The 72,089-nt window shown below is 41.2% G+C and overlaps 7 protein-coding genes and 1 pseudogene across 7 annotated transcripts; 1 reads left to right on the top strand and 7 right to left on the bottom strand.

Moving 5' to 3' along the window:
* Nucleotides 1–2,999: 2,999 nt before the first annotated feature.
* Nucleotides 3,000–3,947, bottom strand: LOC138785560 (olfactory receptor 11L1-like). The gene has a single exon (XM_069961633.1). The coding sequence runs from the start codon at nt 3,945–3,947 to the stop codon at nt 3,000–3,002; it is 948 nt and encodes a 315-aa protein (XP_069817734.1).
* A 12,166-nt stretch (nt 3,948–16,113) lies between these two features.
* Nucleotides 16,114–22,082, bottom strand: LOC138785554 (olfactory receptor 5P55-like). Its single transcript, XM_069961622.1, has 4 exons — nt 22,074–22,082; nt 17,800–18,738; nt 16,892–16,898; nt 16,114–16,256 (listed from the first exon to the last, which is right to left on the bottom strand). Exons 1-4 carry the CDS (start codon nt 22,080–22,082, stop codon nt 16,114–16,116), a joined length of 1,098 nt encoding a protein of 365 aa, XP_069817723.1.
* Nucleotides 22,083–24,019: 1,937 nt separating this feature from the next.
* Nucleotides 24,020–25,770, top strand: LOC138785549 (piggyBac transposable element-derived protein 4-like; annotated as a pseudogene).
* Nucleotides 25,771–34,078: 8,308 nt separating this feature from the next.
* LOC138785542 (olfactory receptor 11L1-like) lies at nt 34,079–35,026 on the bottom strand. The gene has a single exon (XM_069961596.1). It carries the CDS (start codon nt 35,024–35,026, stop codon nt 34,079–34,081), a length of 948 nt encoding a protein of 315 aa, XP_069817697.1.
* A 5,226-nt stretch (nt 35,027–40,252) lies between these two features.
* Nucleotides 40,253–41,188, bottom strand: LOC138785535 (olfactory receptor 11L1-like). Its single transcript, XM_069961589.1, has one exon. The coding sequence runs from the start codon at nt 41,186–41,188 to the stop codon at nt 40,253–40,255; it is 936 nt and encodes a 311-aa protein (XP_069817690.1).
* An 8,611-nt stretch (nt 41,189–49,799) lies between these two features.
* On the bottom strand, nt 49,800–50,729 carry LOC138785530 (olfactory receptor 5P64-like). Its single transcript, XM_069961575.1, has one exon. It carries the CDS (start codon nt 50,727–50,729, stop codon nt 49,800–49,802), a length of 930 nt encoding a protein of 309 aa, XP_069817676.1.
* Nucleotides 50,730–59,035: 8,306 nt separating this feature from the next.
* Nucleotides 59,036–59,983, bottom strand: LOC138785522 (olfactory receptor 5P81-like). The gene has a single exon (XM_069961563.1). It carries the CDS (start codon nt 59,981–59,983, stop codon nt 59,036–59,038), a length of 948 nt encoding a protein of 315 aa, XP_069817664.1.
* Nucleotides 59,984–67,576: 7,593 nt separating this feature from the next.
* LOC138785514 (olfactory receptor 11L1-like) lies at nt 67,577–68,542 on the bottom strand. Its single transcript, XM_069961550.1, has one exon. It carries the CDS (start codon nt 68,540–68,542, stop codon nt 67,577–67,579), a length of 966 nt encoding a protein of 321 aa, XP_069817651.1.
* Between the last annotated feature and the right edge of the window lie 3,547 nt (nt 68,543–72,089).

Raw genomic sequence — 72,089 nt, 5'->3', positions numbered from 1 at the left:
ATCAATATTGAAATACAATGTTGAATTTAATTCTAAATTAATTTTGAAAGTAAAATTGAAATTCAATTTGAAGACTAGTGGGACAAAGAGCAACTGGACATTCACATGCCTATGTCCATCTTCTGACTTGCTGCCCTAAGAACAATTTCACTGTCTGACAACTGTGCGTCTCTGCTAACTGGGAGAGCAGGCCCAGGATTCTGGATAATAAGGGCCTAATTCCTATGAATTATTGATGAGGGTCTGGTGGGGAACCTCCTTAACCAGACTATATCTGTTAAATTTGAAACTGTAGTACTTAGCAATGTTCCGTTAAAGCATTGGGCCTCTAAGTTCAAATCTCACCAAGGTCAACATCTACAAGGAGTTTCAACTGTATGTTTACCCTGTGTTTTGTATGGGTTTCCTTCCACACCCCACAAATATACTGATAGATAAAATTATATTGTAAGGCCTAATGGGGAAAGGGTAAAAATTATATACACTACCGTTCAAAAGTTTGGAGTCACCCAAACAATTTTGTGTTTTCCATGAAAAGTCACACTTCTTCACCACCATACGTTGTGAAATGAATAGAAAATAGAGACATGACATTGACAAGGTTAGAAATAATGATTTGTATTTGAAATAACATTGTTTTTACATCACACTTTGCTTTCGTCAAAGAATCCACCTTTTGCAGCAATTACAGCATTGCACACCTTTGGCATTCTAGCTGTTAATCTGTTGAGATAAGCTGGAGAAATTGCCCCCCACGCTTCTAGAAGCATCCACAACACTTTTTTCCAGTCTTCCTCTGTCCAATGTCTCTGGTCTTTTGCCCATCTTAATCTTTTTCTTTTATTGGCCAGTCTCAGATATGGCTTTTTCTTTGCCACTCTGCCCTGAAGCCCAAAATCCTGCAGCCGCCTCTTCACTGTAGATGTTGACACTGGTGTTTTGCGGGTTAATGAAGATGCCAGTTGGAGACCTGTGAGGCGTCTGTTTCTCAAACTAGAGACTCTAATGTGCGTATCTTCTTGCTTAGTTATGCAACGTGGCCTCCCACTTCTTTTTCTACTCTGGTTAGAGCCTATTTGTGCTGTCCTCTGAAGGGAGTAGTACACACCTTTGTAGGAAATCTTCAATATCTTAGCAATTTCTCACATGGAATAGCCTTCATTTCTAAGAACAAGAATAGACTGTCGAGTTTCAGATGAAAGTTCTCTTTTTCTGGCCATTTTAAGCGTTTAATTGACCCCACAAATGTGATGCTCCAGAAACACAAGCTGCTCAAAGGAAGGTCAGTTTTGTAGCTTCTGTAGCGAGCTAGACTGTTTTCAGATGTGTGAACATGATTGCACAAGGGTTTTCTAATCATCAATTAGCCTTCTGAGCCAATGAGCAAACACATTGTACCATTAGAACACCATTAGGAGTAATAGTTGCTGTAAATGGGCCTCTATTCACCTATGTAGATATTGCACCAAAAACCAGACATTTGCAGCTAGAATAGTCATTTACCACATTAGCAATGTATAGAGTGGATTTCTTTAAAGTTAGGACTAGTTTAAAGTTATCTTTATTGAAAGTACAGTGCTTTTCCTTCAAAAATAAGGACATTTCAATGTGACCCCAAACTTTTGAACGCTAGTGTATCTATGTGCTGTGAAATAAGTTTCCATTATATAAATAAAGGAATTATTATTATTATTATTATTATTATTATTATTATTATTATTATTATTATTTTTATTTTAAAGATTAAAAAAAAAAAAAACACCCCGTAGTGTCCCCTTTACTTACCTGGTTGATCCTGCCTGAGAAACAGCTACTACTTCCCTGGAAGGTAACAGGCGCAAAAATGATCACTCCCGACTCCCAAGTGGAGCAGTGACAATGAAACAAACTAAAACAACAACAACAGTATTCTTAAGAGGATCTGGAATTGGAATAAACACTTTAAATCATTTACCAAGTATCTATGAGACAAAGACAATCTCCATACCAAGCATTGATGAATAGAGATGAGCGAACCTTGAGCATGCTCGAGTCGATCCGAACCCGATCGTTCGGCATTTGATTAGCGGTGGCTGCTGAAGTTGGATAAAGCCCTAAGGATATGTGGAAAACATGGATATAGTCATTGGCTGTATCCATGTTTTCTAGACAACCTTGGAGCTTTATCCAAGTTCAGCAGCCCCAGCTAATCAAATACCGAAGGTTCGGGTTTGGATGGAATCGAACCCGAACCCGGTTCGCTCATCTCTATTGATGAATGATTGTAAGACACGTAAAACATCAGCGTGGCACAGTATATAACTCAAGTTCAACTCAAAGATCTGGTAAGGCATATAAATACTGCGCTCAGATATAGCTACCTTATCAAATAGTGCCCAAACAACAAGAGGCATCTAAGGGAGGGTGGAAGGGTTTAGAAGAGGGGGAGGTCAACAGAGGGAAGGAACGGCAAAGGGGAGAAAACTAGGATAGGAGAAACAAGCTCAACCTGGTAGGACAGAGAGCAATCGGGATGTCTAACTTACACCTTAGTTTGATTATTCACGGACTCTGCCAGGTTACAAATACAAAAGTGTCACCAAAAGAACGTCACCTCTTGGGGCAACTATGCAAACACTCGTCCTTGCTAGAGGAAATAGAGTACAAAGGATCCCCTCCTGCTTCAGGCTGAGTAGCATCAAATGCCGACGGTAGGCTGACTAACGTTATTAAGTTCACTCCACAATTTTTGGGGGGTTTTGTAAAACATTTTATTATAAAATGACATTAAAAAATACAACTTTAAGTACAAATTTTGGTACTTTAATTGACATACTGTGTAAGCTATAAAGGTTCAGAATGATAACATAAACTCCTCCTGTATATTTATTGAATGCACTCTACTAAATTTAGAAAAGAAGTAAAAATAAGATCTTAAACTTTAATTTATAAACATTAATTAAATATATATATATATATATATATATATATATATATATATAGTTATTTATTTATTTTTATTAGTATTCTACCATTACTACCTGGATTTTTTTCAATATTTTTTTAATAGCATCTTCGATTTCATGGTTCCTTAGGCTGTAGATAAAAGGATTCATAAGTGGACTCAGCACAATGTATAGAAGAGAGAGGTACATATTCACATTACTAGGACTCTTATTGGATGGAATTATGCAAACTGTGATGAGGGTCCCATAATAGGTGCACACTGTGGTCAGATGGGAGCTACATGTGGAGAAGGTTTTTTTCCTTCCGGAGGTGGAAGTAATCTTCATTATTGTGATCAAAATGCAGATATAGGTTATAATAATGAAAGTGAATGGGCAGACTAATATGAAGATGGAGAACACAAAGTCCTCCATTAGAACTGTAGAGGTATCGGAAGATGATAATTCTACAACGGAGAGTAAATCACAGACAAAATGGTCAATAGTGTTCAGTCCACAAAACTCAAACTGACTTATTGAACCAAGTTCACTTAACACTGAAGCGGCCACCAAAGACCAAGATCCGGAGACGAGCTGGAGACATCTATTAGGGTTCATAACAGAAGCATAGTGAAGAGGGCTGCAAATAGCTAAGTATCGATCATAAGACATCACAGCTAAGAGGAAACATTGAACGGACACAAAAATACCATATAAAGACAACTGAATGAGACACCCAATGACAGAAATGACTCTTCCGTGCCTGAGTATCATGTCCAACATGACGGGTATTACGGTGCTTGTGAGAAGAACATCGGCCACCGCTAGATGTTTGAGAAAGAAGAACATGGGAACCTGCAGATGGTCAATAAATGTCACCAAGAGGATGATCAAAAGGTTCCCGACCACTATCACAATGTAAATTATAAGCAGGACAATGAAAAAGAGAGTTCTATAGCCATAAACATTGTGGAATCCCGAAAGGTGGAACTCTGTGACTTTTGTCTCATTCTGTCCACACATTTTCTAAACCTTTAACCTGGGGATTGAATAAAATGGTCAGTACTGTTTCATGAAAAAGTACTGTATAACGTAGAAGAGAAGTATAGAAAAATAAATCTATTGTGAAACCTCTTTGAGTCGACCACCCAATTTTGTACAAAAAAAATGTTATTTTATGGGGATGGTGTTGTCAAAGAACAATGTATAGAAAAAGCAGAATTTTGTGTCTAATTGGAGCAGGAACATGTCCTGCATACATTTATACTGTACATAAATAACGATGAAAGAGCTCACATTCATGTTTTTTATCATGTTTTTAATAAGACAGCATTCATTCAGCAAACATCACTATATTATGAACTTTTTTTGTACATATGGGAAGTATAGCCCAGCCCTACAACTATTCTTGGAACTGAGTACAGTATGTCATGAAGAAGGACAGTACATCACTGGTATTAGCTGGAATAGGTGGAGGGGGCAGGGATCTGTTAGCAGCCAGGACCCCTCTCTCCCCTCTCTCACTGTGGCCTCTGTAAACAGCCAGGCACCCCTCCCCTCTCTCCCCATCCTCCCCACTATGGCTACTATTGGGACTCGACAATGACATTGCAAAGCCCCAATGGTGAACAGAAGAAGAATTCTGTTTCTGTTTGAGGAGAATTCTCTCTTTGCAGCCCTATATATGCTGCATTCATGCCGACTGCAGCATTTATAAACGGTCAACAGCATGGCTCCAGTTCCGGCAGTTGTGGCGGGCCCCTGTTGCCACAGACAGCCTGGTACACACCACAGATGACACTTTTCATACAGAGGATGCTAATTATCAGGAGTGGGGGCAGTCTGGGGTGTCCAGGTGTCTGCTCGAACTACTCCCTGGACGGCTCCACTGTGGGTGCTGTTCCTGGACGCCATGGCGCTCCTTTTTCCTCCTCCCAGCTCAGCCATGCCTACTCCTTCTGCCCTCCACTCTCTCTTTTTCTTGCCTGCTCTCTGTCTCCCTCCTCCTTCACCATGGCCCTGTAAGTGCTGTCAGGTAGCAATTTTGACATGTAAGTCCTGCTTCTCATCTTTTTATGGGAATCTTCAGCTACAAAATCTGTACAAAAAATGGTCTTTAGCATTGTCCATAGAAAATAAAAGTAAAAAAAGTTGGTCACAAGAAAATAAAAATCAGCCTGGAAGTGGGGTGGTCTGCTCGGCAGGTTTCACTATATATATATATATATATATATATATATATATATATATATATATATATACTACCGTTCAAAAGTTTGGGGTCACCCAAACAATTTTGTGTTTTCCATGAAAAGTCACACTTATTCACCACCATACGTTGTCAAATGAATAGAAAATAGAGTGAAGACATTGACAAGGTTAGAAATAATGATTTGTATTTGAAATAACATTGTTCTTACATCACACTTTGCTTTCGTCAAAGAATCCTCCTTTTGCAGCAATTCCAGCATTGCACACCTTTGGCATTCTAGCTATTAATCTGTTGGGGTAAGCTGGAGAAATTGCCCCCCACGCTTCTAGAAGCAGCTCCCACAAGTTGTATTGGTTGGATGGGCACTTCTGGCGTACCATACGGTCCAGCTGCTCCCACAACAGCTCAATGGGGTGGTGATCTGGTGACTGCGCTGGCCACTCCATTACCTATGATAGAATACCAGCTGCTGCTTCTGCTGGAAATAGTTCTTGCACAATTTGGAGGTGTTTAGGGTCATTGTCCTGTTGTAGGATGAAATTGGCTCCAACCAAGCGCTGTCCATTGGGTATGGCATGGCGGTGCAGAGTGATAGCCTTCCTTATTCAGAATCCCTTTTACCCTGTACAAATCTCCCACCTTACCAGCACCAACCCCAGACCATCACATGACCTCCACCATGCTAACAGATGGCGTCAGGCATTCTACCAGCATCTTTTTATTTGTTCTGCGTCTCACAAACGTTCTTCTTTGTGATCCAAACACCTCAAACTTGGATTCATCCGTCTACAACACTTTTTTCCAGTCTTCCCCTGTCCAATGTCTGTGTTCTTTTGCCCATCTTAATCTTTTTCTTTTATTGGCCAGTCTCAGATATGGCTTTTTCTTTGCCACTTTGCCCTGAAGCCCAAAATCCGGCAGCCGCCTCTTCACTGTAGATGGTGACACTGGTGTTTGCGGGTACTATTTAATGAAGATGCCAGTTGGGGACCTGTGAGGCGTCTGTTTCTTAAACTACAGACTTTAATTTGCTTATCTTCTTGCTTAGTTGTGCAACGCGGCCTCCCACTTCTTTTTCTACTCTGGTTAGAGCCTGTTTGTGCTGTCCTCTGAAGGGAGTAGTACACACCTTTGTAAGAAATCTTCAATTTCTTAGCAATTTCTCGCATGGAATAGCCTTCATTTCTAAGAACAAGAATAGACTGTCGAGTTTCAGATGAAAGTTCTCTTTTTCTGGCCATTTTGAGCATTTAATTGACCCCACAAATGTGATGCTCCAGAAACTCAATCTGCTCAAAGGAAGGTCAGTTTTGTAGCTTCTGTAACGAGCTAGAGTGTTTTCAGATGTGTGAACATGATTGCACAAGGGTTTTCTAATCATCAATTATCCTTCTGAGCCAATGAGCAAACACATTGTACCATTAGAACACTGGAGTGATAGTTGCTGGAAATGGGCCTCTATACACCTATGTAGATATTGCACCAAAAACCAGACATTTGCAGCTAGAATAGTCATTTACCACATTAGCAATGTATAGAGTGGATTTGTTTAAAGTTAGGACTAGTTTAAAGTTATCTTCATTGAAAAGTACAGTGCCGTCATCTACTAGCTTGTTCATCTGAATGACACAGCCTCCGGCTTATATTTTCTTCCCTAACTGTATTTGTTTAAGGCAATATTCTTACCTTAACACTTGGAGCAAGACAAAAACTACTCAATAACTTCAAATTCACTCAACTACTTAGATATGAACAAAATTTCAAAAACTTTTAAAATGAGGGGAGAGATACAGGACAAGGTGAGGTTGTGTTTGCTTGGATTTGCCATACAATGTGTACAGTACACAAAAATCCTATTGCTGCATGTGCATATAATAAGACTGAGAACTCTAGTATGATGTAGTGTGTGAACATGTATGCAATACTGTTTGGAAAACATAAACTAATAATAATAATAATAATAATAATAATAATAATAATAATAATAATAATAATAATAATAATAATAATAAATATTTTTGTTCATATTTCTAAATATTAAAATAGATACATGTACATCTATTGGGACATTAAGGACAGGGTTAGGTGTAATTACAGCATGCTGTGTTTTGATGAATGACGGTAAAGAAAGAGCAGACAGGGAATGATTCGTTCAATACTTACAGAATACTTTATATCAGTCAGTTTGTAAATAACAGCGCCTTCTTTCTATCCAGCAGAAATCTGATCCTAATAAGACATAATTGCTGCCTCATTTTATAATATAAGCTCCTCACTTACAAATCCTGATGGAATACACTAGCATCCTGTGTATACCATAATTACTGATGACTGTAACTAGTAATGAGGAGAGCCCCCTGGGGTATACAGGGACTGAGGGGAAGAGATCAGTGTATAAAGACAAATATTATTATTATTATTATTATTATTATTATTATTATTACATACTTGACCTATATTCTCCATGTGCCACTGTATCTCATCTTGTATCTCATCTTGTTTCCAGGCTAGGGGAAGCCAACCGTATCTCATATCCAGGCTAGAGATGACAACCGAGTATCATCATCATGGATAACAAGAGGCTGCAAGGTATATTACTTACTGTCTGTAGGTGTGCTAGGCTGACCTGTCACCTGGCCGAGGGATATGGGGGCCCAGAGGCCGACAAGTGATGCTCAAACAGCTGCCAATCACAAGAGGCCCGGGGCTCCAGAATGGCAGCTGGATGGAGATTTAAACAGGCAGCTAATCCCAGGCAACTGTCCGAGATTGTTTGGTCACCACCAATGTTTATTCTTATGTTTATTCTTAATTCATGACCTTACACCCTCAGGCTGGATTAACCTTACGTATATTTCAGTATTGTGGTCCTCATAATGCAACCAAAACCAGGAGTGGATTAAAAACACAGAAAGGATCTGTTCACACAATGGTGAAATTGAGTGGATGGGCGACATATAACAGTAAATAACTGCCATTATTTCAATATAACAGCCGTTGTTCTAAAATAACAGCAAATATTTGCCATTAAATGAGTGAATAACCCATATAAAAAACACCTAATATAGGAAAAATGTATATACAAATCCAACACATTTCTCCTGTCTCTTTGTACAGGTTCATCAGGGGTAACAGGTGTTGTACCAGATATTTACGTAGAACTCTATGGATACTGGTTACAAAAATGTTAATAGATACACAAAGATAAATGCCTGTAATCTTAGTGCCTCCAAATTTTAAAAACATACTCATTCGAGATCACTATTTACTCAAATACACGATACTCACATGAATACTGCACGGTGCTCCATAGCGGGTGAGGACCGCCTGCTATCGGCAGCTGGGCCTCACCCTTAACGGCAGGCAGTGATCGCATGGCCGCCTGCCATTAATTCCTTAATTTCACCACAACTGCAGCTTTTAAGTGTCAGGAGCAGCTCCTGTCACTTACCGATCGGGACCCCCGCAGCATGCCTGATCACATGGTCTGACTGCCGGGGGTCTCTTACCTTCCTCCGTGCAGTCTGATATCCAATCCTTTGATAAGAGTCTGCCACAGGCCACGGGCAGGTTCTATGAGAAGGTCACAGCTAACACTGATCCCTGCTATGCTATGTCCTGGGGGGACAAAAAAAAAAAGTAAATAAATAAATAAATGTTTTTAAAATGCCCCAAAGCCCCTCCCCAAATAAAAGTCTAAATCACCCCCTTTCCATTTTGTAAATAAAACACACAAAAAAATAATAAAATGAGTTAACATATTATGTCGTAATGTAAATAATCATCCTATATATTAAAATAAAAGAATATTATTATTGCATGGTGAATGGTGTGAACAAAAAGCGGTAAAAAAAGAAAACTCTCTATTTATATTTAAATTTATATATAAACAAAAATTATAAAAAGGGATCAATACAACAAATCTACACAAATATGATATTAAAGAAAACTAGAGATCATGGCACAAAAAATTACACGCCATACAGCCCCGTAGGTGAAAAAAAAGCGCTACAAGAGTCGCAATGCAGCTATTTTAAATAAACCTATTTACAAAAAAAAAAAAGTTTTACTGTTAATTAAAATAGTAAAACATTAGAAAAGAAAAAGAAAACATTAGAAAAGAAATATGCAGAATTGTATTTGTTATATTATCATTAATTTTATGGTAGATTAAAAAAAAACATTGCAAAGCACACCTGTTCCTGGAAAAAAAACAAGACCTCACATGGCCCTGTAGATGTAAAAATAAAAGAGCTATAGTTCTTAGAAGGTGAGGAGGCAAAAACAAAAATGCAAAACTGAAAATTGTTGTGGTCTGTAAGGCCATTTTAGGCTCCGTACTTAAGGGGTTAATCAGCCAATAAACATGTAGGGAAGGGACTGGGAGGTCCTGCTATATATGTTGGCCAGATATGTTGGCTTCTGTCATTGCAGGGATTGACCATCTGCATCAGGTGACCTGATGAAGAGCCAGCACGTGACACAGGGGAAGGAGCAGTGGTGTGGCCCGCAGAAGGTAAACGGCCTTGGTTCCACTGAGCGGGGTGTTTAGCACTCATATACCTGCCCATGCTGGTAGTGGTTAGGCTGGTAGTGGTGGCTCCCCTGCTGATCCTGGCGTGGCACAGGTTGCACATCACAGTCTGTCGGTCATCCGCAGTTTCTTTAAAGAACCTCCAGACTTGAGAACATGATGGGAGCCTCACTCCATGAAACAGTTGCTGATGTACTTGCTCTGGCCCTGCTTCTCCCTCTGGCCACCCCACTGCCTCATCCAACCTTTTCTGGTGTTGCACCTGCCTCCCCCACAGAAGCACTGTCTTGAGTAGTGCTGATCGAACAGTAAAATGTTTACATTCGATTCGAACCTCCAACAGTAGTGAAGTTCGGTTCAAAGTTCGGCTCAAACTCGAACCCCATTAAAGTCAATAGGAGATGTTCAGGTTAACTTTGACACCTCTATGTAGTAGGAGAAATTGTTATTATCATCCAGAAGAGTAAACTGGAAACATGGAACAATTTATAGCCTGAAATTTGGCTGTAAGAATGAAAGGTTGAAAAGAAAAGGGGGGGGGGGGGGGATTAAATTACTGCTAGACATGAGCGAATAGTGAAACGAATATCAAATCCCATTATAGTCTATGGGAGAAAAATACTTGGGAACTCCTCTATACGAAACATCGATATATCTAACAGATGAAGAGATTATTAGAAAAAAAATTATTCTGCAATGCAGACTGTCAAAATTGGGCTCTGTAACCACAGATTACAGATTACAGGACTGATATTCCAGACTATCGAACTGATATTCCAGAATACAGGACTGATATTCCAGACTATTGGACTGATATTACAGACTAAAGACTCATATTCCAGACTATCGGACTGATATTACAAACTAAATGACTCATATTCCAGACTATCGGACTGATATTCCAGACTTCAGGACTCATATTTAGCACTATCGGACTGATATTAGAGACTACAGGACTAATATTCCAGACTATCTGACAGATGACATTTCAGCCTATAGGACTGATATTCCAGACTATAGGACCGATATTCCAGACTATCGGATTGATATTACAGACTACTGGACTGATATTACAGACTACGGTACTGATATTTTAGACTATTGGACTGGGAACATATGTAAGTTGATAGAAATACAGCTGTAATTACTGAAAAAATCCACATACACAAATCAGATGTACGATTAATTACTGGGTATAACAGTTTTGAGCAGACCAACATAAACTTTTGGGCACTATGTAAAAATTGGAAAATCCAATATGCAGCCTGCAATCCCATAGCTAAGTATTGCTGTGACTGCAATGTTGTCTATGGACAGGAAAATACTTGTTGCAAGGATGCTAGTCTAACCTTTCTAAACACCCCACTCATCTCACTAATCTCACTACCTATGTCACTAATCTCACTTATCTCAGTAATCTCACTATCTGTCTTATCGAAATGGCAGCATGCAGGGAAACAATGAGACACTGAGAGAGCACACTATCCAGCATAGTGAGTGAGCTGAAGATGGCGCCCAGAATGCATCACAGTAAGTTTTATATGGGATGGTCATGTGATTTTAGCAGCCGATCAGACCCCTACACCTCAGTAATGATGTTTTTGAGACTTCTATGTGCTCTGCACGGATTGGCTGGCAAACGTTAACTGGAACGAACAGTAAAATGTTCAGTTCAGTTCAAATATGAAAAAATTGAGATGTTCGACTCAAACCTAACTTTTCTCAAACACTAGTCTTGACTAGGCTTACTAACCCAGCTCAGGTCGGTCACCTCATCATCCACCAGCTCTTCCTCCGATTCCTCCCTCTGTCCCCCTTATGAATTACTGCCCTGACAACAACGTCACTGTCTGACAACCGAGTCTCATCATCATCATCTGACACCTCTTGATGCACTACTTGCAAGTCTCCACTCTCATCACCCAAAATGCAGAAGTTTGATATTTATGGCATCGGAACAGAGCAGCTGCTCAGGTTGATGCTGAGGAGTGGTTTGTGACTCTGAGAAGGGGCCTGAAAAGAGTTCCTGGGAGTATGCCGGATCTGAATCCCTAATTTTTATGGAGGGGCCAGGCTGGGGAGAAGGAGGAAGAAATGGAGGTCCACTCCCTTGGCTACCGTCAGTGGACTGCGTGGAAGACTGGGTGTTGGATACATTACTGGACACATTATCCGCTATCCACGTGATCACCTGTTCACACTGCTGCGGTTTTAATAGCGGTGTACCCTGAGACCCCATAAGTTGTGAGATGAAGCTAGTGAGTGTGTGCCACTGCTACCTCCTCAGCAGCTACTGTGCTACCCTGCCCAGCACCAAGGCCTCTGCCCATTACATGACTTGGACGCCAACGCCCTCGTCTTCAACCCTTACCCCTGGGGTTCACCATTTTGTCTATTCAATAGACTGTGTTTGATTTACCGCAGAGCTCACACTGATTCACTGGACTGGAGTAAATATAAATGAGACCAAAAACGTATTCACTAGACTGTTGTGAATAGTCCGGAAGAGCACGCACCAGTATTTGGCGAGCCTAAAATGTACCGCTAAAATGCTTTGATAACTAACAGACAGCACTCATCAGTATTAGGCAAGCCAAGAATATACCACACAGGTGTTTTTCTTAAAAAATAAATAAAAAAACAAAAGTTGCAGTATGCGGCCAGGATAGATAAATCTGCACTACAGGTCCCAGCAAGCCAAGATGCCGCAGCAAAAAAGAAGTACTAGGAGAACTTTTGGTGTAGTCTATGGAGTCTGTGTGTGCCAGGTGCTGTATATTTTAGTGCACCTGTTGCACAGCACAGCAAGGATAGGTGTAGCTGCACTACAGATCCTAGCAAGCCAAGGTACAGCAGCAGCAAAAAAGAGTAGGAGGAAGCCAAAAAAATGTAGTTGTAGCTCTTAGAAGGACTGTTGGGTTCTTTGTGGATTATTCCTGCCTAACAGACACTATTTTCCCACCCTAACGCTCTCCCTGACAGACAGCAGCTCTCTCCCTAATCTCTTCCAGCCTGCGTCTGACGCGAGAATCATGAGACCTGATTCTTATATGCCAGGGTCATCTGATCTGGCCAGCCAATCGCTGCTATCGACATGTATGGGTCCCAAGTGATGCTACGAGCTCCCAAAGACTCTCCTGCATGATGATTAGCTGAAAAAAAAAGCCACCAAACCTGCAGGAAGAGGAAGATACCATTGTCTTGTGTATCGCGAGATGCTCATCTGAGTAAGGAGCACCATTGAGTACCCTAACACTCGAACAAGTACCAGGCTCGGACCAGCATGCTCGCTCATTTCTACTGTAAACTAACTAATAACATCATATATATTTATAAAAGCGCATTTGTTTCTTGATCACTTGATGTTGGACAGAAGGCGCATTATTTCCGTTTTCGGCTGGTTGCACTGCTGGTGGAGGCTATGGGTATCATCGCTGTGCTAGCGGAAGCCCTTGGTCACTTTCTTCAGCATGCTGTTGGATTCTATAGACATTGGCTGCAGCTCCATCAACTCTGGGTGTTACTTTATTATAGTGCTTGAATAATTCCTATTTTGTAATCCGTATTCTTCTTCTACTTCTTCCAGCTATTTTTCTGCACGTAATACAGCCCGAATCGCTGTCCGCACAGACTCTGTTCAAACTGCGTTTCGAAGCCCTTGGCGGTGTGAGGTGTGATATCTATTTCTCGTTTCGATCGGATTTGTCGTTTTTAAGAAATTTATGTTTAAAGACCCCAAATTTCCCAAAGAAAATAATGGCCCATTGCAAATAATGGCCACACTCTAACCGCTGACAGCCAATCACAGCACATATGCAAATTGCTGAAATATAGCAGCCAATAGGAATTCTAAGGTCTTGTCAGGCAATGTCTCACAACATCCACAGTCACATGTCCACTATTGGCCAATAGAAGATGTAATATATGGAAGGTCTCACTGACATGAGTAACATTGTCATGGTAACCGAGCAATGATCTTTAGCATTATAAGTACCCAGGTCGCTCTTAAAGGGACGGTGCCCAAGTCGCTCTTAAAGGGGAAATACATAAGTTGTTCTTAAAGGGACAGTACCCAAGTTGCTCTTAAAGGGACAGTACGCAAGTTGCTCTTAAAGGGATAGTACCCAAGTTGCTCTTAAAGGGGCATTACATAAGTCGCTCTTAAAGGGATGATACCTAAGCTGCTCTTAAAAGGACGGTACCCAATTCGCTCTTAAAGGGACAGTACCCAAATCGCTTTTAAAGGGATGGTACCCAAGTCACTCTTAAAGGGACATTACATAAGTTGCTCTTAAAGGGACGGTACTCAAGTCGCTCTTAAAGGGACGGTACCCAAGTCGATCTTAAAGGGACGGTACCCAAGTTGCTCTTAAAGGGACGGTACCCAAGTCACTCTTAAAGGGACGGTAGGCAAGTCACTTTTAAAGGGTCGGTACCCAAGCTGCTCTTAAATGGACGGTCCCCAAGCCGCTCTCTTAGGGATGGTTCCCAAGTAGCTCCTAAAGGGACAGTACCCAAGCCACTCTTAAAGGGACGGTATCCAAGTCGCTTTTAAAGGGGCGGTACTCAAGTCGCTCTTAAAGGGTCGGTACCCAAGTCGTTCCTAAATGGTCAGTACTTAAGCTGGTTTTCAAAGGATGGTACCTAAGTCTCTTTTAAAGGGACAGTACTTAGAGATGAGCAAACCTCAAGCATGCTCGAGTCGATCCGAACCTGAACTTTCGGCATTTGATTAGCGGTGGCTGCTGAACTTGGATAAAGCCCTAAGGCTATGTGGAAAACATGAATATAGTCATTGGCTGTATCCATGTTTTCCAGACAACCTTAGAGCTTTATCCAACTTCAGCAGCCACCGCTAATCAAATGCCGAACGTTCGGGTTCGGATGGACTCGAACCCGGTTCGCTCATTTCTAACAGTACTTAAGCTGGTCTTAAAGGGACAGTATATAGGTCACTCAAAGCGTTGGCACAAAAGTTGCTCCTTAAGGGACTGTACCAAAGTTGCTTTTAAAAAAAGGGAATCAAGGCTTAAAGTTTCTCTTAAAGGGAAGTCACTGGTAAAGGGGCACTCTTTTTAAGCACTATGTATTTCACCGGTAATGCAAATCTAGTTGTCTTTGATATACGGTGTAACCAGTGATTTTCCCAACTCCTTTAAAAAACTTCTTCCTATATAGTTTATTTTTATTCCAATTTGGGTCTATTTCACACTATAACATGAATGCATTGTACGCCGACACATCAAGAATGTTGTAAAAAACAACCATTGGCCACCGATTAGTTTTGCGTCTACAGGTGTTAGTGCCTATGAGTTGATCCGGAGTATCATCTGCCCCATTGTCCGGCTTTCCGTCGTCTCCTTTACTGGTTGCACTGTGCACTGTGCTCATCAGAATGACCTGTTTGTGTTTTTTGGGAACATAGGAAACTATTGTTGTATCCTCAGTAAAATATATTATAGAACTATAAACATCTCTCTATCTGAGGATACCTTGCGGCAGTTCCAGCTTATAAATAACAGTACCCAGCATGATCATTTCTCTTTTCAGTAACATCTGCCACAGTTGGTGTAATATGAAAAAACTGTGGCTTGTAACATTTTGTCCTTTGAGGACAAGGAAAATAAGAAAATCTCTTCATTTACTATGTGAAATGCTGACAAATGAATTGAACCATTTCTATATGAACAGCAGGGCAACTAGGATACAGCAAAAAGATTTTGCACCTAACTATATTGGAAGCGAATCCATCTGCAGTAACTGCGTGTGAATCTGCACGGACCAAAAGGATCTAGATAAATTGTTTAATAGTAGTAGATGCAATGATGAGGTTATAACGCCGTTACTTTGCTCAATAAATGGCTGGAGATTTGTATAAATGGCTATTAGTCATTTTGACCAAGAGTGTAGGGAAAAAAATATATATATTATATATATATATATATAGTCAATTAATCACAAGTTTCAGAACTACACAATGAATTTTTTTTTTAAATATATACATATCATATTAGGGTTGAACTGAATTCAGGTCCCAGACCAGACATAGACCAAAAATAATTCAGATGATAGATGATTAGGTCTCTAAAATTATTGGGACTCCAGAAGCAACTGAAAACTTCCACCTTCCCCAAAATGGTACCAATAAAAATTACAGTAAATGATGTAAGAAAATGAGATCTCTCACAGCTCCATAGACAGATATAGGTTTATTATTTATTTGTTTATTTTATTTTTTAAAAGCTGTAAAACAAAACAAAAAGTTTACAGAATTGTCTATCAATGAAATTGTACTGACGCAAAGAATATAGGGACCGTGTCAGATATATAGATATATAGAAAATTGAAGTACTTCAATAGATTTTGGGGGTAGGCTTATCAGCCGGCTGCCTTTGAACTCTATAATTTTCCACTCCAGGTGCCTGGAAAAGCTGGATCCAGTCCTAGAAAACTTCTCCCAGTTTCCCAGGACTTGATCCAGCTTTTTCAGGCACTTGGAGTGGAACAGAGTTTGAAGGCAGCTGGCTGAGAAGCCTACCCCCAAATCTATTGAAGCACTTTGCTAGTACTGTCAATTCACTCATCCCTAAAAAACAAAACAAAACAAACAAGAACACAAAATAGTACAGATAAACTCAATAGAACTTGAGTGTTTAATGAAGGGCTCTTTGGGGACTCTTTTGGTTAGTTTTCACATGGAAAATGGCTAAAATACACCTTGTGAACATGACCTAAGCAAATCTACAAGTCCCAGCAGGTCTGCCATGCTGGGACACAAGTGAAGAACATCAGAAAATGGATTGTTTTTACTATACAAAACCTTTATTACACACACACACACACACACACACACACACACACACACACACACACAGACATACAGACACACACACACACACACACAGACACACACACACAGACATACAGACACACACACACACACACAGACACACACACACACACAGACATACAGACACACACACACACACACACACACATATAGACATGCAGACATACACACACACACACACACACACACACACAGATAGACATACAGACACACACACACACACACACATACATATAGACATGCAGACATACAGACACACACAGATAGACATACACACTGATAGACATACAGACACACACAAAAACAGATACTGTAGCTCCCCTGCGCTCCTTCTTCTTTTCCTCTTCCCCCTAACTGGAAGATCATAGTACCTTCTTCCTGGAATTTGAGGAAGCATGATAGAGATGAGCAAACTTTTCAAAAAGTTTGGTTTGGCAGATTCACCAAACTTTAATGTAAATTTCAGGTTCGTGCCAATCCGAACTTTAAGTAAATGCACTAAAACAGCTAAATGATTGCAGGCAATAAGCTGTTTTACTGCTGCTTGTAAAAACGGCTCATTTTACCTACCTTTCCTCGCTCTCCCGAAGTCCGTCTTCCTTGTTTTCTTCTTTGGGGACAGTCCTCTCAGCCAATCACTGGTCTCAGATGCTGTCTGTCCCAGTCAGCCAATGATTGGTTGAGCAGGCTGTCATTCTAGTCTCAGGAGTAACAGCCAGCTCAGCCAATCACTGCCTGACTTGGACAGGAAAGCACGTCCAAGTGACAAGTTATTGACTGAATGGGCTGAAGACTCAGAAGACTGGAGGAGTACTCTGGGGGAGCATGTGAGGAAACCTTTTTTGTTTGTTTGTTTTTATGTGTGGCCTCCATCATACTTAAACTTGTTCCAAAGTTTGCAAAAAGTTTGGTTCGGTAGCGAAGTTTTTGCTTTGAAACAAATCTGGGTTTGACAGGCTCGATGTGCTCATCTCTAAAATATGGTACAGAATCTACAGTCCATTTATAATGCAGAGCTGCTATTATCAATGTAGTTTCTGCGTAGACTCCATGTTGTGTGCCGATGTCGGGCACAAGCCGTGACCAGTGATATCCCAGCATACTGAGCTGCAATGTAAGCTGTATTTAACTAATGATGGCCTCTGATGTTGGGGACATTGTATATTGGTGGACCACTTCTTCTACCAAATCTAATGAAAAAGTAAAAATAAAATCTCAGACTTTAGTGAACAATCATTAGAATTTTTGGTTTTTAGATTTCACCATTTTGTTATCCTACCTTTGCAACCTGGATTCTTTTCAGTATTTTCTTTAAAGCCCTTTCAAATTCACGATTCCTTAGGCTGTAGATAAAAGGATTAATAAGTGGACTCAACACAATGTATAGAAGAGATAGGTACATATTCACATTACTAGAACTCTTCTTAGATGGAATTATGCAAACTGTGATGAGGGTCCCATAATAGGTGCAGACTGTGGTCAGATGGGAGCTACATGTGGAGAAGGCTTTTTTTCTTCCGGAGGTGGAAGTAATCTTCATTATTGTGATCAAAATGCAGATATATGTTATAATAATGAAAGTTAATGGGCAGACTAATATGAAGATGGAAAACACAAAGTCCTCCATTAGAACTGTAGAGGTATCAGAAGATGATAATTCTACAACTGAAAATAAATCACAGACAAAATTATCAATAATATTCAGTCCACACAACTCAAACTGACTTATTGAAACAAGTTCACTTAACGCTGTAGAGACCACCAAAGACCAGGATCCAGAGACGAGCTGGAGACATCTATTAGGGTTCATAACAGAAGCATAGTGAAGAGGGCTGCAAATAGCTAAGTATCGATCATAAGACATCACAGCTAAGAGGAAACATTGAACGGACACAAAAATACCATATAAAGACATCTGAATGAAACACCCAATGACAGAAATGACCCTTCCATGCCTCAGTATCATGTCCAACATGATGGGCATGACAGTGGTGGTGAGAAGGACATCGGCCATTGCTAAATGTTTGAGGAAGAAGAACATTGGAACCTGCAGATGGTCAATAATTGACACCAAGAAGATGATCAAAAGGTTCCCGACCATTATCACAATGTAAATTACAAGCATGACAACGAAAAATACAGTTCTATAGCCATAAACAGTGTGGAATCCCGAAAGGCGGAACTCTGTGACTTTTGTCTCATTCTCTTCACATATTTTCTAAACCATTAACCTGTGGATTGAATGAAATGGTCAGTACAATATGAGACTAGATATTATAGATATAATGTAGAAAAAAAAACTTTTATCATTTTTGGGGGCATCACTGGAGACTCTTGATTGAGTACTTCATTGGAATTTTTCCCCTGATCTCCACACTGACGAGGGGCAAATACCCCGAAACAGCTGTCTGTGGATAGATGCCTGCCTTGGCAAGCCCTTGTCATGTCACAATACTCGCACCCTGAGTTAGACTTTGACACGAAAGTGGACACCCTGTTGTTTCCCTATTTATGTTCCAATACTCGCAACCTAGCTGGACTTAAGGGGCTACCTATCATTGAGGGGCCACCGTGGCAACAGGCCAGGGATATCTGGCTATTCCTGTGTTTTGAGACTTACAACCAAGGCTAAACGAACTCTTGTTTCCCATATTTAAATTTTTGGGGGCATCAGTGGAGACTCTTGATTGAGTACTTCATTGGAATTTTTTCACTTATTTCCTTAAGTTCAGTGATTACTGTGTTTTGTTGGTATATAAATAGTAACCTAATATTTACACAGTTGTAATTAAAAAAATAAAAATATATTCAATGGGACAAGAAAACATCTTCATGTCTGCTAATATGATAGTTGCCATTTCCTAACAACCCTTTCAGTCTACATCAGCATCTCCTCACCATGTACACAGGTACATACTGTATATACTTATTTGGGACATTAACCCCTTAACGACATCGGGCGTAAATTTACGCCCTGATGCCGGTAAGGGAGTTCAGAGTGGGGCCGCGCGGCGGCCCCGCTCTGAACCGCGCCGGTCCCGGGTGCCGCGTGTAGCCCGGGACCGTAGGTATTAGCGGGCACGGTCCGATCGCCGTGCCCGCTAATACAGTAATCGGATGCAGCTGTCAAACATGACAGCTGCATCCGATTACCGGACGCAGCGTCATCCCTGGTGTCTAGTGGGGAGATCGCTCCTCCGGGATGTTATCCCGGAGGAGCGATCTCCGTAAATGAAGCCGGCCGGGGACCGCTCCAAGATGGCGCCGTCCCCGGCTCGGCACTCGTTTACTTCCGGCTGCAGCAGCCGGAAGTAAACGAGTGCCTATCTCATGGATCTCTGCAGCATATCTATGCTGCAGAGATCTCTATGAGAGATCAGATCACTTATACTAGAAGTCCCCCAGGGGGGCTTCTAGTATAAGTGTAAAAGTTAAAAAAAAAATGTCATTATTAGTAAAAAGCCCCCTCCCCTAATAAAAGTCTGAATCACCCCCCTTTTCCCAGGTTATAAATAAAAGTAAATAAATAAATAAATAAATAAACATGTTTGCTATCGCCGTGTGCGTAATCGCCCGAACTATTAATTAATCACATTCCTGATCTCGCACGGTAAACAGCGTCAGCGCAAAAAAATCCCAAAGTGCAAAATTGCGCATTTTTGGTCGCATCAAATCCAGAAAAATTGTAATAAAAAGCGATCAAAAAGTCGTATATGCGCAATCAAGGTACCGATAGAAAGAACATGTCATGGCGCAAAAAATGACACCTCACACAGCCCCATAGACCAAAGGATAAAAGTGCTATAAGCCTGGGAATGGAGCGATTTTAAGTGACGTATATTTGTTGACAATGGTTTAAATTTTTTACAGGCCATCCGATACAATATAAGTTATACATGTTACATATCGTTTTAATCGTAACGACTTGAGGAACATATATAACAAGTCAGTTTTACCCCAGGGCGAATGGCGTAAAAACACATTTCCCCCAAATAAACAAAATGCGGGTTTTTTTTCAATTTCACCACACTTTGAATTTTTTTCTGGTTTCGCAGTGTACTTTATGCAAAAATTCAGCCTGTCATTGCAAAGTACAATTAGTGACGCAAAAAATAAGGGCTCATGTGGGTCTCTAGGTGGAAAAATGCAAGTTCTATGGCCTTTTATGCACAAGGAGGAAAAACCGAAAACGCAAAAATCGAAATTTGCTCTGTCCTTAAAGGGTTAAGGGAGGTTTGAGGAGTAATTATATTGTGCTGTTTTGTGACGAATGAAGCTAAAAAAGAAGCAGAAAGAGAGCAAATGCAGCAGATGCTTTAACTTCACTGATCTTTTAATTTTTTTTCTTGCGCTCTGGGTCTGAGCCTTCACAGCCTATGAGTAGAACAAACAGAGATACATTTGCCGCACTCCTCACTCTGTTTGTCGTTTTTCATAGATTTACATTAGTAGTTGTACACACACTCGCTTGACACAAAGTATAGAGAGAGTGCTAAGAGTTGACTTCTACTAGCTTGTTCACAGTATTGATACAGACTGATATCCCTAACATAATTTTTTTCTTCTGGCAGTGTTCATTTAATGCAATCCTACAAAGCTTTCCTGACGTATGTATGGTGTGTTCGTCCGTAACTGTAGTTAGTTGGAAAACATCTTTGATTCCTGAGCGCAAGGATGGGGGAGAGACAGGAACTAGTCATCTGGGAGGGGCCCGGGTCATGACTAGCCACAGCTCTCTGACTGTCATAGCATTCTGCAGAGCGTGCTGAAAATAACACAAAAACATGCAACGTTATATAACATTGATGAAAGTATGTGGTGTATGTGAAAGATAGTGAATGCATTATAATATATGTCACACAATTATTGTGCAAAATATTGCCAAGTAAGCAGAGTTTGCCAAAATGTAGGTATGGTGTCACACAAATGGGGCACACCAAATAGCTGAAATCTATACCAGTTGAGAGCTGATGATGTCTTACGCTCAGCCTCCAATTTATGTAGGCCCAGGGCTGTTTTTGACATGAGGAAAAAGGAGTTTATTGCTCATAGACATAGAATGCAAGGAAATCAGGACTGGAAACACTCTGCAAGTATTGTTATATGTGTCACACATCAGTACACTACAAGTGATCAGTACCCCTATAAATGAAGCACAAGGTGCTATGGTAGTATGACCATGAATAAGATCACCATGAGCAGTCACAATGCACTGACTCTTGTATATGTCAAGGGCTTTTATTCTTCTTGGAGAAGCAATAAAGATGAAAGAATTGTTTATACACTGGTGGAATTGGAAACAGGGTGATTTATGGTGAAGCTAGACTTTATATGCACTTATTATAAGCTGAAGATTTTCTACACACATGCCTTACTTACTTATTATATTTTGGGGGAGGGGGTGATGGGGGGCAATGGATGTGGTGTGGACAGCGTAATACCCATACAATGGTGAAGAATAACTTAAGACTGATGTGTAAGGTTGTCTGGGTAAAACGAATAATTGGCCAGGCTGCCAGGGTTACTGAGGACAAGTTGGTGATGCATACTTACTTGTCCCATTTCCCAGCCACTGCTGGGGTGATCTTATTCATGGTCATACTACCATTACACCTTGTGCTCCATTTATAGTGGAAGTGATAACTTGTAGTGTACTGATATGTGACACAAATAACTATCCCTGCAGGTTGTTTCCAGTCCTGACTTCATTGCATCCTATGTCTGCCGCCCTGAGCAATAAACTTATTTTTCCTCATCGGACATCTTTAAGTTCTAATAGTCTCTTAAAAGAGAAAACAAAAGTTGTACCCTCCAATGGCCTCCACAATGTCACACTTGGAATTACCATCCAAATGTTATACCATAAATCCTTTGTTGAAGTATCTAAAGCTGCCACCAGTTTATGAGCCAAATGAGATGTTGTCCCATGTGAGAATGAAAGGGGGAGGGGGGGAGGGGGGGAGGGGATTATTCCATAGTAAAGTTCCTGCCTCATGATCCCACTCTGTGAATGAAGTGTATATTAGCCTTTTGGCCATGTGAATTCCAAAGACTATGGTAAAGATGACGCTATGGCCATGTTTGTAAAGTTTTGTGTTGTGTAAGCTGTTGTCCTCAAAGAAGACATAGTTTAGGTAACTATAATCATTGTCTATGTCCTCCAAATCTAAAAATATATACAAAATTTGACCATGTGATTACCTCATGCTGCTTTCCCTCTCCGATGCCATTCTGATGGTGCTCGCTCTCGGCTGCACACTGTGTTTCCTGGTGACGTCTTGACACAAGTAGCCACTTTGCCAATCATGGCCCTATATATGAGCTGTCTTCCATGAGCCCAGTGCTTGGGGTTGGTGACACTTGAGCTCTCTCTTACTCACCATCAGCTATCACCATATATTATTGTCTTATAAACTATATGTGATATGTTATGTAATAAGGTGGGGATGTTACTGTGATCCCGTGAACCCTGACAAACATAGAAATCATGTACCATAATAATACATTGTAGCTTACAGAATGAACCAGAAATTCCATACTAACGGTATAGTTTGTATCAATCAGTTTGTAAGTAACGGCGACTTCCTTCTATCCAGCAGAAATTTGATCCTAATAAGACATAATTGCTGCCTCATTTTATAATGTAATCTCCTCATATACAAATCCTGATGGAATATATTACCACCTGTGTATAAGATAATTAGTAATGACTGTAACTAGTAATGAGGAGAGCTCCCCGGGGTATACAGAGACTGAGGGGAAGGAATCAGTGTATACAGACAAATATTATGATGATGATGATGATGAAGATGATGATTAGAAATGAGTGAAGCAGCTGGAAATTTGTTTCACGAGCTTCACAAATTTTGGGTGAAATCAAATCAAATCTTAACAATTTTCAATAAAACAGCCAAACCATATTAGCTACAATACTGGGACTATTACACATGGGCAAATTTGTTAATGCATGTTCTTGTAAAAGTGTTAAAAATTGGGAAATCACAAAAAAAAAAAAAAGTCAATCAGCCAATTTTCGCCATGGGCCGGTGTGGACATTGGGGTGACTTTGGCAGAAAATGGGAAATCTTTCTATTAAAAACCTTCCTCTAGTGTTAGGGTCGTGACCGACCCGTTTTAGTTTTTAAATGCATACAAATTCTACATACGTTTGTTTATTGCATCAAGACTTTTTGACTTTGTAAGGAACTTATTTTTAAACAAAATTCAATAAAATAAAACTATTTTACTAAATTGTAAAATGCTCTTATTAAAATTATAACATTTGTGTTGTTGGGGTCAATTTCGACCCAGGTGTAATATAAGAGTAAAAAAATAATATTGAAGAAAACTGAACTCATAAACACAATATAAACCAACAGCCCACAGCCAGCTCTACCTCCAACAACTTGAGTTAGGGACATGTCCAGGCATGTATGGCCAAATCAGCTTAGAGTTGGTACTTTGCAGTGCAGTACATCTCCAGCTTACACCATTGAACAATGAGGAGGAGATTAGATGCAAGCCAAATTCTGGATTATATTTTGGATGATAATGAATCAGAGGATACACAGCAGCAAAGTGATACAGATGAACAGGTTTCTGAGGAGGAAGATGATGTGGAGTATCAACCTGAAGACACAGACAGTTCTGATCAGTCTGATGAGGAGGTCACCGGTGCTGAAGCTGCTTCTCCTGAAAGATTCAAATCCAAAAGTGGCAAGATCAGTTGGAGTTCAGTACCACCAGATGTACATGGCAGGGCAGATGCTGCAAATGTCATAAAAATGACCCCTGGGATCACAAGGTTTGCTGTGACAAGAGTAAGGGACATCAAGACATGTTTTGATCTGTTTATGCCACTGTCAATAAAAAAGGTCATTATTGCTATGACAAACCTTGAAGGAAAAAAAGTCCATGGCAACATGTGGAATGACCTTCATGATGATGACCTGGATGCCTACATTGGTGTTCTTCTCCTTGCTGGACTGTACAAATCCTGCAATGAGGCCATCGACAGGCAGGAATATTTTCCGGGCAACAATGTCACTTCAAAAGTTTCAAATGATATCAAGAGTCCTCAGATTTGACAACAGAGACACCAGAACAAAATCTGACAAACTTGCTCCCATCAGGGATGTTTGGGAGAAATGGGTGCAGCTCCTTCCACTGATGTTCAACCCAGGGCCAGAGGTGACAGTAGACAAATGTTTTCTCCCTTTCCGTGGAAAATGCCCCTTCCGGCAATACATGCCAAGTAAGCCAGGCAAATATGGCATAAAAATCTGGGCAGCCTGTGATGCAAAAACTAGCTATGCATGGAATCTACAGATTTACACAGGCAAGTCTGCAAGTGGCATCCCTGAAAAAAAAACAAGGAAAACGTGTAGTCCTCGATATGACTACTGGATTGCAGGGTCACAACGCTACTTGAGACAATTTTTTTACCAGCTATGACCTTGGACAAGAACCTCTCAGGAGGAAAATCACCACGGTGGGCACAGTGAAAAAAAACAAACCTGAGCTGCCCGCTAAATTGTTGCAGATGAAAGACAGGGCTCCACTTTCTTCAAAGTTTGTTTTTACAGACACCACCACTGCTGTTTCATACTGCCCCAAAAAACGACGGGATGTGATACTGATGTCCACACTTCACAAAGCTGTTTCATCAGGAAGTGACAAAAAGCCCAGAATCATCCTGGACTATAACAAAAACAAAGGAGCAGTGGACAACCTGGACAAGCTGACTGCCACCTACACTTGCCAGCGAATGACTAGAAGATGGCCAATGGTTGTATTTTACAACATCCTTAATGTGTCAGCATACAATGCTTTTGTGTTGTGGACCCACATTCATCAAGGATGGAATTCAAAGAAAAAAAACAAGCGGAGGATGTTTCTTGAGGAACTAGGACGATCCCTTGTCAAGGCGCACATTGACCAAAGGGAACGAGTGCCCCGAGACCCAGCCGCTGCGGCCTTGGTCCGACAACTCCAGAGCTCAACAAGTGCTTCGTCCACACCCACAGCAACACAAAGAGCATCATCACTAGCATCCTCCTCAACCAGCCCTGCCTCAACATCAACCACAACAGCCACAACCCCAGTGAGACCACCTGATTCTAAAAGAAAGAGGTGTCAGGTCTGCCCTAGCAATAAGGACAGAAAGACAAACACATTGTGCTTCACCTGCAAAAAATACCTCTGCAAAGAACACACAAAAAGTGTCACTTTTTGCCACACATGCATCTAAAAACTAGTACTTGATTTTTGTTTTGATTTGCTTGATTGTTGTTTATTTGACCCAGAAAAGCTACTTTTTATTATTATTGCTATTAATATAATTTTTATCTTTTATTTGTATTAAAGTTCCTTAAAAAAACAAACAGTTTTTTTGCCTTTTTCATAAAGTATTTAGATATGGGTCAAAAGTGACCTGTAACACCATAGATGTTACTAGAGTTAATAATATAAAATATACATATGTATATTTTTTTTACATTTAAGAAATGTGTTCTAAAACCCTTCAGTAATAGTCAGTTAATATAACAAACTTTTTAAAGTTTATATTATTCTCTTGAGGTTCATTTGACAATATTTTTATATTGAAAATGAATGGTATGCTCCCAAATGAAAGGCCCAGGGGGCCACAACATAAATATTAAAATCAATCCTTCCATGGATAAGAAACCCAAACAAGGTAACTAAGAGGTAAGTAACAAATAGGATCATAAATAACTGTTTTTAGGGCATCCTAGGGGTGATTTAAGACGCGGGTCAAAACCGACCCGTTAACATAAGAAAGAGTAACAGAAAGCTAACACTAGAGGAAGGTTAAAACATTTCACAGGTTCTAATCCATCATGTATCCTTTCACCTGCCCTTGTGTTGCAATAAATTGTCCTCTGCACGGATTCTCAAATGTCTAAAGAAGTCTGGTCCTTTTCAGGGTTTGGCCAGTGGCAGCGAGAGAGGTAGGAGTCAAGGAAGTGGAAGTGGTGGAGCATGAGGTTGCGGTGGCGGCCATCCTAACAGGATGGGACGTAGGTTGCAGCTCCCAGTAAGACCCAGTAGTCAGGTGAGTAATATCCAGGCTCTTATTGTGGAATGGATCCCTCAAAGTTCCCACTCCACAGCAGTCAGTAATCAATCCCAGAGCAAGCAATCAAGTGAAGGGTCCGGACTTGGTCTAGGTTTGTCAGAAACATTTTGGCTGATGGTCCCTAAAAGGTTTATTTTGGACAAGAGACGAGGCCAAGGACTCTCGGACACTACACTCAGAGGATATTTTGCAGGAATGGGAGGACAGTCAGCATTGAAATTCCAGGGGTTGCTAGGCCAGAAAGCAGTCAAGATAGCCAGGCAGAGGTATTTTTGTACAAAGAAAGGTGATGGAAAGACATGTGAATAGAGGAAGACAGCCTTGAAGAGAAAACCTGCATCCCCGACTACAATGATAATGTTGCAGATCCCACGTGGAATCTGGTAGCACAAGCCTCGTCATCTTCATCAGGGCATGTAGATGTGTTTGTTACACCAAGCCAGCATCAGGTCCTAAGAACAACATTTGTTTCCAGAGGCAAAATGGTACAACAAGGGGTACACCATCAGCTAGTTGACATTTTAGCATTCAGGAAGGCTCAGGGTACACCTAGGGATTCCACAAAACTGGCAGAGTAGCACTGGGAAGGCTAAGGCACTATACAGATACCCCAAGACAGCAGTGGCACTCAACAGCATTCAAACAGCGCACCTGTTACATAGACACCCCCACTGCATTTGGGGTGTGAGTTTTTCTGTCTCAGTGGCGGCAAAGAGCTTGATAATATATTTTCCGTCTGTGATCATAAAGTGGGTTCATAAAGGTACAACTTCTATGCACATGGAATGCCAACACCATACTGCCACCCCCACTTCACTTCTTGCCTGTAAACAACAACGGCTGCAGCTACGATCACACAGCCCCATCTCTGCAAGTCAGGATTTTGCCGCCTTGGTTGGAAGTTTTAGGTTCCTTAACCCCTTAAGGACGTTCAGAGCGGCGCCGTGCGGCGGCCGCGCTCTGAATCGCCGCGTTCCCAGGTGCCGCTTGTAGCCCGGGACCACAGCTATTAGCGGGCATGGTCCGATCGCCGTGCCCGCTAATACAGTAATCGGATGTAGCTGTCAAAGTTGACAGCTGCATCTGATTACCGTTTGCAGCGTCATTGTCATGAATGCAACTTTGGCGCAGTCCTTGGTGCGTAAGGTACGACCAAGACTGCGATTTTGGCCATAATCTTTCATTAATTCAGTGTTTTGTTTGCCTTTGTTTGTGCCCTGTCTGAACTGTGTCTTATTCCTTCTGGTCTGCTAATTGTTTTCCCTGCCCCACCCGTGTCTGTTCTGCTAAGTTTCTTCTGGTCTTGTAACAGATAACCTGCCTTTGCCTCAGTGATTGACAGCTGGTCCCTTCTATCACTTTCTGGACATGGTTCCTGGTCTCCTATTTAAGATTTCTGTTTCTGCCTGTGCCCTGCCGGTTATTGACTTAGTCTTTGCCTGCTTGTGGTTCTGTTTCTTTGCTTCTCCTGATTTCTGCCTTGTATCTTTTGACCTCGCTTGCTTGCTGCCTGCACCATTTTACCTGTTATTCGACTACTCTTTTGGATCCTGATTTTGTACTTTTGCTGCCAGACTGTTGTGACCCGGATTGCTGACCATTCTTATTGTGTTTGTTCGTTTTGTCTTGTCTACTGTTTCACGTATCCAGGCCAGGGATCGCCGTCAAGTTGTCCGCTGCCCTTTTAGGGCAGATTGCGGCAATTAGGTAGGGACAGTGGGAGGGGCTGAGCTCAGGGCTCACTGTCTCTGTGTGTTTGGTGTGACTGGTCCTGACAGTCATCCCTGGTGTCTAGTGGGGAGATCGCTCCTCTGGGACGTTGTCTGTGTCTGTGCCATTACGGTGTCAGCGCCGTAATGGCGCTGATCCCGGCTCGGCCCTCGTTTACTTCCGGCTGCAGATCTCATTGATCTCTGCAGCATATCTATGCTGCAGAGATCTCTATGAGAGATCAGTGCACTTATACTAGAAGTCCCCTAGGGGGAATAACCCTAACCACAGGGGGAATAACCCTAACCCCAGGGGGAATAACCCTAACCCTAGGGGGGCTTCTAATATAAATGTAAAAGTTAAAAAAAAAAGTGTCATTATTAATAAAAAGCCCCCTCCCCTAATAAAAGTTTGAATCACCCCCCCTTTACTCAGGTTATTAATAAAAGTAAACAAATAAATAAATAAATAAACATGTTTGCTATCGCCACGTGCGTAATTGCCCGAACTATTAATTAATCACATTCCTGATCTCGCACGGTAAACAGCGCAATCGCAAAAAAGTCCCAAAGTGCAAAATTGCGCATTTTTGGTTGCATCAAATCCAGAAAAATGTTAATAAAAAGCAATCAAAAAGTTGCATATGCGCAATCAAGGTACCGATAGAAAGTAAACACCATGGCGCAAAAATGACACCTGACACAGCCCCATAGACCAAAGAATAAAAGCGCTATGAGCCTGGGAATGGAGAGATTTTAACCCCTTAAAACGTAACTGTCATTTCAGGGTAATTTTTTTTAAAAAAACATTAAATATTAACAGTTCAAGCGATTTTAAGAAACTCTGTAATAGGTTTTATTTACTAAAAGAGTTAACTTCTGGACTAAAAAAGCAATCTCCCAGCCCCACCCTCACTGCAGAAGAAGCAGGATTTCTGATTCCATTATGTGGCTATGGAGAGGGGAGGGGCTGTTAGGAGTGACTGAGCACGGAGCAGTCCTGCACAGCACAACACCCTGCAATCTTCTCTCAGTAAGTTCATAGATAAGCACTGACCTTTCTGACCCCAGAATACAGCGTTTTAGGTGCCCAGAGAGTCTACAAACAGCTGACCTTCATGTCACCTCTTCCTGCTCCCTTATCTCCCCAAGCCCCTCCCCCCTCCATAAGGATAGAATGGAGAGAGCAGAGCCCGTCTTCACTGGCTTCTTTGTAAAGCGGTAGTCAGGTCAGTCAGCTACCTCAAATCTACAATGAGGAGTGGACGTGGATGTCTGCTATCTGTCAGGTACTGGGCCCCTTTGAGGAGTCAACACAGATGGTCAGCGGCGATGCCGCCATCATCAGCCTCACCATCCCGCTGCTGTGTCTGCTTAAATCCTCTGTCCTCAGCCTGCTGTCTGACGCTTTGCCTTCGTCTCAGGAGACGGGTGAAGAACAGCCGCCGCTAGATAGCCCTGCCCTGTCCCTGACGTCAGTTTCTCACCACAGAGTAGAGGATGAGGAGGATGAAGAAGAGGAGGAAGAGGATCAGACTGCTGCCGCCACTGAAGAGGGTACCAATGCTCAATCCTTAGTGTATGGTCTGTAGAGGAGGATTTGGTGGAGGAGGAGAAAATTGAGGCTAGTGATAAGAGGGAGTTCTTGCGTGTTGGGACCCTGGTGCACATGGCTGACTTTATGTTAGGCTGTCTTTCCCGTGACCCTCGGATTTAAAAAAAAAAAAAAATTGACAACACAGATTACTGGGTGTTCACCCTCCTGGACCCTCGGTACAAACACAACTTTTCCCCTCTCATTTGTGCGGAGTATGAGAGGGAATGAATATCAACAGGCCCTGGTGCAGAAGCTGAAAATGTACTTCCCATCTGACACCAGTAGCGCCAGAGGACGTAGTTCTGTGGGCCAAAGAGCGGGGGAGAGGAGCGGTGGAGCAGGCAGCTTGTCAAGGGGCAGGGGAACACTCTCCAAGACCTTTGACAGTTTCATGGCACCCCAGCAAGATTATGTCAACCGTCCCCAGTCTAGACAGAGTAGGGGGGAAGCCTTCAGGAAGATGGTGAGGGAGTACCTTGCTGACCATACCAACGTCCTTCTCGATCACTCTGCCTCCTACAACTACTGGGTTTCAAAGCTGGATACGTGGCCCGAACTGGCACTTTACGCCTTGGAGGTGCTGGCCTGCCCTGCCGCTAGCGTGTTGTCTGAGTGGGTCTTCAGTGCAGCTGGTGCCATCATCACTGATAAGCGCACACGCCTGTCAATTGACAGCGCTGACAGGCTGACGTTTATAAAAATGAACAAAGCCTGGATTTCACCTGAATTCAACTGTCCACCCAGGGAAAGCAGCTCAACATAAAGATTTCTTGGTATCTCCTCTCCTCCTCCTCCTTCTCCTCCTCCTCTTCCTCCTCTTCCTTCAATTCTCAGCCAACTGTCAAGTCTTCTTTCGCCATGCAAGGTCTGGCCTAATTATTTGGAGGCTCAATTGCTTCCTCACTCACTTCTAATGGTTCTCTGTGTCTTCACTTCCATGCTCTGACGTCATACTACGTCTGTGGAGGAGCAGGACTGGTTGCAAGGGGCCCTCCGATCGCGACCCCGGCAACCAGCCAGCTGTGCTTCCTCACTCACTTTTAATGGTTCTCTGTGTGCACACTGCCATGCTAGGTCTGGTATAATTTTTGGAAGGCTGACTGGCTACCGCTTCTACCTTGTTCACTCTGTCCTCACTGCCATGCTGTGTCAGGCTGAATTTTTGGCTGGTTCATCATATGCTACCTCTTTTTTTAATGGTTCCCTGTGTTCTCACTGCCATCCTGTGTCAGGCTGAGTTTTTGGGTGGTCCATATGCCTACCTCTTTTTTAACCAGGCTGTTGCACAGAATTAGGCATAATGGTGCCATTAGGCAGCCTTTAGAGGCATTCATACATGCTGCCCCTGCTGTTTCCTGTCCATTTCCGTTGTGTTTCCATCAATTTCTGAGGTTGACAGGTTTTTACACGACCTTCCCTCTACCAAACTTGGGTCCCCTGCAAAAATGCTCGAGTCTTTCATTGACTTCAATGGGGTTTGTTACTCGAAACGAGCACTCGAGTATCGGGAGATATTTGTCTCGAGTAACGAGCACCCGAGCATTTTAGTACTCGCTCATCACTAGTTAAAATAGATACACCAAGATTAATTCCTGTAAACTGTATTGCCTCCAGGATCTATGGGCGGTAAAATCTCAATACAAACTCCTTTACTTTTAGGCTATGTTCACACTACGTATATGTCCGGCCGCATATTTTCCGCGGCCAGACATATACGTGTGAAACTCTGGCCGGGGATTTACGTAAATTGTGGCCGGCTACGTACGGTCCGCGAACTTGCGCCCGTAGTCTACTTACGCTTCCTGAGCACCGTACGGAGCAATCTGACAGCAGTCTTTTACTTGGAAATCTTCGGCTAGCCCCGGACACCCCACAGAACCTTTTGAATCGGCAAATCAAATTGCTAAAATGAAGAAATCACCACTCCGTACGGGACCGCATGTTACGCTACGGGTGTAAGTTACAGCATTTCCATCCTCAAACAATGGTCTGGTTCATTTTTTACGGCGCCGCATACGATCCTGGCTTAAGTTCTTACGTGGTGTGAACTGTGCAGCTGTAGATCGTATACTTTCCATTAAACGCAAACTACGTAAATCTCCGGCCGCTTATTCACGGAATGCGCTACGGCCGGAAACTTATGTAGTGTGAACATAGCCCAAATCTGGTTAATAAAAGCAAAGTTTTATAGCCTGAGGGTATGTCCACACTACGGAATCCCGATGGATCACCTGCCGCGGATTCCGTAGCTGGTCGCCTCGTGCATCTCCACTGGTCCCATAGGCTTCATTCTATGGTTTGACAGATTCAACCATGCACCCAAAGAAGGAGATGGTTCATTCTTCTGTTACAGGACCTCTCAACTTTGTAACACTGGTCTCCTCATAAGTGGAAGAGAGACTATATGGGCCCTCTTGGGCTCCTGGACCAAGGTGCAACAACACCCTCTCCACCCCTATAGCTTCACCCCTTCCTGATATATACTTGTCCTTAGGCCTCGTGCACTCAGTATATGACAAAAAAGGGTCATTTTTTTACACAGTGGGCTACTATGTGCCAGCTTACCATTTTCCTACTTTACAGAAAAGCGAGGTCTACTAAGCTATTGTTGGTGTAGTGAGAGTGATAAAATGTATGCAGTGAAGGGCCTTCACATACGTCTGATAAAATGAAAATCTACAGTAATTTTGATGGTGGTATCCAGATGCTGCATGTATGGAAATAATCAGAAATTCTAGGTAAAAGCAATATAAGAAATGCTGATTTTTTTGTGACATTTATAAAAAGAAGAAGAAAAGAAAAAGAAAAAAAAAAAAAAGGAAAGGAAGCGATCAGAAAGATTCACCTTCCTCCAAGATGATGCAAATAAAAATTATGGGTAATGATACAAGAAAACAAGCTCGAGTTATAGGGTTGTTGTTTTTTTTTTAAGTCTGCTTTTAAAAATCTGTAAAACAAAACAAAAAGTTTACAAAAATCAGTGTAAATGTTCAGACCCACAGAATCATGGTGCCTAGGCAGTTTTTAATTAGAGCTGACCATCCTATGGCTCTGTTCCCACTAAGTAAAAAAAAAAAAAAAAAACAGAAAGAAAATACGTCTGTTATTGCCACATTTTAATTGACCTCAATGGAAATCTTTAAAATCAATGAAACGACAGCCGTCCAGTGCACACAGTACAATGAATGACGGGACATTGTCTGTGCGGACGTCAAAATAATGATCATGACAATTATTTTTGGACCTCTTTTACAAACAACGGATGTTATTTTTAGATGTTCACACAGTTATTTTTTTATTCACCGTCTTTTCACCATACTTACTATTACATTTAAAGGATTTTTCATTTAAAGGAAAAGTTCGGCCTCCACTTTTTTTTAATTGCAAGGCCCGGGGGTCCTGATTCACCTCTTCTTGTGCGGACATCTAAATACCACTGATCGGCTGGCCGCTGCAGTCACCCATTGCCTGAGTAAGCAGTCTACTAGCCAAGACGGGCATTTTCCTCCGAGTGGTGACAACAATGCCTTCCAACGGGTTCCCAGGGATGGTAAAGCGGTGCATCGTGGGCACGGGGAGAGTTCAGCAATACTTCATTGTTTTTCTCTCCCCTGCCATAAGTTATCTGCGGCCGGGCTTCTCCTTTAAAGGCACACCCAAATGGCACATCAGTCCACCTGACCTAAAATAATGTACCAACAGCACTAACAGGCGGCAAGACCACAAAATTAAGGACATAATTTTAAAAATTATAAAAGGGCAAGAAAAAAATGTTGTGGGAACGAAGCCTGCAGCTGTATCCTTGTTTTCCACGATTCCATAGGGCTGAATCCAACTTCAGCAGACACTTCTAACCAAATGGCGCACACCTGAAACTAAAGTTAGCTCAACTCTATTGTAAATAAAAAAAATAGCTCAAAATTTTTTATTTATTTATTTTTTTCAGGTTTCTCTTACACAAACACCCCCACATAAAATGTTTACGTAATGTATAGCATGTGACAAACTGTATAAGCTATAAAGGTTTAGAACAATATTACAAGCTCCTCCTTTATATTTCTTGAACGCAATCTACTAAATTTAGTGCAAAACAAAATCTGAAAATTTAGTTTACTATTCAAGATATTTTTTTTAGTTTTTAGATATCACTTAATTATAATTCTACCATTTCTATCTGGATTCTTTTCAGTATTTTCTTTATAGCTCCTTCAAATTCATGGTTCCTTAGGCTGTAGATAAAGGGATTCATAAGTGGAGTCAGCACAATATACAGAAGAGATAGGTACATATTCACATTACTAGGACTCTTATCAGAAGGACTCATGTAAACTGTGATGAGAGTCATATAATAGGTGCACACTGTGGTCAGGTGGGAGCTACATGTGGAAAATGTTTTTTTCCTTCCGGAGGTAGAAGTAATCTTCATTATTGTGATCAAAATGCAGATATACGTTATAATTATAAAAGTGAATGGGCAGATCACCATGAAGATGGAGAAAACAAAGTCCTCCATTATAACTGTAGAGGTGTCGGAAGATGATAGTTCTACAACTGGGTTTAAATCACAAAAAAAATGGTCTATAATATTTGGGCCACAAAACTCAAACTGACTTATTGAAACAAGTTCACTTAACACCGTAGTGACCACCAAAGACCAAGATGTGGAGACGAGCTGGAGACATCTACTAGGGTTCATGAAGGAAGCGTAGTGAAGAGGGCTGCAAATAGCTAAGTATCGATCATAAGACATCACAGCTAAGAGGAAACACTGAACGGACACAAAAATACCATACAAAGACAACTGAGTGAGACACCCAATGACAGAAATGACTCTTCCATGCCTCAGTATCATGTCCAACATGACGGGTATCACAATGGTGGTGAGGAGGACATCAGCCATTGCTAGATGTTTGAGGAAGAAGAACATTGGAACCTTCAGATGGTCAATAAATGACACCAAGAAGATGATCAAAAGGTTTCCGACCACTATCACAATGTAAATTACAAGTAGGACAATGAAAAAGAGAGTTCTATAGTTGTAAAGATTGTGGAATCCCGAAAGGTGGAACTCTGTGACTTTTGTCTCATTTTCCTTACACATTTTCTAAACATTTAACCTACAGAGGATGAAATGGTCAGTATTGTACTAAACAGGTATGGTGCTTTATGTCTCATGTACAATGTCTGACAACATTATAGTTAAAGGGATTATCTGTAATCATCAATTTGTATGAAATAGGGTAAGCTGGATCTTTTCTCTAAGTTAAGGCTTCACCCTGAAAGTAACGTTCACCAACCCTTCCAGCCTATATCCCCATTTCCCTGTCATATACATAGATCTATATCTATTTGGAACATTTCAGGAAGGGTAAGGTGTAATTACAACATGCTGCCTTGTGAATTAAGCGAAAGGAAAAAAAAAAACACAAGCAGAGTGAATGCAGCATGTTTTGCAATGGCTTTGGGTGGAGAGAAAAAAAAAACACATTAAATTTCCCTGTGTCCTCCAAATCTAACTAACTAAAAATGAACCATGTGATTCATTGCCATTCTGACGGTGGTCGTTCTTGGCTGCACACCGATTCCTTGTGGTGTCTTGAGACAAGTAGCCGTTCTGCCAATTACTGGCCACATAAGTGAGCTGCCTCAGTAATTAGTTGGGTGGACACTTCCTTCAGCCCAGTGCTGGGGGTTGGTGACCCTCTCCCTGTCTCGTCCTCGTTTATCACCATGTATTATAGTTTTGTACCTTGTAAATAAACTGTTATATGTTATGTAATAGTATGGTGGGGTTACTGTGATCCCACGAAGAACAGACATAGAAATAATGTATAATAATAATAATAATAATAATAATAATAATATTAATAATAATAATTATAGCTTACTACATGAGCCACAAATTCAATATTCACAGTATCGTTTGTATCAGTCAGTTTGTAAGTAACGGCGTCTTCCTTCTATCCAGCAGAAATCTGATCCGAATAAGATATAATTGCTGCCTCATTGTGAATCTCCCAAACATTTGGCTCATTTTATAATATAAGCTCCTCACATACAAATCCTGATGGAATACAATAGCATCCCGTGTATACCATAATTAGTAATGACTGTAACTAGTAATGAGGAGTGCTCCCTGGGGTATACAAGGACTGAGGGGAAGAGATCAGTCTATACAGACAATTATTATTTAATTGGACCAAAGGTTTACTGTAAATATATTAAAACTTTAAGGTGAAACAAGTAATTCACAATGGGGTCATATATTCCAACCACTTCCTACTTTTGATGTTTGCATGAAGGAATCAGGTGTGGAGTGCTGGCTTGGTGGGCATATAAGGGGACCGATAGTCTACCCAAATACCCCTCAATGTTGTCATGGATAAAATGGATCATTTATCAGAGTTTCAGAAAGAGATGTTTCTAGGCTTTCTGAAGCAGTTTCCTTGCTGCGATGGTGGAAGTGAATCATGAGCAGACTAAGGACATGTGCCATTGAAACCTGTGTAGCTCCAGGGTGTGCTTGGGTCAACCTCTTCAAAAAGAGATTCCTCAATTAGAAATTATCGAACATCGGGAATTTTCAGATTAGTTCGAACTCGAACCTTCTGCATTTGACCCCTGCTGCCTTTCCGTTCTGTGGGGAAGGTGGAGACAGCCCGAGGAACGCCTGGAAAGCAGGGATACAGTCTAGGTAATAGGCTGTATCCCTGTTTTCTAGGCGGTACTCGGGTTGTTTTCACTTTCCCCACTAAACGGGAAGGCAGCGGGAGTCAAATGCCGAAGGTTCGAGTTTGAACAAACCTGAAAATTCCTGCTGTTTGATCATCTCTATCCTCAATCTCCTCTAGTGTTCCAAGGCCAGAGATGATAGCCATTGGGGTTTGTAACACCTGGTTGTATACTTTCTCCTCCATCACCAATTCATCTATCTCTGGGCTCAGGTTCACATTATAGATGGTGACAATGCTCTGAGTCCCCTCAGCAATGATGTTCCTTGATGTGAAGTAGGAGGACAACATCATTCACATTGTAGATGTTGTGGCTGACAAACAGAGTGGCTTCCTCAAATGATCATTACAAATCATCTGTCAATCGGTGACCGTAAAATTGCAGTTCTGCGTGAAGCCGCCAGAATGCATGACTAGGAAGTCAGAGAACACCAGTCCCTGTTGGTACAACCAATTCAGAATGTGGAGGGAAAGGATCTACTACGTCAGAACACCGCAGATTATCCGTTGTTTTTACAGTCCACAATTGTGTTGTATCTTGTGTTGGGAGTTCCATGCCATGTAAGTGACTGCAGTGGGTACATAGTTTCCTTACCATCTTCAGGTAATCCTGGTCCCGGGAAGGCATGGAGCCAACTATGCATGGATAAGGAGGAAGAGTTTCAACACGTGAGCCATTAATAGATTGTGTGCGAGCCCACCTCGCTGCAGTGCCTACACAATGTTTCTCCTATTGTCCACCACCTTGGTGGTCGCCTGAAAATGGCGACGGTCAACCACTTGAATATGTCATGCTCCATGGTATAAAAAAGTTCCTACCCAGTGTGGTTGCAATCACCCAGGCTGCCCAGATGGAAGAACGCCAAACAGCGCTGGGCTTGGCAATGTTGGTACACCACAAGGACAAGGTGTGTAGTGGTGTCATGACTGGATGAGGTGGTGGAGGCAGACAATGAAGTCTCAGGATAATAGCCACAATTAAATCTCAAAGGAGAAAGTTGTGTGACCTCTGTGACCTCTGTTGCTTGTTTCTGCCACTGCGGCTCTCCCAAGAGGACATTTATCCAATGAGTAGTCATGGACATATGTTGCCCCTGGCCATAGCTGAAACTCCATAAATCTGCTCTTAGGTGTACCCAATAAAAGAAAGAGAGATGCAAGGAGTTGCCAACCTTGTTCTTCAGGTATGCTTGCAGAGATGGAATAGCCTTGTTGGTAAAGAAATGGTGACTTGCTATTCTCCATCTCGGTTGGGCACTAACTGGAATGGGAGAGACTCCAGAGTGATAAACTTAGTCAGGTGTCCATTGAACTTCGTTGCTGTTGGGTAAATGTTGGTGTAGTGCTGTCTCTTGGTGATGGCTTCAACTTCTGTCTCAACAGTGGTGGTGTTTGTTGGGACATTCCTCCAAAAGATCCTCTGAATATAGCGTGTGTGCGCTACCTTGCTCTTTGAGCTAATTTTTATTATACTTCCCATCAATGGAGAGTGAGTCAGATGGCTTATAGCTTGCTTAGCCAATCAGAGCTGAGCAAGTTGTGAGTCATCTGCTGACACTGCAGAGGGTGCTGGAGTGTGTAATCTCGTGACACTATTTCGGCCTGCCTCCCTGTACAGATGGTAAACGGTGGTAAATAGTGATCACGTTTGCAAACACTTTAATGCTTCTGGAATGTCATGGGGGGGCATAGGAATTAAAGCTCATTACAAGGTTATACAACTTTGTAATGTGTTTTAACTGCCGGGGGAAAATGGCCGGGGTTGTCCTTTAATCAAAAAAATAAATGAATATATGAATAAATAAAAATCCACTTCTGTGTTTCCCCGAAAATAATACAGTTTCCTATATTAATTTTTGCTCCCAAAGATGTGCTTTGTCTTATTTTCAGGGGATGTCTTATTGTTCCAAGAAGAATTCACACTTATTTTTGAACAAAAAATAATGAACATTTATTGTATACTCTATTGTAGTCATCACAAACCAGCATAACCCTGGTGGCAGAAGGCGCCTTACCTTCAAGGGAGGCCTTATTATTTTCAGGGGGATGCCTTATTTGAAGCTATCCTGTAAATGTGTAAAGTGTAGCATGTGACATATTGTATACGCTATGAAGGTTCAGAATGATTATATAAACACCTCCTATATATTTGAATGCAATCTACTAAATGTACAGTAGTAAAGAAGTAAAAAATAAAATAAAATCTGAAAATTTAATTTATGAACGCCTTCACTCTCACAAGAATAAAATACAGAAATACGTGCATATACAAATTCAATAGGAAATGCAAAGACACATGAGAATGACGTGGTAGAAAATAAACCATAACAAGCTCTCTTAGTGGAAATACCACAAAGAAATGCCTAAAGGATCTAAAGGGCATCACTGACCTTTCCCAGGAACCCACTAGTTTTTAGAATATAAGTTCCCAGAGGAGGGGAAATACCCCTGACTACTGAAAGACAGAGGAAAAGCCTTCCAGAAAGTTAGATATAGAGAGAGAGAAGAGAAAAGATGGGAAGAGGAAAAGACCAAAAACAAACAAACAAATAACACCCCACAGGTACATATAATAAAAGGGGGGGGGAGTGTAATGTAAGGGGAAAGGGCAGTGAACCGCCAACACCCCAACACCACCCATGAGCCTTCTCGAGTTCACCAACTCACCGGCAGCCAATAGCCCTCGCAAAGCCAGGAAAAGACCACAAGCCCTCAGGAGCAGTGCCACTCAGCAGTGCCAGATACTCTGGGATGTTCTTAAAATCCATCCAAAAGAGACATGCCACTATAATAACTATAATAACTGCAGCAATGATTTCTTGCAAAGCAGTGTTGAGACCATTCAATGATGCAGGAGAAACAAAGCAGGGGGCAGCGGAACTCGACCTTGTCCCAGAAAGGTGATAAAACTGGACAGGACCAAAACATGTGTAGGTGTGTAACCTCAGCAGTCCCGCACCTCCAACACATGGGATCCACATCTGGTCAAATTCTATGAAGCTTAGTAGGTACTCTATACCACCGGGTAAGTATCTTGTACCCTGCCTCCCTATAGCTAAAGCACATGGATGACTTATAAGCTAGGGTAAGTATCTTCTCCCATTGTGGTGCAGTGAATGTGAGAATAAGGTCCTTCTCCAATTAAAGAAGGAAATATGGTGGTGCAGAGTCAGGGGGTGTAAGTAACAAAACGTATGTCAGCAAAAGCGGGTGATGCAATTAACCTTTTTCTAGATACAAGGATTAAAATGGTGTTTTAGATGAGGTGTATGCAGAGGAAAAAGGCAGGGAGTTACAAAAATGTCAAAATTGAGCAATTCTCCATACCCCAAAGGGGCCGTTCACTCATATCGCCCAGTGCCGATGCAGACAATCATTCTGTGCCAGAGCAGAACGTAGTGACTCTGAATTTATTTGTCTTGACCCAGGACTGAAAGACAGTCCAAGGGGGAAGGAGGGGTTACCCAGCAACGGGAAACATGTAGACCTATGCAGGAGCATGTGAGAACGGCCGTTGGAGTCTGCACAGGAAAGCATAGTAGGGCCTATGGTAGGATGAGCCCGCAAAAAAGTGACATTTGACGGACACTGAATTATTATTCTACCTGGATTCTTTTCAGTATTTTCTTTATGGCTTTTTCAAATTCATGGTTCCTTAGGCTGTAGATAAAGGGATTTATAAGTGGAGTCAGCAAAATGTACAGAAGAGAGAGGAACATATTCACATCACTAGGGGTCTTATCAGAAGGACTCATATAAATTATGATGAGGGTCCCATAATAGGTGCACACTGTGGTCAGATGGGAGCTACATGTGGAGAAGGCTTTTTTCCTTCCGGAGGTGGAAGTAATCTTCATTATTGTGATCAGAATGCAGATATACGTTATAATAATGAAAGTGAATGGGCAGATCACCATGAAGATGGAGAACACAAAGTCCTCTATTATAAGAGTAGAGGTGTTGGAAGATGACAATTCTAGAAGTGGATGAAAATCACAGAGAAAATGGTCAATAATATTTGGTCCACAAAACTCAAACTGACTTATTAAACCAATTTCACTTAACACTAAAGCGGACACCAAAGACCAAGATCCGGAGATGAGCAGGAGACATCTATTAGGCGTTATTAAGAAAGCATAGTGAAGAGGGCTGCAAATAGCTAAGTATCGATCATAAGACATCACAGCTAAGAGAAAACATTGAACAGACACAAAAATTCCATACAAAGACATCTGAATGAGACACTCAACAAGAGAAATGACTCTTCCATGGTTCAGAATCATGTCCAACATAACGGGCACAACACTGGTGGTAAGGAGGACATCGGCCACCGCTAGATGTTTGAGGAAGAAGAACATTGGAATCTGCAGACGGTCAGTAAATGATACCAAGAGAATGATCAAAAGATTCCCGACCACTATCACCATGTAAATTACAAGCAGGACAATGAAAAAGAGAGTTCTATAGTTGTAAAGATTGTGGAATCCCGAAAGGTGGAACTCTGTGACTTTTGTCTTATTCTCTTCACACATTTTCTAAACCTTTAATCTATGGATTGGATAAAATGGTCAGTACGGTATTAGACAGGTATGGTGCTTTATGTCTCATGTACAATAGGACAAAAAAGTTTCTTTATATCTGACAACATTATAGTTAAAGAGGTTATCTGGTATCATAAATTTGTATTTAATAAAGTTGGCGGGATCTTAGCTTTAACCATACCCCCAAAATGACGAAGACCAAACCCTCACTTGTGTCATATACGTAAGTACATATATATCTATTTGGAACATTTAGGGAAGGTAGGGATGTAATTACAACATTCTGCCTTATGATGAATGAAGCTAAAAAAAAAAAAAAAACACAGACAGGGAGTAAATGCAGCAGGTGCTGCAACCTCACTGGTGCAATAGTCTGCAGTTAAATGAGACATTCTGTTACAGCTTTGGATGGGGATCTGGAAGGACTGCTTGGAAAGTGGAGTGGGCAGGATGGAGAGATTGTGATGGAGAGCTGAGGAAAAGCAGTGCAGTCTGGGAATAAAAAAAATCACAAAATACAGAGCTTAAAATAAAAATAAAAAAGTTTATATACATGATCTAACCAAGAATTAACAATGTGACTCTGCCATTCTGATGGTGCTCAGTCTCGGCTGCACACAGATTCCAGGTGTGGTCTTTAAACAGGTAGGCACTCTCCCAGTCAGCGGCCACATAAGTCAACTTCCTCAGCCAGTAATTAGTTGGTAGCAAGTAGTAGCAAGGTTGCGATACAATAAGCCAAAATCGGGAAACCAGAAATAGGAAAAAGAGAGAAAAACCCAAGATATGGCACACTTCCAAGTAGGACTAACAGCTGGCAAAGGGTTAACATGCTGAGGAAGTATATATAGGAGGTCAGGGGTTCGATCCGGAACGTGATAGGAACAGACGTCAAGAAGTGGAGAAACCACCTAAACAAAACAGAGGTTAACCGTGAAGTGACCAGAGGGAACTCAGTAGGGGAGAGACGGGTGTGGCAGGTGAATCAATTAGCAGGGTAGAAGGAGTAGGACAATGTTCAGACTGAACTTAGACAATTGCAAATAAAACACAGAATAAGCACTAATCCATGGCCAAAAGTACAGTATCGGTCATACCTTAGCCGAGGACCGTGCTAAGGTCCCAACAAGTACAACCATAACAGACGCCTTTCTTTTATCCAACAGGAATCTGATCCTAAAAAGACATTGTTGCTGCTCATTGTGAATTTTCTTAAGTGTTTGCCTCCTTTTATAATGTATTCTCCTCACAGATAAATCCTGATGGAATATATTACCATATTAGATCATTAATAATGACTGTAAATAGTAATGAGTAAGGATAGATCCCCGGGGTATATAAGGAATTATTATAAATTATTATTATTTAATTAAATGAAAAGTTTATTGTAAATACATTAGAACCTAAGGGTAAATTCACAATGGAGTCACATTATTCTCACCACTTTTTACTTTTCATGTTGCTTAGTGAATGGTGCTATTGCAGAGCACTGTACTGATGTCATCAAACAATCCCAGCAATGGTTAAGAATACAATAGGAGGTGGGATGCGCCTTTAAAGGGAACCAAACAGCCCAATCGGGCTGATATGGTTCCCTTAACTGCTGTATACAGCCCTTGCAGCTGCAACGGCTTGTACCGGCCGTGGCTTCAGCAGTAGCTGTATACCCGAGAAAAAGGACTTCAATCCTCCAGGAGCATGACAGGCAACGGCGGGGAAGTAGTCATCTGGGCGGCTCCCCGTCTGTATCTCGTCACCGCGCTCGGCCTGTCAGCTTGCTCCTAGGGATGATTGACAGGCAGAGAGGCCAGTAAAGGACCTCTCTGCCTGTCATTCATCCTCTCCGAGCGGGCTGACAGGCAGAGCGCGGTGACTAGATATGGTCGGGGAGCCACCCAGATGACTACTTCCCCGCCATTGCCTGTCAAGCTCCTGGGGGATTGAAGTCCTTTTTTGGGGGTATACAGCTACTGCTGCAGCTGCAGGAGCTGTATACAGCAGTTAAGGGAGCCCGATTGGGCTGATTGTGACCTTTAATATTATTTTATAAAATACACAATATCATGATTCCTTCACCCAACACACAATAATGTGGAAACTGGCGTTTTTGTACTGCTGACTTTATTATTCTGCAAAACTAATCTAACAAACTATTTGTATATACAACAATCTATTACTGTATATCTATATATTATTTATTTTAATCATCTACAACAACGGTGTCAAACTCAAATACACAGTGGGCCAAAATTTTAAAATTGGACAAAGTCGCTGGTTAGTTGCTGGTACTGTCAGTGGCGTGCGTCTCCCAGCACTCTGCACTATAATAAATTACATTGTAAATTGCTATAATATGATTAATCCCCAACCCATGTAATAGCCACGCCCCCAATATTGCCCCATGTAGTAGCCAACCAAAACAAAATTGCCCCACATTTTAGCCAGCCCTTCCAATAGTGCCCAAATAGTAGCCAGTCGCCCAAGAGTCCCAAGTGTTATTACGGTCAATATTACGGGATGGCGGCGTTGCTCTGCTATGATTCTGTAGTGGGACGACCACTACTGGCTGTTTGACAGACTTTTTTGGACAGTTGTCATTTCACTGTTCATTTCACATTCCATATATCAGCCATTATTTTAGCACCCCACCCTGTATTTGTGGAATCAGTGATATTATTTGTCTGAGTAATGGTGGCCATCCAAACAAATGTCCATCAAATGGCCGAAAAAGACGTTGTGTGGTCATGGCCTAAAGCTTTAGAAATTGATGCAAATTATTTAACATTTTCTGGTCACTTTTTTTTATCTCTCAGTTTGATCATATTATTCTAAAGAATGATGATTGACTTCAGGGAGATCAACCAAAACACCAATGACACCATCACGTGTTTCTTAACTTTCTCAACACTGAATCTAGGAAGATTGCCCACTGGGAAATCAAATATGCAAAAATACGGCAAAGACACCATCACCATGTGTTTTGGTTGAGCTTCCTGAGGTCAACCATAATTTTTTATGCACTTATTAGCTACACACTGCATCCTACTCCACACTGATGAGGGGCAAATAACCCAAAACAGCTGTCTGTGGATGGATACCTTGCTTGGGTATTTCCCAAGTCCTGTCTGTGGCTTGTTGGGAGGTGGTTTCCTTGACTGGAGACCTGCCTCTTTGATTGGTTGTTTTTTTCCTGGTACAAGGTCTGGATCATTCACTGATGTTGACAAACACGTTTTGGATTATATTATTCTGACTGTTATTTCTCCTCACTTGTGGTCACAAATAGTCAGCATGCTCATCATTTTAATGGTCTTTTGGAAGGAAGACAAAAGGAACGGGAACAATTAAATTTTCCAATATGTCAAATGTCTGTTATGTAACTGTAGACCTTAATATAATTTTTTTAATGCATTCATTTAGCTAATGAAATAAAAAATGTAGTTAAACAACTATTGCTATGGCCTCACAAAGTCTTTTCTGGGCAGTTTAACAGATGCTATTTCAAAACAACAGACGTCTGTTATTTCACATATAATGGTCATTGTTTTGAAATAATGGCTGTTATTTGGGCTCGAAATGTCGGCCTTCCAAAAAAAAAGACATTGTGTGGTTGTGGCCCAAATCTATTTGAGTTTTTAGATTTGTATTTTCTTTGCAGCTCTTTTGAATTTATGGTTCCTTAGGTTGTAGATAAAAGGATATATAAGTATAAAAGAGATAGGTACATATTCACATCCCCAGGGGTCTTATCGGAGGGAGTCATGTAAACTATAATGAGGGTCCCATAATAGGTGCACATTGTGGTCAGGTGGAAGCTACATGTGGAGGTTTTTAACCTTCCAGAGGTGGAAGTAATCTTCATTATTGTGATAAATATGCAGATATAGGTTATAATAATGAAAGTAAATGGGCTGACTAACAGGAAGCTGGCGAAAATTAAAAGAGTAGAGGTATTAGAAGATAATAATTCTATAAATTGGTGAAAATCACAGATGAAATGGTCAATAGTATTCAGTCCACAAAACTCAAACTGACTTATTAAACCAATTTCACTTATCACTAAAGTGGCCATCAAAGACCAAGATCCGAAGACGAGCTGGAGATATCTATTAGGGTTTGTGAAGGAATTATAGTGAAGAGGGCTGCAAATAGCTAAGTATCGATCATAAGACATGACAGCTAAGAGGAAACACACAGACCCCCAAATTATATATTAAACATTAAATTTAGGGGTTTTTCATTATCAAAAATTTTTACTTAAATGAAAGTATCGCCTAAAGTTAAATAACAGTGTAACAATATTAAGTTATTCCCACCCGAGAGGAAATTAAAGGGGGAAAAAAAAACCTACAAAATATGAATTGTCTCCAGCTACCCAGTTTCTCCTTATCTCAATAGACAATTTATCATTATTGAATGTTACAGAAGCTAGGCTTGACCTCTTGCCCCACCCCACCACATGTTTTAAGACATTTAGGGGGAGTGAGGTGTGAGTAAAGTATGCTGTTGTGAATGATGCTACAGAGAGAGCAGCCTGGGATTAAATACAGCAGGTGCTGCTACCTCACTGATTGTGCAAAAGTCTGCAATGAAATTCAATGTTTTACAACAGTTTTAAGTGGGGATCTTGTAGGAGGGGAATAGGTAGGGTGGGAGAACTGCAATGGGAAGCCAAGAAAAAAAAATGCATTTGTGGAATACAGAATATACAAAATACACAATATATAGAACTAGGACCTCACAACAACTAGATTTTTTGTGGTTTCAGAACTGGGGCAAATAGGTAAGCAATGCTCTAGCTTCTACAGCTGGATTATTTTCCTGATGTTAGAGAACCTATGTAACCTATGTTTTTGCAATGGCTACTACTACTCCACTACTTTGAATTTTGTAATCATGTATGCAGTATTGTCAATTACACACATAATAAACATTATTTGTAAAATTGTAAAACAAGATATATTTTCTAAGAATACAGTTAAAGTGAATCTATACCACTTGATGTTAACTCAATCCCCAAAACCCCCACTGCACCCAGACACCAATACCATTCTGTTGTCTTTATTACTGCATGCCTGGTCTGTCTGGCTCCTGGGCACAGTATTCAGGATAAAAACCAACTATTACTCTGGTCGCACAGTGTCAATAAGGCGGGGCCTGGCACATCCATACCCTAGGTCTGCCAAGGGGTCTGATGAGAAAGAAGAAAGGGGAGAAGAAGAGCACTGCAGGCCCCACCCCATTAACACCTCACCACCAGAATAAAAGTTTTTTTTTTTTTTCTTTTTTGCGAATACCGGCCCCAATAGACAGACAGACCCAGGGACTAGGCATGCAGTAATGAAGACAACAGAACAGTATTGGTGGTTTTGGGGGGAAGGGGTGTCCAGTAGTAAATATTTGCTTTAGGTATCAAAATTGTAAGAAGACTCCAATTGAGTTTATTTAGAGACTCTTTTTTTTTGTATAATATAGAAAACAACGAAGAGAAGCTGGAAAATGAAATATCTATGCTTAGAAATAATTATACTTGAAGATAAAAATAAATTTGGCTTTAAATTCATTAATATAAGGTGATTTAGTATGGGGCTCTTTTAAAAGAACATTTTGTTTATTATTGCTTTTTTATTTGTGTATTTGTTTATTTTTTGTATCAATTATTATTAAATTAATTCATTGAGTGCCATCATTTTGGGGTAAATATAAAGTTTTGGAAATTTAAGGTGGAAGGAAAAGAACTCCTGTCACTAGAGATGAGCGAATCGGGTTCGGGTTCGAGTTGATCTGAACCCGAACATTCAGTATTTGATTAGCGGGGGCTGCAGAACTTGGATAAAGCTCTAAGGTTGTCTGGAAAACATGGATACAGCCAATGACTATATCCATGTTTTCCACATAGTCTTAAGGCTTTATCCAACTTCAGCAGCCACCGCTAATCAAATGCCGAAAGTTCGGGTTCGGATCGATTGAGCATGCTTGAGGTTCGCTCATCTCTAGCTGTCACCCCTTTTTAGATATAGTATGACACAAAAATTATTGTGTATAGTGCTATGTAATTAGAGATGTGCAACACCAATCTGACAAATTATTTGCAGCAAATTCACTTCGTAGCAATTTGTGAATTCACCTGTTAGGATTAGGAATAAATGCTCAGGCCGGTTGCTGGGGGCGCGACGATGGCGTCAATAGCAGCCGGACTGCTGTGCATATTTTTCACTAACTCTGCTCTGCTACTCCTTGTTGAAGCAGTGGCCAGGGTGCTCTCCCCTGGCCGATCAGCATAGCTGTAGTAGGTTTCACTGATTGTTGATTGACAGCTGACACACCAGTCACTGTCAGTACCTGGGCAGGACCTGGAGTCTCAGCCCCTATCACGCCTGGGGTCTGCGACTACAGGTTGCATAAGTAACCTCCTCTGTCTTCCACCCCCTGCCTGTGAAAGTGCCTAGTTCGCTAGTGTATCTGGATCAAGTGTTTTCCCTGCTTTGTATTTCTGGTAACTTGACTTCTGGCTTCTGACTTATCGACTACCTCTTGGACACGTTTTGTACTGCACTGCTCGACTGTTACTGACCCGGATTCCTGACCTTGCTCTCATTGTGTTTTGTCTGTCTTGTTTCGTTTAGTGTTTCACTTTAGTAGATCAGGGACTGCCGTCCAGTTGTCCGTTTGCCACCTAGGGCATCTGAGGCAAGCAGGTAGGGGCAGCGGGGCGTGTGTCAGCTTCAGGGCTCACCTGTCCTTGTGTCTCCCTGTCCCTATCCTAACATCACAAGATTCGCTTCGCAAATTCACTAAACACGGCAGCCGCACAGGTTAGTTTACAGAACTGTCTTTTGACAGTTATCCATAATCCCTTCCGCCCATCCAATCAGCTGTTCTTCATTATCTAGTAACTGTATGACTGTTGTTCTTTATTAGAGATGAGCGAACCGGGTTCGGGTTCGAGTCGATTCAAACCCGTACGTTCGACATTTGATTAGCTGGGGCTGCTGAACTTGGATAAAGCTCTAAGGTTGTCTGGAAAACAAGGATACAGCCAATGACTATATCCATGTTTTCCACATAGCCTTAGGGCTTTATCCAAGTTCAGCAGCCACCGCTAATCAAATGCCGAAAGTTCGGATTCGGATCGACTCGAGCATACTCGAGGTTCGCTCATCTCTATTCTTTATACCAAGTGACTGGTGCATCATAGGGAGTAGCAGTGAACACAGTGTTCATCTTAATACTTCACTGGGTGCTCATTTACCAATGTCCACTGTTGTCCTGGGAGAAAATTCATATTATACCAATGATCCACCAACGTCTACTGCTGTCCATGGAGGAAATTGACTGAATGATTTACAGGCTGATGACATTTTTTTATTTTATTTACATTTTCCAATTTTGACAGTTGCAGCAACAGCTGCTGAAAAAAAAAAAAAACTGTCTCTGTAATAGTCCCACTATTATAGCCCACAACATATACATAAAAAAAAAAAAGTGGTTAAAAACCGCACTCACTAAATTGCCAGCGCTACCCCAATAAGGTCACCAGGAACATTGAGATAGCATAAAAGAGAATGCACATATGACACGTTTCAGGAAAGTAGATAAAGTGCACGGAATATATACAGAAGAAAAATAGAAGTTACATGTGTAAAAACTGTGAGATGCAAAGGTTCTTTTTAATTTTATTTTTAATGAAAAGTAATTTTATATACAAATTTACATAATATTTAATATAATTTTCCTGTGTATTATGATTGTAGTTATACTGACTGATAAAAAAATGTTCCAAATTAAAAGTAGAAAACACTAAAAAAGGCCCTCACCCAACTCTGCGGATCACAAAATATTGTATTGTAGGAGGCTTTGATCACACATATCGTATTTGTAGCCACACAATGCCCACATGCCCATTTTTCAAGTAAAGTTGTAGAAGTTGTTTCACATTTTTATGGCCGAATGTTGTTATTTTTGTTATTTCTCACTTGTGGCAACAGATAGAGATGACCAAACAGCGCTGATGTTCTGGTTCGTACAAACTCGAACCATCGGTATTTGACTCCCCCAGTCTTTTCGGTATGTGGGGGAAGTGGAGACAGCCTGAGTCCCGCCTGGAAAACATGAATACATCCTATGGCTCAGGCTGTATTCCTTTTATCCAGGTGGGACTCGTGATGTCTCCACCTTCCCCATGGAACGGGAAGACTGCGGGAGTCAGACACCGATGGTTCGAGTTCGTACGAACCTGAACATCAGCGCTGTTCGGTCATCTCTAGCAACAGATACTTAGCATATTTTTATAATTTTTCCAAAACTGTTCCTTTTTAAAAAAAAATAATATGTCTCATTATTCAACATGTGAACCTAGCTAGATGATGAGGAGTAAAAGAGAAACATGAACAATTTTGCAGGTACAGAAATAGTTAATGAATATTTTTTAAATTTTAATTTGTAATTATCACTTAAAATTGTTATGTAACTGTACACCCCATATACATTCTTAAATGCAATCTACAAAAAAAGCTATACAAAAAGTAAAAAAATAAAATAAAATCTGAAAATGTAATTAACATACCGTATATTTTTTATGTTTTTAGATTTCACTGTATTATTATTCTACCATTGCTACCTGGATTCTATTTAGTAATTTTTTTATGGCTCTTTCGACTTCAGAGTTCCTTAGACTGTAGATAAAAGGATTTATAAGTGGAGTTAGAACAATGTACAGAAGAGATAAGTACATATTCACATCGTTTGGGGTCTTATCGGAGGGAGTCATGTAAATTGTAATAAGGGTCCCATAATAGGTGCACACTGTGGTCAGATGGGAGCTACATGTGGAGAAGGCTTTTTTCCTTCCAGAGGTGGAAGTAATCTTCATTATTGTGATCAAAATGTAGATGTACGTTATAATAATGAACGCCAATGGGCAGATCAGCATGAAGATGGAGAACACAAAATCCTCCATTATAACAACAGAGGTGTCAGAAGATGATAATTCTACAACTGAGAGTAAATCACAGACAAAATGGTCAATATTTTTAAATTTGCAAAACTCAAACTGACTTATTGAAACAAGTTCACTTGACGCTAAAGCTGCCACCAAAGACCAAGATGCGGAGACGAGCTGGAGACATCTATTAAGTGTCATGAAGGAAGCATAGTGAAGGGGGCTGCAAATAGCTAAGTATCGATCATAAGACATTAAGGCTAAGAGGAAACATTGAACAGACCCAAAAATACCAAAAAAGTACATCTGAATGAGACACCCAATGACAGAAATGACTCTTCCATGCTTGAGTATCATGTCCAACATGATTGGTATAACGCTGGTGGTGAGTAGAACATCGGCCACTGCTAAATGTTTGAGGAAGAAGAACATTGGAACCTGTAGATGGTCAATAAAGGACACCAAGAGGATAATCAAAAAGTTCCCGACCGCTATCACCATGTAAATTACAAGAAGGACAATGAAAAAGAAAATTCTAACGTCGTAAAGACTGCGGAATCCCGAAAGGTGGAACTCTGTGACTTTTGTCATATTCTCTTCACACATTTTTAAAACCTTCAACCTATGGATTGGATGAAATGATCAGTACAATATTATATTAACAAATACTAGTACAAGTTTTATAAAGATTAACTAATTAAAAAAAAAAAAGAAAAAAAAAATTAATTGGCCGGCCAATAAAGCCTCTTGATGTATGAAAACATTTAAGTTAAAGAGGTTATCCGAGCACTCTTGATGCTTTCTGTCTAAAGAAGGTCTTCCAAGTGTGACTTCACATGTAAATAAATAAAACAGAACAAAAAAGACCCCAACTGATAAAAAACCATTTTATTTTATAGTTACATAGTTAATAAGGTTGAAAGAAGACAAGAGTCCATCAGGTTCAACCTAGAGAAACCCTACTGTGTTAATCCAGGGGAAGGCAAGAACCCCAATGAGGCAGATGACAATTGCCCCATCACAGGGAGAAAACTCCTTCCCGACTCCAATGGCGATCAGAATAATCCCTGGATCAACGTATCACTGGAAATCTAATGCCCATAACCTGTAATTTTATATTTTTCAAGAAAAGCATCCAGGCCTCCCTTGTACTTATATAATGAATCGGCCAAGACAACATCCTGTGGCAGAGAGTTCCAACGTCTCACCGATCGTACAGTAAAGAACCCGCGTCGATGCTGATGATAAAATCTTCTTTCCTCTAGACGTAGAGGATGTCCCCTTGTCATGGTTACAGACCTAGGAGTAAGGAGACCACTACAAAGATCTCTGTACTGTCCATTCATATATTTGTACATTGTGATCAGATCGCCCCTAAGACATGTTTTTTCTAGTGTAAATAACCCCAAGCGTGATAACCTGTCTTGGTACTGTAACCCACCCATTCCCTTAATGACCTTTGTTGCCCTCCTCTGCACCCGCTCCAGGTCACCTGTGTCCTTCTTATATACCGGTGCCCCAAACTGTACACAGTATATTCCATGTGTGGTCTGACCAGTGATTTATAAAGAGGCAAAACTATGTTCTCATCTTTAGCATCTATACCTCTTTTGATGCACCCCATTATTTTATTAGCCTTGGCAGCTGCTGCCTGGCACTGATCACTAAAGTTGAGTTTACTGTTCACCAATACCCCCAGGTCCTTTTCGGCAGCAGGGTTACCCAGTGTTTTATTATTTAGCACATAACTGTACTTATTATTTCTATGGCCCAAGTGCATAACCTTACATTTATCCACATTAAACTTCATTTGCCATTCACCCATTTCAAGTCTCCAGCTTCTCCAAATCCCTCTGTAATATGATATTATCCTCCCCTGTGCTGATTACTTTACTAAGTTAACCCTTAGAGGACCGGGCCAATTTTAGCGTTTTTGTTTTTTCCTCCTTGTGCTTAAAAGGCCATGGCACTTGCATTTTTTCACAAAGAAACCCACATGAGCCCTTATTTTTTGCGCCACTAATTGTACTTTGCAATGACAGGCAGAATTTTTTCATTAAGAACACTGAGAAATGATATGTAACATGCATAACTTTTATTTTATTTGATGGCTTGTAAAAATTCAAACCATTAACAAAAATATGTTCCTTAAAATCGCTCCATTCCCAGGCTTATAGCGCTTTTATCCTTTCATCTATGGGGCTGTGTCAGGTGTCATTTTTTGCGCCATGATAAGTTCTTTCTATCGGTAGACTTTTTGATCGCTTTTTATTACAATTTTTCTGGATTTGACGCGACCGAAAATGCGCAATATTGCACTTTGGGATGTTTTTGCGCTTACGCCGTTTACCGTGTGAGATCAGGAATGTGATAAATTAATAGTTCGGGCGATTACGCACGCGGCGATAGTAAACATGTTTATTTATTTATTTTTATTTATAACACGGGAAAAGGGGGGGGGGGTGATTCGAACTTTTATTAGGGGAGGATTTTTTTTATTAACAACAACACTTTTTTTTTTTTTTTACTTTTACACTTATACTAGAAGCCCCCCTGGGGTTAGGGTTATTCCCCCTGGGGTTAGGGTTATTCCCCCCTGGGGGACTTCTGGTATAAGTACACTGATCTCTCATTAAGATCTATGCTGTATAGTTATACAGCATAGATCAATGAGATAGGCACTGGATTGTTTCTGGCTGCTGCAGCCGGAAGCAATCGAATGCCGAGCCGGGATCAGCGCTATTACGGAGCAGACCCCAGCTCGAGCCGGACGTGTGGATCACTCCTCTGGGACAACGTCCCAGAGGAGGGATCCACCTCACTAGACACCAAGGAAGGGCTGCATAAGGTAATTGGATGCAGCTATCAACTTTAACAGCTGCATCTGATTACTTAATTAGCGGGCACAGCGATCGGACACATTTAAACACATTTATTTATTTATTTTTTTTAGGTTTTCATTGCTTAAAAGCCATCAAATAATATAAAAGTTAGAAAGTCATTTTAATCATACTAAATTGAGGAAAATATATGACATGTCAGTTTTACTGTAGGATGAATGGAGTCAACACGAAACCCCCCAAGATGAAAACAAATTGAAAACAAAATGAAAAACAATTTTTTTTCACTTTCACTGCAAACTTCATGGAAAAATGAAGTCTGCCATTGCAAAGTACAATTAATGTTGCAAAAAATATGGGATAATGTGGGTCTGTAGGTGAAAAAATGCAAGCGCTAATGCCTTTTGAACACGAGGAAAAAACAAAATGCAAAAAATGAAAATTAGCCCGGGAGGGAAGGGGTGAAGCGTCAAAACTGTAAAAAGACATAAATATGTTCACAGACTGTCATGTAGGATATCGGAACAATGGTGAGAAGCTGAGCTCTGGGGAATTAAATCTCTGTACATGGAAATAATTATACTATAAGCTAAAAATAATTACAGCAGACAGAAAATCTGCAGAATTGGTTTTGAATTTATATAACATATAGGGAGAGAAAAAAACAAAAACAAAAAACAAAATGTGCGTTATTGTTGTGTTATGTATTGATCTTATTATCTTTTTTTTTTTTTTTTTTTTATCTTTTATTGACATGGCTGTATGTCTTGTTTTTAACAGGTGTTTTGCAGTGAGGAGGAGCTTGATAATGGGTGTAAGTCCGACAACGAAACGGGTCGCTTATTTTTAAGCCTAGTGTGAATAAACGCCCAAGAAAGAGTTATTTTAGGAACCCTGCGCCCTGACTGTATGTATGGTCCAATGGTCAATTCCAAATTATATTATTAATGGCATCATATTGCTAAGTGAGCGGAGGAAAGCACAAGGTGGGTATGATGTCACACAAAAGGGTCATGAGGTGGGTATGATGTCACACAAATGGTCATGAGGTGGGTATGATGTCACACAAAAGGGTCATGAGGTGGGTATGATGTCACACAAATGGTCATGACATCATGGATGAACCAAATTTATTAAAGTATACGGGGGAGGTGGAGTATCTATGGGAATAAAGTATAGACTGGTATAAACTGGCCACAGCAACCAATCACAACTCTGGTAAAAATGAAAACTGAGCTGCGATTGGTTTCTGTGGCCAGTTTACACCTGTCTACTGAATATTTTACACTCTTTGATTAATTGGGGCCCATATGTTACCAGGTATAAATTGTGGCTGTATGTAGAGTTGTACCCCCCACCCCCCAACAATGTAAAAAGTATAGGTATAATTATTGCCTATGTCCTCCAAATCTCTAAGTATAACCAAAAATAAGCCGTATCATTTCCACATTCTGCAATCCCTCGCCGGTGTCGGGGTGATGGTGATCACTCTCTGATTCCTAGTAAAGCAGCCAATCACCGGCCACATAAGTGTGTTGTCTCTGACTGTGATTGGTTTGGTGTACACTTCCTTAAGCCCAGTGCTCGGGGTTGGTGACACTTCATCTCTCTCCTTCTCACCCTCAGCTATAAACTATCTGTGATATGTTATGTAATAAGGTGGTGATGTTACTGTTATCCTATAAACCCTGACAAACATAGAAATCATGTACCATAATAATACATTGTAGCTTACAGTATGAACCAGAAATTCCATACTTACAGTATAGTTTGTATCAGTCAGTTTGTAAATAACGGCGTCTTCCTTCTATCCAGCAGAAATCTGATCCTAATAAGACATAATTGCTGCCTCATTTTATAATATAAGCTCCTCACTTACAAATCCTGATGGAATATATTACCACCTGTGTGTATGATAATTAGTAATGACTGTAACTAGTAATGAGGAGAGCTCCCCGGGGTATACAGAGACTGAGGGGAAGGAATCAGTGTATACAGACAAACATTATTATTATTATTATTATTATTATTATTATTATTATTATTATTATTATTATTATTATTATTATTATTATTATTATTCATTATTATTATTTTATCTATCTATTTATTTCTTCTTCTTTTTTTTATTGGACCTAAAGTTTACTCCTCAATTACTTGGAAGTTACAGGTGAAATTCTGACAATGAGGAAGATGTTTTGTAAATAAATATAAAAATCCATAAATAAGTAAATGCGAAATGAAGTCACAATATTCTCACCACTTCCTCCATTTGAAAGAGGCGACATTCGGTGAGTAGCTTGGTGGGTATATAAAGGGGGTATAGGCTGTCAGTAGATACAGGGTGTAGGCTATCAGTATATACGGGGTGTAGGCTGTCAGTATATAAGGGAGTATAGGCTGTCAGTATATAAGGGGGTGTAGGCTGTCAGTATATAAGGGGGTGTAGGCTACCAGTATATAAGTGGGGAAATAGGCTCTTGACTTGGGCCCTACAAACATTAATTTTAGCCATTGAAGTGAACCCAACAAATATTTTTTAGGCCCTTGAGTCCAATAATCATTAATTTTTAGGCCATTGAGGTGAGCCCTTGAAAAAATTCTATGGATGGCCCTTGAGGTAAGCACCCAAAAAATATGAGATGTGTGTGAATCTGTTGTCACCCCACCTTTAAACATTTTATAAAATGTAACATTTATGTGGTGGTTAAGGAAGAGGAGGAGGAGGAGGAGGAGGAGCAGGAAGAGGAGGAGGAGGAGGAAAAGAGTTTCAGCAAACATGGCACTTTATGTTTTGCTGCTTTTAACCGGTGGAGAAGCAAACTTTGGGTCAATCCAATGGCTGTTAATTTTGATAAGCATCAGCCTGTCAGCAGTGTCAGTTGACAGGCAGCTGCACTTATAGGTGTTAATACTCCTGACTGCGCGGAGAAAACACTGGTGGCAAGGCAGGACAGCATCTCCTCTTCCACTTCCTCACTCTGCTCCTCCTCCTGCCCACTGGACACCTTAACAGTGTATTTATTTATTTATTTATTTTTGTGAATTTGTTGCAGAGCACAACACACTATTGCGACTGTGTGCCAATTTTGGGAGAAACAGTAGGTGTTTTCAACTTTTACATACAGCAATAAGCTATAAGTGAAAAATTATAAACTGTATACTGTATGTATCAATTTAAGCAGAAACAGTAGGTGTTTTTTTTTATTACGTACAGCAATAGGCGCTACGTGAGAATATATATATAATTTTTTTCAATCTGTCGCATCAGAATTCTAATTTGCAAGATCTGTGTCACTATATGATATGCTGCCGTTCTAGGAAGTCTATGTACTATTAAGGAAGCAGGAAGCAGCTAAGATGGCTTCTGACGACGAGCAGAAAAATCTGAGTCCTTGTACTCTGGAGGTCACATGAGTAAGCCAGCCAATGAATGTAGGCACTGTTCTCACAATGCCAGTGTGCTCCTATGACCTGTCAACTCTGTTATGACCTGTTTGGTCCAAAAGAGATGCCAGGGAAAATGGGAGGGGAATCAAATTTTTACTGTTCATTTGGTCTTATGTTCGATCGAAAACTAGTATGGCGACTAGTATCTCTACTTATGACTGGGCAGGTTACAGCAGGATGCGCAGACAGGTAGCACTTCTCCGACCATTTTTTGACGATAGTACCTATGTGGACTTCAGGACTTAGGGGCTTGAGAATAACCCCCCTCAGAGTTAACAGGGTGATCCGTCTGTGGCAGTGGTCATCCGATAGGGCTTAGCCAAAACATAGCTTGGGGTACAGGAAAACAGAAACAAAATAGCATCAGTATAAGGCAGGCACTGGCAGAGGGAAGGAAAGTAACTGGCAGAAAATCTGGAGTCCACCAACTCTCCAGACCTTCTCTTTCCAACCTTTTATACATCAATAAGAAGACTTCTATTGGTGGAGCAGGTAACTAGAGCAGGGATTAGTTAATTTTGGAGGTAAGAATTAGGCAGGGCTCAAATAGGCCCAGGGAAAAAGAAACATGCTGACAGATATCCTCTCGAGCACACAGGTGGAAGAACATGCAGAATGTCCCATACACAATTTAATCCATTTGTAAACCTCCGTTTTAGGCTATAGACAGTGACATCGACTGACTAAATACAGTGTGACACAGATCATGCTGTGTATGGAGCCCTCACCCACAGAGGCTGCTGAAACATGCAAGAAAGGCATGAAAGGTTCCGCACTACATACAGTATGCAAAACCACTCATCGGCAGATAGCAAGCAGGGTTCTGGGACATTGCAGTTGTAGAAGTGAAGCACTTTACTTGCACTAGTACTCGGCCCGCTGTCCCTGCCTACTTACCACAACTGGATGACTGAGCAACAGTATCTTTCCTGAGCAGCCGAACACACAAAACATGGACAAGGTGAACAAATACAATAACTCAAGGTCAGCACACAGGGTCGGTAGCAAATGGTCAGTGCGGTACAAAATTGGAAATCAGGAGAAGAGATAGAAGCCAAGTTAGAGATCAGGAAAAAACAAAGAATACTATCAGGATACAAAACCTCTAGGTTAGTTACACTCAGGTACTGAGGCTCTATCGCAGGCAAGGAAGAACACACAGGGGAGCATATTTATGGAGGCTGGAGTCCCAGCCCCAGATCTCTATGCAAGGCTTACTGGCAGTGCCGGCAACCAGTCAGTTAATGAAAACACATTACACCTAGGCCGATCGGCTGAGGGGGGGGGGGGTAAAGCCCCGGTCGCATGAATAACAAAAGCGATGTCGCCACATCCCTAACAACTGTCCGTATGCTCTGGCACACACTTTGATGTCGACACTTGTGGGAGGCCGTCTGTACGCTCCAGCGGTGCTGGGAGCTGAACGTGATGGCCGGCTCCTGACACTACCACACAAAAAGACATACTAACTGTATACAGTAGAGGATGCAACAAACCTAGCTTGAGAAGTAACAAGTCCCTGACTTTTAGGGTGACCCACCTCCTTAACAGGGTGGCCTAAATCACAGTGGTAGTGCCACCCTTATACTAGGTGCAAGAAAAAAATACAATAGGTATACAGAAGTGTATCAAAACTGTTCCATTTAAAAAGTGCTCCTTCTTGGGGTTAATGAAACTTGTTCCAAGTGCCTAACTTATCTGATAGTGATTCCCCTTTTCCATCTGTTTTCAGCTGTATTACCCTGGTACCTCACTTGGTCAGGATGGAAATCCTGCACAGGTCGCATGTTTTTCTTCAGTGACGCAAGCTGATGGCCACATGATATTTTGATCCAAGACTGGAGACTTATCAGGCTAATACATCAGTAGAAGAGCAGGAGATATGACAGGAGTGATAGGACAGGACAGTATACTGAGACAGGACAAGAGGCAAGTCTTAAAATCCCCGCCTCCTTGACACTCACCCTGGCAGACATACTGTCGAATTTTACATAAATAAATACACTAAGACCACTTGGAAAGGTATTTTCCCATAAAGATTTTATTATTAACAATTGACTGTGCAGAATTTGTGGTTTGCCCTCAGACAGGTGACAGTATCACTTTAAAGAATACAGATTTAAGAGTAGTATATAAAAAAATAACCATAGGAGTGAACTGAATATGTCAATGGTAGTCGTGTTTGAGCCACCAGAGATGTTCCGTATTGTAGTAGAGATTATGAACCAAGTGGACAGTGTGCTCTGAATGGAGGGTCAGGAACAGGACATTATCGCTGCCGGCTCTTCAACTCGTTTGGGGACACGTAATATCACTACACCCCTGACGTGCACCAGGGAGAAGGAGCAGATTCGCCCCTTCTCCCTGGCATACACCAACCGTACCTCCAACTCATCTGATTGGGGGGTTGTTAAGGCGGCAAGGCGCTCCTGATTTATCATAATTGACACCAGACGGCTCTACTAAGAGCCATGTGGCACTTAGTAAATTGGACTAGGAAAAAGCACGCTATTATAATACCTTTCACTGTAATCCATCATAGCTCAAACATTGAGTAGTAATAATAATCACAAAAGGCATCCATAAACCTATAACCAAGTACTGCCATCATCTTTTCCATCCATTCTGAAGGATAAGAATGGCCATTTTTTGCATGGCTCTCTTCACTTCATGGTTCCTCAGGCTGTAGATGATGGGATTCATGAATGGAGTCACTACTACATACAATAGGGATCTGTATTTGTTGATATGGATTGAGTTCTCATCAGATGGAGCCATGTAGACAGTAATTAGGGCCCCATAATAAGCACACACTGTGATTAGATGGGAGCTACATGTGGAGAAGGCTTTTCTTCTACCAAATTTTGAAGAGATTTTAAAGATGGTGAAGAAAATACAAATGTAGGTCATAATAATAAAAGCAAATGGGAAAAATATCAGGAAGATGTTAATAACAAAGTCTTGCAAAATCAAAATGGAAGTGTCTGAAGTGGCCAATTCCACCATGGGACCAAAGTCACAGAAGAAGTGGTCAATGGAATTAAAGTCGCAGAAGTTAAACTGAATCAAAATAAGTATATCACTTGATATTAAAAGGCTGACTAATAACCATGATCCTATAACAAGCTGGAGACAAAGATCTGGACCCATCAATGAAGAATAACGTAAAGGATGGCAAATGGCCAAATATCGATCAAAGGACATGACGGCAATAAGGTAACATTGAACAAATCCAAAAATACCAAATAAATACAGCTGTATCACACAGCCCCAAAAGGACAAAACACCCTCCTCAACAAATATTATGCCCAACATCAAGGGGACAATGGTGGTGGTTAGTAAGATGTCGGCTATGGATAAGTGTTTCAGAAAGAAATACATTGGGGTTTTGAGGTGATCAATAATGGTCACTAAGAGGATAATAAGAAGGTTCCCGACCAGTATAAAGAGGTAAATCAGGAGGAACACAATGAATAGAAGAGATCTGTACTTGTTGAGACTTTGGAACCCGAGGAGCCGTATCTGAGTGACCTGAGTCTGATTCTTCTCACACATCATTTATGTCAATGAATTTCCAAGATGTTTCTCCTATAAATTGAAAAAAATTGGGCAGAAATGTTTGTCAGAAGACCTGAAATGTCTCGTAATGAAATACAAATATTCTACTTACGGATTGTTCCCCTTAGAGGATGCTCACAAAATATCCTGAGTGTATTCAGCAGATGTGATGTACGGTACAGCGTAAGCATTGTTGGGTCTTGTCTTCTTTGTTGTTACATTTCCCAGATGTTGGAGTATTTTATAGTATCAGGGAAACATGGAGGATTCCCCCAGGATTCTGACATGATAATGATAACTAGACTCAGGTGAGAGCAGTAAGCAGATGAGATGGGTCGTTAAAGTTAATTGACGAGATTAAAATTAATTGATAGTTTAGTTGCAGTATAGGGGGGGGGGGGGAGCTTTTTGTGCTCTAATATTCTAAATGATGAATAATTATAACAATAATGAATAATAGATCTAAATAGAAATTAGAAACTGTTTGTGATTAAAAGAGAATATTTCCATATTAGCAGATCTTCAATGGAACAATGAAGGTCTTCTGATGATTGGACATTACAGGAGAGGCAGTATTGCAATATCAAGTCATAAATGTATAAAGCGGATAGGTTGTGGACTGCAACACTCTGAATTTTTTGTGTATTTGGCTATGAGAGTCTCATTCAACATCCAGGTTTATACTTTGCCTAAATCCTATACGTTGTATTACTTGTGCATGCTCTGAAATAGTTTTTTTGTTTGATAGAGGTGCATTTTACCTTTAACAGTTGAGTTATGGGACAAATATTTTCTGTAATTTGTTGTAAGTCTCATGTAGAGGAAGATAACATTTTAAATCTTTGTCCCTTGGATGGATTGTGAAGGAGGCTAGAAGCTTCTAAAAAAAAAAGCCAAAAAAACCCCAAAAAACAATACTACACCTTCTCTAGAAGAATACAGCAACATACTTTCAGTGCTGTCTGACATACTTAAGACCCCGCCATGGCACAAGAGTTCCGGGACCCTGAAACTATACCTTCTGAGGCAGATGAGTAGTAAAGACTGTGAAACCACAATGTGTAAGATGAAGTGAGTATATGAGAGGATCTGAAATCAGTTTTTTTTTATCTATGTGGAAAGCAATAGAGTGCCGAGCCGGGAATGGCGCCACTACGGCACAGACCCCGGCCGGTGCCGGATGTAGGGATCGCCCCTCCACCATCGCGTCACAGGGGGTGGCGATCCGCCCACTAAAAACCCGGGAATCGACTGCACTAAGTATTCAGATGCAGCTATCAACTTTGACAGCTGTATCTGAATACTTAATTAGCGGGCACAGCGTTCGGACCGTGCACGCTAATAGATGTCGTCCCGGGCTACAAGCGGCAACCGGGATTGCGGTAGTTCAGAGGGGGGCGGTGTGCGTCCCCGCTCTGAACTCCCCTAGCGACCACTGAACGTACAGGTACGCCCAGGTTAAGCCTAGAGAGACGATATCCACGGCACCTAACCTTCATCCAGCACTTTTTTGACATAAAAAAAATGAAAGAGGTTAGTCGTGACATGATCTGCCCGCAGTAAAGCCATGCTGGTTTGGATACATTAAATGTTGATTCTTAGGTGACCCATTATCTTGTTTTTTAAAATAGTCCCTATTACTCTCAGGTTCCTGTATATTGTACATGCGTTTAACTCTGTGCAGTGGTATGCAAAGGCTGAGGATTACGTGACCATGCCCGGTAACCATGGTTCCTCCAATGGCCGTCGAGCTTTGGCCAGGGGTTACCATATGACTTCCTCTTGCCAGAGAGTCTGCTCCCTGCTCCCAAGCAAGGAGGTTGTGTTCTTGTGTGTCCCTCTTCACCTTCAGAAGAGTGGACTTGGTGCTCTGCTGTACAGATCCTGGCTGCTCAACTGCTCAAGTGCCTGGAGTATCTCCTCCTCATCTGGGTGACGTTCCTGTTATTCCTCTGCTCAACAAGTCAATATATTCACAGCAAGTATTCTAAACCACCCAGCTTCTCTATTCTTCTCTCACTACTACTCCCATCATCCGGCACGTTTCACCTCAGCCTATGCAGCACCACCTTAGCTCTGTCTTTACAAGTCTGCTATATACCCGGTTGCATCCGGAAGAGACTGTTGCTACCAGTTACCTCAGTTACAATAAAAGTGTAACCACCGCTGTTACTGAACCCTGGCATTGGTGTCCGTTTACTGGTGCCCTGTCTAGGTACAGCGAAGAATCTCATGCCCAGTAGCAAGTATACCGCAGTATCTGCAGACCGGTCCCTGAGCTGTGCCATCCTCAGGCCCTGTACTGTGACAATCCTATACCCTGCAGCTGCCCCGGTTCCTGCCCGCTCACAACATCTCACTGTGATGACGTGGGACCCATACATGTCGATTGGTTGGCCAGATCAGATGACCCTGGCATATAAAAATTTGGTCCGGCAGTGCTCGCCTCACATTCATGCTAGAAGAGAATAGGGACAGAGATGCTGATTGTCAGGGAGAGCGTTAGGGAGGGAATTAGTGTTCCAGTAGGCAGGGATACTAGAAAAAAAACACAACAGCCCTTGCAATGGCTTAAAATCTTTATTTTTATTTTTTATTACTCCAGACTGCTGGTTGGGACTTGCAGTGCAGCTACCACATTTTTAGCAGCATACTGTGGTGATCGGCTTCTGGCAGAAAGGGGATGGCAGATGTTGCATACAGACTCCAAAGAAGTCCTCAGTACTATAATTTTTTTGTGGCTGGTGGTGCTGCTGCTGTACATTGTATTGCTGTGATTTGTAGTACAGCTGTATAGAACCTCACTGCTCATTGTCCTGTGTAAGAGGTGGCATACACCATATAGCACCACTTACACACAGACTATACGACAGCCTCCAAAAACTAGTGTGTCCAGTATATTTTTTCATCTGCAGCCAGTCATCAGGGTTGCTTTATTATTTCTTATTGCAACCATATCTAAGCTCGCTGCTGATTTCCTGTGTAATGGTGCGTTTACACAGAAAGATTTATCTGACAGATTTTGAAAGCCAAAGCCAGGAATGGATTTAAAAAGAGGCTAGATTACAGTCTTTCCTTTATGACCTGATCCCTGTTTATAGTCTGTTCCTGGTTTTGGCTTCAAAGATCTGTCAGATAAATCTCTCTGTGTAAACGCACTCTAAGAGGGTGGCATACACCATATAGCAGCACTTAAACACAGAATCTATACGACAACCTCCAAAAACTAGTGTGTCCAGTATATTTTCTTATCTGCAGCCAGTCATTAAGGTTGCTTTATTATTTCTTAGTGCAGCCATATCCAAGCTCACTGCTGAATGTACTGTGTGAGACCTCTTAAGAAGACTGTATTGTTATTTCTTCGTCCCTACCTCCAATGATTTTGCATGAGGGTGTGAGGATATGATACTGGGAAAATTACCCCAACTGCTAAAGTAGTCAGGTGGTGTCATGCCCCAGCCCTGGTAAGTCTAGTAAATTAAAAAAGACAAATTATTAAAGGGGGAGGAGGGGAGCAGTCAGCTTGTCAGGCACTGGCAGTGGAACACTTTACAAGGCCTTTGACCTTCAAAGTGACCTTCAGGCCTTGACCTTGGTCGCATGTGCCTTTCCCATATTGGTCTGGGTTAGCACTTTTGTCTTTAGGTTGACCACCAGGCTGTTGCCCAGAATTTGGCATAATCATGCAATTAGGAAGCTTCAGAGGCATCCATGCATGCTGCCCCTGCTGTTTCCTGTCCATTTCCGTGGTGTTCCGTGGTGTCAGGCTCAGTTTTGGGTGATTCATATGCTACCTCTGTTTTAATGGTTACCTGTGTTCCCACTGCCAGGCTGTTGCCCAGAGTTTGGCATAATGGTGCGATTAGGCAGCCTCAGAGGCATCCATACATGCTGCCACTGCTGTTTGCTGGCCATTTCTGTGGTATTTCAATCAATTTCTGAGGTTGATAGGTTTTCACACAACCTTCCCTGGGCCGAGCTTGGGACCCCTGCAAAAATGTTTGAGTTTTCCATTGATTTCAATGGGGTTCGTTACTCGAAACGAGCACCCGAGCATTGGGAAATATTTGTCTCGAGTAACGAGTACCCGAGCATTTTAGTACTTGCTCATCACTAATCTGCATCAAATTGTAGGCAGATCGATCTTAAAAAAAACAACAGGCGCCTACCATCTGGTTTAGAAGACCTGGAATCAGAGGGAGTGGATGCTGGTCCCTTATGGTTATTTTATTTACCTCCCTATAGTCAATACAAGGTTGTAAACCTCTGTCTTTTTTTTTTTTCCCAAAAAAAAGAAGTTAGTACCCATAGGTGACACTGAGGGGCAAATGTGACCCTTCCTCAAACTGTCCTGTACGTACTGACACATTGACTCTAGCTCTAGGGGGGACAAGTTAAACTAAATTTGCATTTCCAGGGAAATACATAGTGCTTGAAAAGAGCGCCCCTTTACCAGTGACTTCCCTTGAAGAGAAACTTTAACCCTTGATACCATCCCTTTTAAGAGCGACTTTGGTAAAGTCCCTTAAGGAGCAACTTTGGTGACAACGCTTTGAGTGACCTATATACTGTCCCTTTAACACCAGCTTAAGTACTGTCCCTTTAAAAAAGACTTAGGTACCATCCTTTGAAAACCTACTTAAGTACTGACGAGCGGCTTGGGTACCGTCACTTTAAGAGCTACTTGGGTACCGTCCCTTTAGGAGCGACTTGGGTACCGCCCCTTTAAGAACAACTTGGGTACCGTCCTTTTAAGAGCGACTTGGGTACCGTCCCTTTAAGAGCGACTTGGGTACCGTCCCTTTAAAAGCGACTTGGGTACTGTCCCTTTAGGAGCGACTTGGGTTCCGTCCCTTTAATAGCGACTTGAGTACCACCCCTTTAAGAGTGACTTGGGTACCGTCCCTTTAAGAGCGACTTAGGTACTGCCCCTTAAAAAGTGACTTGGGTACCGCCCCTTTAAAAGCGACTTGGGTACTGTCCCTTTAAAAGCGACTTGAATACCGTCCCTTTAAAAGCGACTTGGGTACCGTCTCTTTAAGAGCGACTTATGTAATGCCCCTTAAACAGCGACTTGGGTACCGTCCCTTCAAGAGCAACTTGGGTACCATCCCTTTAAGAGCGACTTATGTAATGCCCCTTAAAAAGCGACTTGGGTACCGTCCCTTTAAGAGCGACTTGGGTACCGTCCCTTTAAGAGTGACTTGGGTACTGTCCCTTTAGGAGCGACTTGGGTTCCGTCCCTTTAAGAGCGGCTTGAGTACCACCCCTTTAAGAACGACTTGGGTACCATCCCTTTAATAGCGACTTGGGTACCGTCCCTTTAAGAGCGACTTAGGTACTGCCCCTTAAACAGCGACTTGGGTACCGTCCCTTTAAGAGCAGCTTGGGTAATGTCCCTTTAAGTGCGGCTTGGGTATCGTCCCTTTAAGAGCGGCTTGGGTCCTGTCTCTGCTACATGGCTGCCTCAGCTCTGCAATTTTACTGACTGAACTCTCCTACTTATAATGGTAAAGATCATTGCTCGGTTACCATGACAATCTTACTCATGACAAGGAGACAAAATTGTTAAGGACCATTCATCTTCTACATCTTCCATTGGCCAATAGTGGACATGTGACTGAGTGGATATTGTCTGGCATTGACTGATAAGACCTTAGAATTTCTATTGGCTGCTTTATTGCAGCTATTTGCATATGTGCTGTGATTGGCTGTTAGCGTTTAGAGTGTGGCCATTATTTCCAATGGGCCATTATTTTCTATGGGAAATTCGGGGTCTTTAAACGTAAATTTCTTAAAAATGACAAATCCGATCGAAACGAAAAATAGCACACCTGTCACTGCCGAGGGCTATGTAACGCAGTTTGAACGGAGTCTGTGCGCAAAGCGGTTCGGGCTGTATTACGCGCAGAAAAATGGCTGGAAGAAGAAACGGAAGAAGAATACGGATTACAATATAGGGATTTTTCAAGCACTATAAAAATGTGGCCTTTAGGAAACTTGGCCTCAGGCACGAGATTAATGGCACAGTCATAAGGACAGTGGGGAGGCAAGGCATCAGTAACAGCACAGGAACTTCCCCATTTGGCCAGTTCCTTGGTTCTCCAATTAAAAAGTGTGCTATGTAAATGTAACCAAGGCAGACCAAGAATAAGGTCTGCAGTCAACTGTTCCATTACACAAAAAATGACTTATCTTCATAATGAAGACATCTGACCCTCATAGTTACCTCAAAGGTACAAAATTTTATTTCCCCATCACTTAAGGGGGAAAGTGATACACTAAAGGAGCGGTCGGAGAGATAGGAGGAGAACCAGGAAAGAGCAGAGTCCTTGAGGCCGATAGAGCGGAGGAGCTGGTGGTCTACAGTGTCAAAAGCTGCAGATAGGTCCAGGAGAATGAGAAGTGAATGGTAACCTTTAGATTTGGCGGTGAGGAGATCATTAGAGACTTTAGTAAGGGCAGTTTCTGTAGAGTGGTGAGGACGGAAACCGGACTGAAGGGGGTCAAGGAGAGAGTTGTCAGAGAGGTAGCAGGTTAGGCGGGAATAGACCAGATGTTCCAACAGTTTGGAGATAAAAGGAAGATTAGAGACAGGTCGATAGTTGGCTGCACAGGAGGAGTCTAGGGAGGTTTTTTTTCAGTAAGGGAGTGATAATGGAGTGTTTGAAAGCCGAGGGGAAGATGCCAGAGGAGAGGGAGAGGTTGAAGATTTTAGTAAGGTAAGTAGTGACAACAGGAGAGAGAGACTGGACAAGGTGTGAGGGAATAGGGTCACTAGGGCAGGTGGTGGGAAGAGAGGAGGAGAGGAGTCTGGAGACTTCCTCCTCTGTTACAGGTTCAAATACTGAGAGGGAAGAGGAGGAAATACAAGAGGGAATGGGATCAACACTTCTTTGGGACTGGGAGATGATCTCCTGACGGATGGTATCTATCTTTTCCTTGAAGTAGGATGCTAGGTCTTCAGCACAGAGGTTAGTTACGGGTGTCTGAACTTTGGGTCAATCATAGTTCTAAAGAAAAAATAAAAAACATTTTCACCAGAGAACAATGTGTCTGAACTTTGAGTCAATCATAGTTCTAAAGAAAAAATAAAAAACATTTTCACCAGAGAACAAGGTTACTAAAATTTATCAAGGATTTTAAGAGGTGCCTGAGTGACCCTCATGATTTTTACACAATTCTAAGGTGTCTGTGGACATGTGTCCTAAACGTATGAGGTCAGAAACTGATGTTGGATAAGAATGCCTGGCTTTCAGTCTGCATTCCAATTCATCCAAAAGGTGCTCAATGCGGATAAAGCCAAGTTCCTTCACACCAAACACCCTAAATCCTGTCTTTATCTAATTTGCTTCTTGCAGTGAAGAAAAGCAATGCTGGAATAAGAAATTATAGCAAGAAAATAACTAACTAACTAACTAAAATATCTTTGCACGCTATTGTGATACCTTTCACTGTAATCCATCATAGCTCAAACATTGAGTAGTAATAATATTCATCACAAAGGGCAACCATAAACCTATGACCATGTACTGCCATTCATGGGCTTATTGTGGTCATCTCTAGTACTTTGTACACAAAAAGAGTCCTTCATATGCAGGAGGATTGTACCTTTAAATCAACCATCTGAAGGATAAGAATGACCATTTTTTGCATGGCTCTCTTGATTTCATGGTTCCTCAGGCTGTAGATGATGGGATTCATCAATGGAGTCACTACTACATACAATAGGGATCTGTATTTGTTGATATGGATTGAGTTCTCATCAGATGGAGCCATGTAGACTGTGATTAAGGCCCCATAATAAGCACACACTGTGATCAGGTGGGAGCTACACGTGGAGAAGGCTTTTCTTCTACCAAACATTGAAGAGATTTTAAAGATGGTGAAGAAAATACAAATGTAGGTCATAATAATAAAAGCAAATGGAAAAAATATTATAAAAATGGAAATAACAAAGTCTTGCAAAATCAAAATGGAAGTGTCTGAAGTGGACAATTCCACCATGGGACCAAAGTCACAGAAGAAGTGGTCAATGGAATTCAAACCACAGAAGTTAAACTGAATCAAAATAAGGAACCCACTTGATATTAAAAGGCTGACTAATAACCATGATCCTATAACAAGCTGGAGACAAAGATGTGGACCCATCAATGAGAAATAACGTAATGGAAGACAAATGGCCAAATATCGATCAAAGGACATGACGGCAATGAGGTAACATTGAGCAAATCCAAAAACTCCAAATAAATACAACTGAATCATACAGCCCCAAAAGGACAAAACACTCTCCTCAACAGAAATTATGGCCAACATCATGGGGACAACGGTGGTGGTTAGTAAGACGTCAGCTATGGATAAGTGTTTCAGAAAGAAATACATTGGGATTTTGAGGTGATCAATAATGGTCACTAAGAGGATAATAAGAAGGTTCCCGACCAGTATAAAGAGGTAAGTCAGGAGGAACACAATGAATAGAAGAGATCTGTATTTGTGGAGACTTTGGAACCCGAGGAGCCGTATCTGAGTGACCTGAGTCTGATTCTCCTCACACATCATTTATGTCAATGAATATCCAAGATGTTTCTCCTATAAATTGAAAAAAAAATTGGGCAAAAATGTTTGTCAGAAGACCTGAAATGTTTCGTAATGAAAAAAAAAAATAAATATATATTCTACTTACCGATGGTTCCCCTTAGAGGATGCTCACCAGATATCCTGAGTGTATTCAACAGATTTCATGTACGGTACAGTGTAAGCATTATTGGGTCTTGTGGGTCTTGTCTTCTTTGTTGTTACATTTCCCAGATGTTAGTGTCTTTTATAGTGTCAGGTAAACATGGAGGATTCCCCCAGGATTCTGACATGATAATGATAACTAGACTCAGGTGAGTGCAGTAAGCAGACGAGATGGGTTGTTAAAGTTAATTGATAGTTTAGTTGCAGTAGGGGGGGGAAGCTTGTTATGGTCCTATTTTCTAAATGATAAACAATTATAACAATACTGAATAATAGATCTAGATAGAATTTAGAAACTGTTTGCTGGGCTTGCATTCAGACTTATATGGAAGCTATGATTAAAAGAGAACATTTCCATATTTGCCAGTAGCAGATCTTCAATGAAACAATGAAGGTCTTGTGATAAGACATTACAGGAGGGGCAGTTTTGCAATATCAAATCATAAGTGTATGAAGGGGATAGGTTGTGGACTGTAACACTCTCTGAATTTTTTTTTTGTAATTGTCTAAAAGAATCTCATTCAACATCCAGGTTTATATTGTTCCCAAATCCTCTATAAGTTATATACGTTGTATTACTGGTGCATGGTTTTAAAAAGTTTTTTGTTTGATAGAGGTTTATTTTACTTTACGCAGTTGGGTTTTGGAACAAATATTTTCTGCAATTTGTTGTAAGTCTCATGTAGAGGAGAATAAAAATTAAAGGCTTTCTCCCTTGGATGGATTGCAATGGAGGCATGAAAAATTCCTTAACTTATCTAAGGATCAGGTGAGGATGGACACATCTGTATCTTGGAGCCAAAACTGTTGACATTTAATTATGAATTTTCTTTAGGACTGCACAGCTAAGACTTGAGGAGCATGTGGGGATGTTGAGGGCATTTTTTAAAGGGAACCTGACACCCCAGCTGCCAGGGCAGAGCCCTGAAATTGCATGACTTGTATATAAAAGAGAATAAACTGTACTCACAGCTATGAAGTTCTAGAAAAATTAGAGTGCCAGATCCAGTAGTACGGGCCATGGAAAACCAGGCAGAGCTAAACCCCCAAGCTTAACTAACTAGATTGAGCAGCAGTCAGTGGGGTGCATCAGCTAGTTGCACTTTTCCAAAATTCTGTAAGAAAGTTCTTGGTCAGCTGAATAGACTTTGTAGACTTTTTTTTTTTTTTTATTTAATTTATTTCTTTTTCACAATATAAAACATAATCATATAATATTATACAAATGCCATACAGAATTAGAGAAACAACATTAGCATCTAACAGCGGGTTGCGATTAAATCACCAAGATATACAATATTGTCTAAACATATAGTTCCACCGCCTAGCACAGTTTCTCTGTTATTTCAGAGACATATGGTCCCACCACACATATTTCCCAAAACCAACCCCCCCCCCCCCCCCACTCAGAGAGAGAAAAGGAAAGCAAAAAAAAAAAAAAAAAGCCATAGCTTAGGTTAAGGAGTAGAAAACTGGGCACTAGGGATGAGCGAACCGAACCGTTATGAACCAGATTCGTTACGAGCTTTGCAAAAAGTTCGGTTCGGCACCAAACCTAACTTTGAGAAAGTTCGTTATGAATCTGGTGAAAATAACAACGGCAACACAAAATTGTACTTTTTTCACAGAATAGACCAGGATACAAGGGATTATAATTATAATGCCTTGTATCCTGGTTTTCTGTGAATATCAAGATGTGTGCCATCACCCCTGTTAGGGTGAGACCTTAAATTAGTCTCCTCAGATATACCTGGGCGCTGCCCAATCAAAAATGTAATGGCAAAGTATCAACCAAGACACATGAAAGCAACTTAAGTGTTCAAGCTTATCAAATTTATTAAGGGAAAATCTCAGTTCATATGTTTACACTTCTGGTTCAAAAAAATAGGAGAACTCCGTTTAGCCGCAACAAAAAAAAAGTAAAAAAAAAAAAAAAAAAAAACTGTCAAAAAAAAAAGTCCCATCACTGTCCCAGAAAAAAAAGGTCCCATCAGCTGTCCCATCACTGCACAGTTTTGAAGAAAAATGTTGGCGACTCATTGGGTTTCTTGGCGTCAAAGACCGTGCACCCCAGTGCTGATGTCTGGTCCTTTAATTATGGGCAAGGGCAGTACATGTCTGCAGTGGCGTAGCTACAGGGGTTGCAACGGTCGCAGTTGCGACCCGGCCCGCCAGCCAGGGGGCCCGACCAGGCCCCCCCATGCCATCTTGCTGTGTCCCCAAAGCTGCTTGCATTCATGGGTCACACAGACCCATGGATGCAAGCAGTTACAGCCGGCGTCCCGCTGGCGTCCTACATAGTAACATAGTAAATAGGGTTGAAAGAAGACAAGAGTCCATCAGGTTCAACCTAGGAAAATCCTACTGTGTTGATCCAGGAAGGCGAAAAACCCCTATGGGGCAGAAGACAAACGCCCCACCACAGGGAGAAACTCCCCCCCCTCCCCCGACTGCAATGGCAACCAGAACAATCCCCGGATCAACGTATCACCAGAAATCTAATGCCCATAACTTGTAATATTATATTTTTCAAGAAAATCATCCAGGCCTCCCTTGAACTTATTTAATGAATCAGCCATGACAACATCATGTGGCAGAGAGTTCCACAGTCTTACCGCTCGTACAGTAAAGAACCCGCGTCGATGCTGATGATGAAATCTTCTTTCCTCTAGACGTAGAGGATGCCCCCTTGTCATTGTTACAGACCTAGGAGTAAAAAGACCACTACAAAGATCTCTGTACTGTCCATTCATATATTTGTACATTGTGATCAGATCGCCCCTAAGACGTCTTTTTTCTAGCGTAAATAACCCCAAGCGTGATAACCTGTCCTGGTACTGTAACCCACCCATTCCCTTAATGACCTTTGTTGCCCTCCTCTGCACCCGCTCTAGTTCAGCTGTGTCCTTCTTATATACCGGTGCCCAAAACTGTACACAGTATTCCATGTGTGGTCTGACCAGTGATTTATAAAGAGGCAAAACTATGTTCTCATCTTTAGCATCTATACCTCTTTTGATGCACCCCATTATTTTATTAGCCTTGGCAGCTGCTGCCTGGCACTGATCACTAAAGTTGAGTTTACTGTCCACCAATACCCCCAGGTCCTTTTCGGAAGTAGTTTTACCCAGTGTTTTATTATTTAGCACATAACTGTACTTATTATTTCTATGGCCCAAATGCATAACCTTACATTTATCCACATTAAACTTCATTTGCCATTTCTCCGCCCAAGCCTCTAGCTTCTCCAAATCCCTCTGTAATATGATATTATCCTCCTCTGTACTGATTACTTTACCCAGTTTAGTATCATCTGCAAAAATGGAGATTCTACTCTGTAGCCCCTCTGCAAGATCATTAATAA

The sequence above is a fragment of the Dendropsophus ebraccatus genome, chromosome 1, assembly GCF_027789765.1.
Source record: "Dendropsophus ebraccatus isolate aDenEbr1 chromosome 1, aDenEbr1.pat, whole genome shotgun sequence".
Lineage (NCBI taxonomy): Eukaryota > Metazoa > Chordata > Amphibia > Anura > Hylidae > Dendropsophus > Dendropsophus ebraccatus.
Note: the sequence above shows the minus strand (reverse complement) of the source record. Positions and strands in the feature narration are given on the sequence as shown.

What these genes read in the sequence shown, in the direction of transcription:
- LOC138785535 (XM_069961589.1), bottom strand. Translation starts at nt 41,188, where the DNA reads ATGTGTGAAGAGAATAAGACAAAAGTCACAGAGTTCCACCTTTCGGGA.
- LOC138785560 (XM_069961633.1), bottom strand. Translation starts at nt 3,947, where the DNA reads ATGTGTGGACAGAATGAGACAAAAGTCACAGAGTTCCACCTTTCGGGA.
- LOC138785530 (XM_069961575.1), bottom strand. Translation starts at nt 50,729, where the DNA reads ATGACAAAAGTCACAGAGTTCCACCTTTCGGGATTCCGCAGTCTTTAC.
- LOC138785522 (XM_069961563.1), bottom strand. Translation starts at nt 59,983, where the DNA reads ATGTGTGAGAAGAATCAGACTCAGGTCACTCAGATACGGCTCCTCGGG.
- LOC138785542 (XM_069961596.1), bottom strand. Translation starts at nt 35,026, where the DNA reads ATGTGTAAGGAAAATGAGACAAAAGTCACAGAGTTCCACCTTTCGGGA.
- LOC138785514 (XM_069961550.1), bottom strand. Translation starts at nt 68,542, where the DNA reads ATGTGTGAGGAGAATCAGACTCAGGTCACTCAGATACGGCTCCTCGGG.